Source organism: Ylistrum balloti, unplaced genomic scaffold (genome assembly GCF_031769215.1).
Source record: "Ylistrum balloti isolate Yb309-2 unplaced genomic scaffold, AGI_CSIRO_Ybal_v1 Utg369806, whole genome shotgun sequence".
In the NCBI taxonomy this organism is placed as follows: domain Eukaryota; kingdom Metazoa; phylum Mollusca; class Bivalvia; order Pectinida; family Pectinidae; genus Ylistrum; species Ylistrum balloti.
In genome coordinates, this window is record NW_026781981.1 from 1,139,422 (window position 1) to 1,200,369 (window position 60,948).

Here is a 60,948-nt window from a genome sequence, read left to right on the forward strand (position 1 = left end):
TTTCCAATTGGTTGTACACAAGTTATTCCAAAACGGCATTGAAAACTAAGATATTAAATCTAAAGAGGAGACAGCATGGTCATGAACATGCACAAATGTAACAAAGGACACGAGTTCAAAATTATGAGATTTGTTTGAGTGGATGATAGAGCTAAACTGTTTTTGGTTTTATCAAAAAGTAACACGTGACTAAGTATCCCTTAATAACTTAATAGGTATCTGATCTACATCCTATGATACTTCAATAATTTCAAAATATTCTGATGGAATGTCATTACAATTCCCGAAACAATGTTGACATTTTGAAATTGTAATAATTTTGGGAACGTTGCAATAATCGCTCTTAACTATAAGGATTAAAGAGGTGACGCTACTCGCACCTAGCACTTGAGAGGCATGTGCCTAAGATATGCAACTGGTTTTGGAAATTCTATTGCCATTTTAATGGATACATTTATACATAAATCTTCAACACGTGTCTATAACATTTGTCATTATTTATGAAATTCAAGCATATCGAGTAACTGACCTATACTGATTCTTGATTAATAACATTTTCTTCCGAAGCCTCTCCTTATCGTTTGGAAGGATCTTCTCTTTCTTACTCTTAAACGTCTTCAGTATTGTAGAACGATGGTAATGATTTGTCCTCTTATTTGCTCAGGTTTGATTAATCGACTTGTTATCACAATATCTCATATAAGTTTCATTTTACCATTAAGTGTGCGTAAAACAAAATAATTAATTACTAATTTGACAGTCGTGACATCCTTTATATAATATAGCTTGTCATATCCAGGCGAGCCTATGTAATAAGGAACTTGAGAATCTGTGTTAGTAGACTTAAGTAAATGAAGCTGAAACCTCTCGTACATTCCGAGCGCATCGGGATGTCACTTAAATAGCTCAGCTTTGGCAAATTCTGGTGTTTAGTCAGTAAAATACAATCCTGGAGTTTCAGTCAACTTTCACGATTAATCCTTCATATAATCTCTAATTGGATTAAAATATCACATTCATGATCCGTTTATACATTTTAAATATTTACGATTAACAGTTAAGGCCAATGGCTAAATTTAGACGAATTGTACACGTAGGAAACGAAAAGAGAGGATCCAAATACATCAATGTAGGTGCATTTGCAAAATGAAGTGTGGCGCATTGGATTAGCACGAGGACAAAGGTCAAGCAACTTATGAAAAAATAACTTCATAATATCCCTACTTCTTTCGAAGTTTTTGGGGCTTACATTCTGATACAATGTACTGAGATAAATTATTACGTTGTAAGTATATTAAAGCATAGATAAAATAAAATTTATTAAACTTTCACGTTTGTGTAGTGTGCGAGTGTGTTATAATTTTAAACACGTCTTGGTCATCATAATGATTGTAAATAGTAAAAAAGTGAATGGCTTGTATGCAAGATTAGAGTATGCGTATACATATTGTGTAAATGTAAAATCTTAACTTTAAAGTATGGTCAGTGTGAGTGACGTGTGTAGACAATACAATAGATATAATTGATTTATTAACTTCAGTAATATCCATTTATCAAGAGAAAATATTTTTAAAAAGTTCCTATATCATGTTTGCCTTAAAACATATCGTCTCTTGAAGGAGAAATGATTTACCTTTAAAACTCCAGCCTGTCAAATGGATACTGCATTCCACGATTGTTATGCAGACCGGTATTTTCACTACTATGGTGAAGAAGAAAACCATGGGATTGAAGATTTTTAGTCCTCTGATATTACATGACTGCAGGCAAGATATACACTAGTATTTTTGTGGACTAAATTAATATTATAAACTATGAGCTCATTCTCTCCATATCTTCTTAAAAATGCTGAGGAGTTATTTAGCAAAAGGTCTCAAATTCTCATACCAGTAACATGTAATATTTGTTTGTCATTTTTACTGTAAAATATTTACCTAGTATTTGTTCAATCCCAGTATACATATAAAAGAACCACATTTAAAGCGATTCTATTACAATAAATGTTCTATGTTCATTGATAATGTAATTGGCACAAATGAGATGCACTTTGTAGCCAAAATTGTGGAAATGACCTTGAAATCATTTTGAGATCTTCTGTTGCACTTTGCTGACATGGAAAGCAGAAGTTCATGTTTGTGTTAAAGAAAAATCAAACAGCTACAGGCAAGAAGGGCGTAAAAGTGTCACTGTTTTATCTTTAAATACTGATTAGTTTTTCCTGTTTTCTGTACTTCTTAGTTTTCATCCTGCTTTGCTCAGTAAATGTTTAATGTGGTTAGAATTGACGAGATAAATTAACCCAAGACTTTTATGCCATCAGGTCGATAGGCGCCACCGTATTATTGTCTGAGCTACTTAGTAACAGACATACTACGTGAGTTGTCGTTCTTTATTTGACAGAATTAGATGGAGAGATATTAAGAATAAAGATGTCATACTAACGTTGATATATATACCCAAAGTTTTACCTGGGAATGCCTCACATGCTTCCAGACAGCGTTAGTTCTATGATTGCGAAATGCAAAACAGAGATGAATCCTAATGAATATTAAAACTTCGGCGTAATCTTGTTGGATACTGAATCGGCATGAAACAACAACAACATTAATGAATTACAAATGCATATACAAATATAACACCTGGTCTTACTCACCATGTTCATATTTTGCCCTAGTTTCATCGAAATAGAATATAAGGATTCTGATAACATGTCGGTCTAATGTTTTCTTTATTTTGGGCGGGGTTGTCGTTTTTGTTTTATTTTACATTTTTCAATAAAAATTAGGTGTGTGTATGTGTGTGTGTGTGTGTGTGTGTGTGTGTGTGTGTGTGTGTGTGCGTGTGGAATGGGGGTTGTTGTTGTAGGTAATATTATGAACGTCGGTATACTAATGCTGGTAAAAATAGATATAATTCTAAACATGATTACCTGTGAAAACTAATTAATTTTCACTAAAATTCAAACAACAACCAACAATTTACTGAAACTTTTGGTACATGTACTATACGTTCTCCGATGTTGTCAGATGTATAAAGAAATACGTTAATTGTGCTAATGCACTTCCTCATCAGGATTATTACATTATTTGATCACATTGGATTTCCTTCCGTCATCTGCGAGGCTTCAACATTTAGGCCCTTGACATCACCGACACTCCTAGAAGGACGGAACAGCGGTATGATCCAATTGAAGTCATTATTTGGCTCTGCTTTATCTTAATTCTAAATTTGTATTAAAACGTGTTTTTTTATTCCCTTGTGTGAGTAATCTTAAGGTTTCCATAGACCCACACCTGATGTTGAAACATTGAGATTACGGAAGTTGCCCAACGATTTAAAACTGTCCAAAATGCAACATGGTTTCTACCTCATTCCTTGTGCGAAACAAACTTACTGGATTCTTCATATTTTGATAGCTGAAAACTAATGAATAAGTAAAGAGGTAAATACATTTTTTTTTAAATCGGTTGTTGGCATCCGAAAATACAACAAGAGCGCTATTCTGATCGAAGTGCTGATTAGTAATGTCGTTTTGGAGAAATACTCTGACTGCGACTAATGATACTATGCACTTTAAGACCTTATAGTTATTAGAGGAAAGCGTTTTGCAGGAGAACTAAGATTTTTATGTATAATTCTGTGGTTATAAATTCAATGGTTATGACCGTAGCTGCATGGGCTGGCTCTATATAGGCGTGTTTTTCATGTGACATCGTCTAGCCGGATGGGTCAGATGGCGCAACATAAGATTAAAACTCATTACGAAAACGAATACTGGGAGGTTAAAGCCTGGACTTGGTTCCACCCCACGAGTTACAGATACCATTGGTAGCGTAATAACAGCAGATGGTAGTCATTTTCATGTTTCATCCCTACACAGACATTAAGAATGATGCTAAATTGGTTAATATTTTCGACACACCCCAGCACACGCTAGAATAGTTTAGAACGGGAGACGTATATTACATAGACAAATTAACAGTTCTCTTACATCTTTCTCGAGGACGTTGGAAACCGTAAAACATTAAAAGACATTAGAAACGAAGAAAACACATTGTAATCAGGAGATTAAACGGAAGGCAGATATCATCAGGGCTAGTGTCACGTGATTGATATACGACTGTAAACGTTATTTTGTGGTAAAGGTATTCCGGTACTCATTGTCCCTGCACTGCTGTGAAATAAGTATTGTACCCTTCTACCAGAAGATAGAACTGCACTCAAACCATTTAGATAGGCTTACATACAATTAAGAAACTCATAAACACTGCACGTAGAAAATAAATGTAACTCGAGTTTCGATATGTGCAAGCTAAAGTGAATAGCATTAGATGATATTAATAAGTTAATTCAGTTTTCTTATTAACTATGATATCACTTAAGAGTATTGATGCTCCGTTGAAGTCATAAAAAAAAAAAAAAAAAAAAAAACTCAGTGGACATGATTGCAGTTAAAATTAAGGGAAAATCTAGAAAATGTATTTTCTCTAGAAATAGATATCATCTGAAATTTAAACACAACGCAATTTACAAGAGTCATTAGGATGTCTGTCAGTTAAGGTAGACAAATAATCACCCATCGGGTCGATGCACTTTTATTTATTCAGCTACAGTGTGCTGTAACATCTGCGTATATTGACTTTATTGATTTCTGTATGACTTAGACAATATCAAAACATCCCTCAAGTTTAAGAACAGGGATCAATTGGATGCCAAAAGAAAATATTGAACCGGAAGTAAATATAGATGCAGGCAATTTTTAAGGACTCATAAGTAAAACCCAAGTGTTTATTAACTATTGGACAAAGTCAAATTATTTCCGGTAATACGATTATATTACGTGTCCATCTAAAACCCGGTAAGAACAATACAGCGAATGTTGATGAGCATACTAAAATGTCATTATTCAAATCAAAGAATGATTCTAATTGTTTCTTTTGAAATCATAATGGGAAACATGAAACCATCGTGTCAACGTAATCATAATCAAAGCCAGGGCAACATATGAATAAAAGAAAGGTTTACTGTGTTCCGGAAGAGTAAGCGTCTTCTGCTTCATCGACGTCACCCACCATGTAAAATATGGTTGATCCAAGTAAGTATTATTACGTTCTCAGATTAGAACAAAGTGTACAACAACGGAACCAGCAGGCAAACTATCGATCAAAGAGAGTATTTCTCACTGTGTCACTATGTTGATCGTAAAAAAGCGTTTATCTACCAATATCATTTGAAAACCTGTTACGTCGGATGGCGACTGCTGCCACGAAAATCCAGTAACATGCCCTTGAATATCTTATCAACTATGACATGTAAACACCAAAGGTTGGGGACGTAGAGATGTTGCTGTCGAAAAATTGAAAGTTCAAAATAGGGAAATTGAAATCATCAAGTTTATCACAAAGCTAGGCGGAAAGCTGTCCAAGTTGGTTTCGTTGTCGGAAAAGATCGAGATAAGAGGCTGATGTAGAAGAGTTTGTCGTGTCTTTGATTTCCATTTCTGGTGGGTATATACGATGGACGTGGTCAATAAATCTCTTGTTATTCTAAGATAAGACGTCATCAATATATCTGAATGTAAACTTAAACGACAATGCAAGACCTTGTGACCTATTTTGATAAGCTCTTCGATAAATTCAGCCTGGTATGAAAAAAAGAAAATTCAGTTAACAGAGGAGCATAGTTAGTTCTCAAAGGTATGAAACAAATAGTCTACACAGCTTACACATCTCCAGTCTCAGCGTTTTACATTATATTGATCAGCAATTGTAAAAATGAAAATCGTTATATTGGAAAATTCATTTGAATATGAAATGAACTGCAAAATGTTTGTTGGTATAAAGAAATGGAAACTTAAAGGCTTAGAAATTTATTTATTTGTTCAGATGGGCTAAATATTGTTGTTCTAAGAAAGTTCACGATTGGAAATCGACATCGGAAAGCTAGTGAACTGGATGTTAGTAATCTAAGAAAAATGTAAGTCATATGGAAACGTCGAGAGTGGTTAGGAAAGATTTATTAATCGATTTATCTCATATATATGAACATTATGATTAAATAGTAAACTTACAAGCTTCAAGTGCAGTTCATGAAATAAAAACAATATGAATACAATTTCTTTCCGCAAGAACAGCTTCAGGAATACAATAAAAGCTGTAAAATAATTAAAGAAATTGAAAGTATTAACGAAAGTTTGAAGCAACTTTTGAGAGTTGGGACAATTTGTAGAACAAATACCTCATAGAATAAAGATGTGCTTTATGTAAAAAAGAATAGAAAATAAAGGTCTTATTTAAACTTAATAATGTGGAAGCATGGGATATACTATACCAATTAATTATTCTTTCATCCGAAAAAGGGTATTTTCCCAATACCATTCGGTTTAAATGCGTTATAACAAGAAAATTTGAATATGGTGATAGACGTTTCTATCATCTCGACAGCACAATCTTGTTGTATACTTCTAATAAAAGATGGTAATGAAAATTTCCGAGAGCGAATATATTGAATAAAATAGCTTACAAAATAAAATGTGAAAGTTATTTTAGTTGTGAACATCGTTTTTCGCTGAATTTTACCTCTCCGTGATGCATTTGTAAATACAAATTGAGTATATATTATCTTTTTTACATTTATTTTGTTAAAAGGCTGTACACTATTATATAACATTATTTCCATTTTAGTTAAGAAGTTACAACTTGTTTAAGTTTATGATTTGAAACATCAACAATGATTTCATACTTTCAAAAGAGTAATCATATGTTAGCAATATTACGGTGAACAAAAACATTTTACTATACAGTATTTTATGTTCATAAATGTTCGTCAGCAAAATATTTTCATAATAAAACCAACGATAGGCTTGACATTTATGACAAGTGCTGCTGCAAGTGATTGTTGTCAAATGGTTCCAAATACAAAAACTTATTGGTGCTAATGCATGCATTATCTTGTATAAAAATGCTACGTATTGCTGTATCTTGGATTCACTTCTAGATAAAGTATGCTCAGTGCGTTTCTTATTTCCGATACTTTGATTAAGTATAAAGTTTTAAAAGATTCTGGAAATGGCTTATCAAATTGTATTGTTGTCTCTACTAAAAGATTGTACAAAACACATAGCGAAAAGCACCTGTCAATAATTTCAAAATTAGATTTTAAATTTATTGTATATTAAGTATTCTAATAGAATGTATGTATTACCTGGTCATACTCAAAAAGGCAAAGCTATATAAAAATTCTCAGTGCGGTGATAAAAAACATGACTCACACGTGTTCCTTAAATAGGCTTCAAATTATTTTCAAATTTGTTTTGTTGTTTCCTGAGCTCTTGTTATTATCAATGTCTGAAAAATGTCGACGTGTCCTAGTATATGAAACACAGAACTCAAATGCTCATACATACATCAATTACATCTAAAATATCATTTATGTTAAATTTTCCATCCGGGAAATTGAGTCAATTGGGTATATTACATGTCAAAACCAACTAAGAAGATATATATCCAATATTGTCATTTTATTAAATGACGAATAACAAGGCAGCTATGGCAGCAACAAATGTCAACCATGTTGTACAAGCATATTTATAACATAAACAATATCAATTTTAATATACCCAAAAAGATGCAGCATAAAATACACCACAGGACTACAATGCTGTCAATCATAGCAGTCCAGCACTATCCCAAGTCATTTATATAAAAAATGTGATTTCGTATTTGGTGAAAGACATTAAACATTTTCCCTCAAATTCATTATAATATGTCTTCAATGTAGTTATAGATGCGTTAGGACATAAGAATTTGATATTCCTATTACTGACCACAAAGATCCATATGCAATAACTTTATGCATGAATAACGTCGATATTTTGTTGCAATTTTGCTTTTTTGCACTTCACATAGTAGCATGACACAGTCACCAACATCTATGTAATTGGAAAGGTATGTCATTAGCTCATATAAGCTTATGAACTTGTAATGTATTTACTTTATTTATTTATCCTTTTCAATTTCATTTATGCAAATGAATTCAAACCTAATATTTTTCGAAGATGGAAGTTACATGTAAAGGAAAGTTAAACAACTTTCATGAAAATGTTAATGCATCACTTCAGTGTCGCAATATTCTTTGCACAAACCTGTACATATTGTGCTAATTGTAATACCTGTCATGCTACGAATGATATATCAAATTTCCCCTTAAAGTTGTTATTAAGCCGATGATACTGATATAAAACCATGTTTATCGTTACTTCCGCAACTGTTTTAAATTGATAAGCATTTAGTTATTATTTATTTTTCTACGACGAAACCAACATGGACAGCTTTCCACCAAGCTTAGCGATAAACGCGTTATTTAATTTTTCCTATTGTGAATTATCCATTTCTGGCAAAATCCCTAAATCGCAAACAAATGATGATTACATATGCAGTTGTTCGTGGGTCTGTTTCTGATTTTCGTGCAAAATGTCGGCAACTGACGTCCAGATTGACATTATTGGAACTATTGGGCAATCAAAGATTTTACTGTCGTCATAATGATCTCATTGAGGCTGTAACGGAGACCATAACCTGTATTCCCCAAACACCCCACAGTCTTAATTAATAAGTAATTTACATAGTGTTAGATTAATTTCTGAATAGTTATTTTTGTTTTTTAATCTCGTATATGTCGTCTGTAGTCCCGTCATTTTGTCCAGTAAGAAAGAGGACATCATCTTTGTGCTTGCCGTGTAAGACACCTATATGCCGATTTTCATAAAAACAGGGCAGTATTTAAATTTCAACCAATCAAAAGATCAACTCGTTGTCCATTTTCTTAATTAGGTATAATGTTGTAAGACAATATTAATTTACTTAAAAACAGACATATTAAAATTCAACTGGTACAAAAGCCGTAGTGTGAAGGCCACTTTGTCCAATCAGAAAACGAATTTAACGATTGTGTTTCTGGTTGAAACCACACCTATCTACCAATTGTCATTGAAGTCGGACGATAGATAATGTTTTGCCGATTTCTCCGGTCAAATGAACGATATGGAATGACTTTCGTTGAACAAGACGCTGACCCTTCCGAATCATCTTGTCCTGTTCTCCTTTCTCAGGAGTCTCATTGTACATCTTTTCTGCTTTTATTTTGTATGTTTCTTCGAATTTGTTTTTTAATTTAGATTTTGTTAACATGATGGTATTATCTTTGTGGTGTTAATTTTTGTACCATAATAAATATAACCATAAACCTGAGAGCAGCTTCACACTAATGACCTCTGTATGACAGCTCGAACAGTTCATCCTTGAACATTACCTAAATGAATTAATAATTGAAAAATATACCTGATAAGATATTCCCTCATCTCCATCTCAATATTATTACCGTATATAACAATCAAGCTTTTACACCCATTTCGATATTTCAATGAACCTCTTGTATCCCATATCAATGCATGTTTCTTTAAACCGATCAATTTCTTGATTAATGTTTGAAATACTGTATCTTTCGTTAGCATATTTAAAACATAACATCGTAAAGATGAAATGTCCATGCAATAGTGACAAAGACTATTAGAGATAACCCATTGAGTTCTAATGGTTGTATTCAAAGCATTTTTCTGGTATCCTGACCATTCACAAAATACGTAACAGCTGTTGATGAAAATAGATTTAATATAAATAAAAATGGTTAGGGTCGATATGTAAATGAGAATTAGGATAAATATGTTTGCAATAAGGTCGATCTACAACGGAAACTCGTATTCACAACTGGCAGCACTAAATTGCTTCTGACATTACAAGTCGTCCTTGGTGTCCTGTCAAAGGTGTAGAGTTCATTGTTTCCTACGATCACTGAACCAGGCATCTACAAAGCGTAAGGTGCAATGCCCATTACGTTTGATGTTTATAAGTGCATCGCTGCTTGCACTTTTTTTATTTATCTTATCAAATGAAATTGGTGATGCACTTGATATAACCTAAACAAAAGAGATTTTTCAGTGAAGGTAATAAGTTTTGTTCTTTTTTTCCCTCTGAAAATCTGATTTTTTTTATATCTGGGGTTCACCTTACAATTTTGTTTCACCCATGCCAATACTTCAGTCAGTGCGCCTGTCAAGTATTCCTGAGAAACCAATAACGCATCCTTCCGATAATGCTTTAATTTAATTTATATCATGCTTATACGGGAAATCAACACGATGCTAAAACAATCATCACCACAAGAAAAACAAATAGGATCTATACTAAGGAACAATTGTGATAAGTGGTGTTAATTCATTGTATAATTGTTGCTAATAAGGCGAGGTATATCAGGATTTCAGCTATAAAGTACATAGTGGGTATAAATGAAACTACGTTGGTGAAACCACCGAATGACAAGTCGACCAACGATACTTGAGTGGCAAACAATTACATACATTCATACAAAGATTATAAAGATTGAATTAAGTAATCTGTATGATTTGGTGTGAATGTAATTATCAATCAGTCAATGATTAATTTAATTTCTGACAAATCTTAAATGAATATGGCTAACTTTATTGTTAGAAATATATGTAACTTTAGGGAAAGACATTATACAGGCTTTGCTTGCAGTCCCGTTTCCATTAAATCAAATTTGTCACTGAAAAATATTTGTGCAAATATGAGATTTTATTTCATATCATGAAACATTTTTCATACCATTTGTATTATCTGACGCATGAATGTAACAAACGAACAAAAATAACCTGAACGATATCCGTCTTAAGAACATACATCCACTATCTTCATATAGGAATTACAAAAAAGCAGCCACCATCATGATTAAATTATATATTGTTTATCATAAAGGAAAGATACGCTTAATGTCTACAAGATTTTATTGATATTGCGTATATATTCCAGATAGCAGCAAACTTTCGTCTTAACAATAACATACTATGCAAATGAATGGAACAACGAAAACGTTTCCTTAGAGTACTAGTATCAAATATTAAAAACATATTCATCTTAGTTCTAGTATCAAATATCTGATAAAGACATATTACGAACAGCATTATTAATTTGTTAGTTCTTTTATGACTTCTTTACTGCTAGGGTCGCATGAATATTTTGTGCACGACTGTTTTTGTCACTGATAGACATGCTTACAGTACCATCATACTGAAATATCAAAACCATATCACAATACTAGAATATCCAATCCGGTCGTATAATACTGTGAAAGAGCTAATAAAAACATAACCGTTGAATGTCGAATGAAGAGTACTATTTTTTAATGTTTGTCCCAGTCAGGACAAATAACCTTCGACCCCTCTCGCTTGAGCAGACACATAAGAAATAAAAAAAACAGTGCAGGAGATGAGGAGATACAAATGTCCAATTTAAGATAGAGATCATAATTGATCTATCAAACACGATATCTACATGTCTATACATTCGAAGATCTATTCGAATACCAAAATGTCCTTATAAATTGTCGACCAGTGACTGATGAGTCTACAACGAAATCTTTCCATTTCTTTTGATCGAATGATACAATATACAACTTGTATAAATATCATAGTTGCCTCATATTATGAAACACTAAAATAGTATGTATCTGTTAAAATAGCTGAAAGTAATTTTGATTACATGTATGGGTTATATGTCTGATAGAATGGCTTTAAAGAGTTCATGTTTTTCTTTTTTAATCACTTTTACAACCAGGAAATTCAAATACTATCATAGCAGTAAATCACGATCTGTATTTTGAAGTGTCTGACACCAATAGACTACAGTCAATCTCTTTTTTCAACTTAACGTTACATCTTCATATACATCTATTCATACTCCTTGGACGTGTTAACAATCATTTTAATATCACTTTTAGTGATACGAAAGGATTAAAACAGTTAAATTGAAGTAAAAATGAAAGTTAAACAGTGTCAAAATAACTCATTTTCGTTAACCCAGATTTATTTGCTACATATATTTCGTCAATATACAAGGGATCTACAACATGGTTTTCGGAACAAATGTGATTTGCTTAACAATCAAGCGCCTATAGTACTTTTAATATGATAATAGCCGACAGAAAACACAAATTATTATGGCATATAAAGGCATCTTTGAAAAATCTGTTCTTCAGAAGCAAATTTTACATACTAGCTGAAGATTATACATGGTTCCAAGATATGCTCTATTTATTGTATTTTTCAATGTAAACGTATATGTATCCTGTATTAACTGAAATATTTATTGGGATAGCATATTGTTATACTTTGTGTGTGTGTGTGTGTGTGTGTGTGTGTTTTTTTTTTTTTTTTTAATACTGTCTTGAACGTGATAAAGAATAGAGAACAATTCAAATGTCATAAAGGGAATACCTAAAATCGAGAAAATACAGATGTGAATTTATAAACATGTGACTAAAGATGACATATAGTTCCTCAGCTGTATCACAAACCCGCATCATTGCAACATTGAAAAACAGAGTTGCGCCCCTTTACATAACACGATATTGTTTGGAGTGACTGTTGAAGTAGTTTGAGAATTATCATCATTTAAACCCAAAACCGATGAAAAATGAGCAAAACATGATCAAAAAGAATGACTGACATGAATACCCTTGAAAAGAATACAACTATAATCATTTCTTTTTTTCATTCTTTTTATTGAATCACTCGGTGACTTCTTGTCATCATATGATAATGTTTGTGTAACATCAATTTAATTAAAAACAATGAATAAAAAATGATCTTTAGATATTAAATTTGGATATACAGTAAAAACAGCATTTCCTTTATATTAGTCATATTTCAGCAATTCCTTATACAGAACCATTCAAATCTGTTATCCAATCTCACATTATTTAAAGTGAAATACTGAAATAAGTAACAGCTTTATCATTTTTGACAATAACATATAAGACTTTAAGGTCATGATTTGGTCGTTTTTTATTTCTATACTTCTTCATTAAAACAATTAAGAACTGCCCATTGTTCTTAATGTAATTACCGGCAAAGTAGTGAGTGGGAAGAAAACGAATGTATCTCTAATTAGGTTACTTGTTATTTGCATCTACGATGCATTTTTTGTGAAAAGTTATTACAACAGAAAAGTGTAGTTGTCTTCTCAATATTTTTGTTCAAATCTTTAAATCGATTAAGAGTTATCTCCACCATTATCTGCCATATGTGAGCTGAGTCGTGCGTTCTCGTCACGGTTCGTTTGCGGTTCTAGCACCCACGGTGGGCAAACTGACCCAGTCGTTATATTTAAATACTTTGAAGACAAAGATAACCAAAAGTAAGCTTCATGTCAAACATGAATTGCTCTACCAAGAAACCCATTTACGTATCTTATATATAGTACCGTTTGGTTAATATTTCACGAAATGTAAAGAGATTAAAAGTATTGAATTATTGAACTAACACAACCCCAAGTATTTAGAAATATAGAAATAAGTTTATCAGATTATAATAACATCTTCTGTTTGTGATATTAGATTGGAGTACTGTAACCTTTTTATACCAGGGCAAACTATAATATCCTTATAAGTTAAGTGATTGAAACTTTGTAAACACATGTTATTAAATTATAAGCCGACAAGTCAACAACAATGAAAAAGAGTAGGTCAGAGAATTTAAAAGTTAGCAAAACCTATATCTAAAAGTACACAGAGTTGTTCCGGAAGCGAAAATATTTCCTTAGATATAGTCTTTGTAACCGCAATAATAAAGTGTTCTTAACTTAACACAATGACCGAATTCAATAATGTATTTATAAACATAATTATGCAGTTTAGAGCAATATTTCTACAGTGTAATTTAGCAATACTACTGATGGTGTATAATTGCAAGATTTTTATATGTCTCTTCAGGGTGCATCTACGAAAAATAATCACAATGCCATGTTTTTACTGTTCATTACCGTAATTGTCCATGCTACAAATTTAGGATTGGGATGCAGATATTTTAATATACCAACAGTATTTCCTTATTTCGTATATATATATATATTGTATCTCGTCAAATGTAAATTCGATGACAATATATACATCAAGCATCAGCGGTTTATGAAAGACATATGCGCTTACATTCATAAAATATCCATTTGAAGTGAATTTCCTTATGGCGCTATGCCTTCAACCATTGAACACTTTTTCATGATAGATAACTCAATCAGATTACAGTGAACGACGACATTACAACACTCATTAGTTAACCAGAAGGGACTACTTATGTAGATTTTAGACACTAGAAATACGATATAGTTTTAAAACTTGCACCGTGTGACAAAGATCATAGAAGAAAAACAAGTTCATTAGCTTACAAACCTATTTCGTCGTCCTTTTGATTAAAATCCTGAAAGGCCGGTTGGTCACAATATGTGTGGGGAGCGGCACGCAGTTTGCTACCCTGTATAGGATAATTTGCATTTTTCTTGTGATTAAAAAGTCTTTAATTTAACATAATGTCAATACTTTTACTTTAATGAATGCTATCAAAAGTATATAAGGATAATATACTGCAAGTAATTATCTGCAAAAATGTTCTTGGACAGTTTGATAATACACTAAGTGCTTATTAAACGCTGCTTAGGACCTCACGGTTATCTTTTAACTATTCATTTATTAAGTGTTTTACATTCTATTCAAAAATACATAAGAAAAAATAAGCATCTTGATCTTTCTTTGTATAGGGAGGAGTTAACACTAAAGGCTCCGCCCACAGTTTCTTGGGCTGGCCAGTCTGATGCATCAGGATGCTGACAGCACGTCATGTTTTCCTCGTAGAAGCACATGGTGTAGTGAGAGGGACCTCCTTTCCTATGTTTGTGGTATCAGTTTCCAGAGCATTTTGACTTACCCGCTGTTGTTTACCCTCATACATGCATTATATAGCGTTGAGTCCTGCCTCTGTGTCTCTTGGTTTTATCAAGCTAAGCCAAGCGGTCTCTTAAAGAGCGATAAATCTGGAGATAAGGCCGAAGCACAGGATCATTAGAAAAGGACCTCCGCTTCATTACTACCCACTCTTGAGGAGCCAGCTCATATGTCTACCCAGGAAACTTGTTACACTTAATCCGGGGCTGTAACTCACAATTGATTGTTCGTTAATACCGAGTAGCTGGTTTGATTTTCTCATTTGTGTGAGAAAATGAGTAGTTATACGTTATCAGCGACATCAGCGGAGCATCAATTTGCGAACAATTTTGACAAAGTTGCCGCATATCAGAACGCTCTACAGAATAACAAGGCCAATTTTTCAGTTAGCCACTTATTAGATTTAGAGGAATTACCAAGTGAAAATTGTGCTATGTACGCGAACACAGATCCTCAACCCGGTCTACCCACACAAGCATGTACCCCAAACCTGAATGGCACCCCGAATGGGGGACTGACAGACCTGGGAGAGGACCCTCCCAGCCCACAGGACAGGAATGGACAAAACCAACAGTCTAAGGATTCACCACAGAGTAAGTGTGACCGTCTGTGTCTATTCTGTCTGATATACCCCAACTTACCGATCGTTTGTCAAAAAATAGTGCCATGCGGGTGGCTTCATTCATGTTTTGTTACTTGCGCACAATTGTTTCTGGTCTCTGTTTTGTATTTATGAAATTATCAGAAACCCGTAAAATTATCCCAACCAAATATTTCATAAATGTTTTAATAATTTTGAAATGTTTTTAACATTCATTATTTTGCTCAATTGTTAATGAAACAAATCATAGTTATATATCTTTATTCGTCGTGACAGATTATTATAGCGATTTCATACTTAAACTTTATAACATTTCTCTAGCAAAGGAAGAAACAGGTTATTCTTAAACATGTCACTGTAACATTGTTTTTCAAGGAAAGGAAATAAATTGCTCATTAATATGATAAGAATGATACATATTTTATTACCTGTATACATAGTTTAATAATTAAATCTTTACATGTGCAGGTGTGACGATACTGTATATATAATTAAACCTTTCCAAGAAACTTATAGGCATACAATATTAACCGGAAATAACTTCAATACAAACGTATAGCAGACTAAAACATTTATATCGGTATATTTATTCTTTTTTACGATTTCTACATGTGTTACGTACATGAGAAAATAACACATTTTTGCGTGGTCGTATATTTGTGCTAGAGAAAGTCGCATTTTATAGAATTAAAACGCTACTTTAATTTCCAAGTTTCAACGATGTATTGATATGTATCATTACAGTGAATAATGACAGGACAACACCATGTTTTAATACCAATTTATACCAATATATCATTTTAGGTTTATTTAGTACATTCACAAACTCCCGTTTTGGCATTATAATACTTAATGACATTATTGCTAACTCTTTAAGATAGCGTCAAAACACACTGATGAAACAATTTTCAGTGCCTTTAATATTTAGAATCAACGGCATAGAGTTTCCCATACTTTGGAAATTTAGGTTTCACCACAGGTTCAAGCCAGTGCATTTCATCGTTTTAAAAACTTTGTTTATTCTTTAACAGTAAATATACTGGAACGTCCGAGTATAACTTAATTAAGTTATTAAAGTGGGCATTTAATAGATATTGATTGTCATGGTTTGTATCTGTTGGGCCCCTGACTAACAGATAATAAACTGTTGGTACAACTCTCGACCCTGGATACAGCGTACATTTTGTGTACCTCAGTATAAACGTTACCACCTCCTCCCGTATGGTGTGTGTGCTTCGTGATGAGAGTCGTCATATACACACAAAATTCTGCCCACGGTCTCTAGTTTCACCTCAACACGTGTTCGCCAACAAATACCAACATTGCTACCGAAAGTTCTTTTATATTCATTCCCTTGCCTTTGCTAACTTGAAGTATTCAGGAGGTAAGGCGAGGAAAACATATCTTGATAAAATGCAATTAATTTTAATCTATGTTTTTAAATTTTGCGGCCAGGTTAAGAGGAAACTGGGGATAAGCACTCATGTTTTAAACGAAGCAAATATCAATTACTTGTATTTAGGAGAAATTCTCCAACATGATTGTAATCATTATATAAGAAGCATTTAAAATAAAACATAATAAACGTCTTCAAATCATGTTATATTTAACTATAGCAATGATAGGCAATTTCAACAGAATATATATACTAACAGCTCATACATTAACACTATTTATACCATTACAATGTGTATACAAATTTCATGAATATAATATGAACGATAAAGGGAGGTAATTTTGATAAATTTTGAAAAATCGATCCTCTAACAAGTATTTGATATTATCGTTTAATAAAAGATATTCGGAGGCCAACACCATGCCAACAGAGAATATCGCATCAGAGTAGGGAAGTTTTTATGGATAATAACGTACATGCCTATTTGTCACTAATGTATGTACAATTATATAGAGCAAAAGGGCGAATTTGAATTCTGAAATGTCTGTTTGAAACCGTTTTTCAGCGACTGTACTTCTTTTATAGCAAAACTAAATGTCTGCCTATGAAAAAAACACGATTGTTTGGTACTGAAAATAATGGTCTAGTTTTCCTGTGGGGCGGCACCACCGTAACAACTGAAACAGAGAAAAGCTACCAAATGGCCATATATATCACTATTATTATGATGGATTTTACTCGCATACCATGTTAACACTTTGCAAATACTTGTTATTATCTTATTAATGTTCACATTATTTGAGTAAAGCCAGCCTGCAAATATAGAGCACTGAATATAACAAGAATATAAGTCAATGAAAATTTAGGGTGAAGTGAATATGTCACACTCACACTGTGTACTAATTCAGTAAAACCATAGAGATAAATTAAAGAAATTATACGTATTTAATTAGCAAAAACATATTCTTTACTAAAAGAAGTTTAAAGTAATTAAATCATAAACTAACATCTAATCATTGTTTAATCAGCTACAGAAATAAACGTGTTGTAAGTAATATAATATGGATGAAATATTCAATCCCCGATTAATAAAAATACAACGTTGCTTGATACCGTATTGTAAATCATTAAGTGTCACATTTATAATGTATTTTGGGCATGGAAAAAGAACTCTAACGGGACAATAAAATGGTTATCAATATGGATCCGTTAGTCTCCGTGGGCTAACAGTAAGCTGACAGATAGAAAAGAGATGGTGTGCTCCCCATACTAAGGTTATGGGAAGACAGAGGTAAATTAGGCATAAAGAGATGCATATATCCACCTGTGGTTTCGACTTATCTATCTGTATACCACTCCCCAGGTACCAGCGAGATCGTTTCGTTACTATTCTTGTTAGTTTAACAAGCCCCATAATTAGAATGACATGTTTAACTACAAACACAATCATAGCAGTTCATCCCTATTTATCACTGTAACATTTCAATTATAAACCAGATAATCAAACATAACACAATTGATAGCTTCACTGTAGTAATATCAAAATTCCGATACAAGACTTTCAGTAGTGCACGAGACTATTCTATAGAAGTAGGATCTGGCTAATACATAAATACTTATCACAGAACACACGCTGACAACCTAAAGATACATTATCATATAATTATTAAAAGGCCAACTTAAAAATCAAATAATTTGTTTAAAACAGCAAGAGAACAATTTCTACACTCAGAGGATATATTTATTGGCTGTGTAGCTCGTCGACATATTCTGTTTTGTGTATTTTTATTTGGTGATCGTTGATAGATAGAACGGTTTAGTACACATACAGCATGCTATCAGGTCGTGGCTTACGATCATATCATCTCACCGAGTACACAGTAGCATACCCCTCCCATCCAATCAATGCTCCTGATGACTCCGGGCTTTAACATCAGACATTTTATACCCAAGAAGTGATGACATATCGCGTACAGGAACCATGGTGATGGTAGACATTCTGTGGCCTCCACATGGAAAATGCAATACACTTATAACCATTCTGTAATCCTCAAATCTGATAACAATTTTTTTAATTTTGAATTTCCAAAGATAATACCGTTTCACTAAACCAAAAATTGAATAAGACTTACCTGGAAATAAAACGGACGAAGAAGATTTTTGTTCGATTTGATATATGAAACTAAAAAAGACAGAAAATAAGAATAAAATATTAATACATGTAAAACAATCTTAATAAAAACACAAAAACCTGTCAGCCATGGCAAAATAAATATTTACAAGAGACTATTTCAAAATTACAAGAAAGCAAATAAGGTTGTTCTGGAAGGGGGACCTTTTCTTTTTTTCTTCATTGACGACAAGTGTCGTGCAAATTTAGGTCTATCCAATCAAGAAACGTCACGTTATGAAATGATAAATAAAATAAGCACATGTTATGGGTATTCTTTGATAGAGTTCCTCAATGAGGTATGAAATAACAGTAAACATGTACCTTTATCGTGGTGAGAATGTGTCGACCAAAATATATACAATAATCATGAAAATTGTATTCGTAAGCGTAGCACAACTGAGATTAATCATAACAAAGAGCTACTTAGGCAATGAGAGACATAACTTATCCATAAATACATGATGTCATCAAGTATTCTTTGTTACTGATATTTCTACACGTGTTTCAATCAACAAGGCATTGCAATGCAATGCATCCACAGCTTCATAATAATTAACAGAGAGAAAACATTTATGTCCTCTATTTTAAAATTTTGTTAACTACTTGTGTCAAGAACAACAAAAACAATACTTGTGTTACCTTACCATTAGTGGGAAGGTACAAAAATAATTTTGCAGTAAATAAAACTAAGCAGTGATTGAAATGATTGAAAAGGCTGTCCGAATACGCTCCATTAGATATGTACACGATGTACTCATCGCTATCTATCGGTTGCTCCCACTCAAACACTCACCAATGTACTCATTCTCAAAGGCTCTGTCTATACCTTTTATTCATGAGCAGATAAAGATGAAACTGGGCTAACTATTTGATGTCTCCCCCCGGCTCATGGCTTCTTCGGGGGCTGGCTTTTTCATGGGGGATTCATAGATACGTGTCGATTAGTTCATATGTTGATCTGTGTTGTGATAGTGACAACTGCATAATATATAGTGTTAAAGTAGATCCTCTCTTAAGAAGCCACACAAAACACGTGAAATGACAAGCAATTAATGCCAAGAACAGTTCATGTAAGACACCTGATTAAGTACAAAGAACTATTAAAAGTACACGTGACTTTTCTCATTTACGGGCAATGTCGAATCGGTGTCACATTGTTTGCAATAATTAAATAGATTATCATGTCTAAGTCAAATCAGGCTTATATATAAAAATGTAAATTAAAAAGTGAATTGCATTTTTTGTACAATAGTAAAATATTAAAAATCGTTCTAGGACAGGTGGGTGTAATATATGCGAAAACTCATGAATTGAATATCTGCATAAATATCTTTGACATTTACACACATACTTTAGTAAATTGATTTCATTCACGCATACTTTTACTCAATTAATACCGCGGGAAAATCTGTCACACAAATTAGCACCAGTGAAGGAAATTAGTTTCACGTGGGTTTAGTTACTGTGAGTGCAGCCTAGATGCCGTAGTATATACAAAGCCGATGTGCGAATGCAGATGTTTCAAGGGTAATACATACTCAATAGTAAATATGCCAATTTCTGAAATCTGTTTATTTTGATAATTGATATATCTACCTGTTGGTAATGGTTGAGTTGATTAGTGAGTCAGGGCTAACCTGTTGAGAGCCCTACTTAAATTATTACCCAGCTCTATACACTAACGTTGTGTAGCAGATTTGATAGCAATTATTTTTCCATTAAACATGCAGTTTCCACGAGAATAATCTTGTATCATTTGTGGTAAAACTTATTGATATCAGCGTTTTTCCTGTATAAAGATATATCACCGAATGTGTTGAAACAGATTAAAAAATATTATTTTCCAAAGAATTACTTTAATTATTTTTTAAAAATGTAAAAATATTTTCCCATTTTCAGACATTAACCAACATATCACAGATACATTCCCAAACACTGAGAAGCAAATTAATAGTTTACCCCCAAAACGAACCCGTATAATTGGAGTTATCGTGGAAAACCTCATTTTGACACATTTAATCTTTAGAGTATGTGTAAGTAGAAAATAATAAACAAAACCTTCCTCCGTGCGTGTCGGAACGTAGATCAGAGATCCGGTCATGTAAGGTTATACAAGACAAACACAGTTCTTCGAGTTAATTAGAAATATTAAATATCACGCTCCCTCCTTACACTCGCGCTGTTTGTCATGTCAAGCGGCTAATACTAAAAGGTTAATGCAAAAAAAATATAGACAATAAATATTGAAACACATTGAATAATCCTGTAAACAGTATATACATCCACACATGTGATACCAATAACCTGAGAAAATTATATTGAAATTAATAAAAGAATGTTTTAGAATACCATCACTATGACGATAAAATTATTATCAATTGACACATTATTACTAAGTTTCTATATCATACACGATCAATGAATTTTATATGGGTTGTTTATTCGATAGAAATATCATGTGCAGTTTGTATTGTGATTATAGATACTTTCCGTTGTGGATGAACGTCCGTTCCCGCGTTTGTTTACACTGCGATTTCGCGAGAAATGGTGGCTAGGTCGTAATGCTCTTAACCTTGATTGTGCTTATAAGGAAAAAGGAGTGCTGGTGTCCCGGCATGGTAATAGCTTTAAAAATAACTATCTAGGACTGGTTAAAGTTTAGGAGTTTTTATTTTTATTTTTCATTGTGATTGTATGATATTAATTTGCTTTTCTCACTGTTATCTACGTTGGGGCATTCTTAGTAAACAAACAGTTCAATACATACAGACCTAATAGAATATGTTTGATCGACTGACTTAATTTCTGTATTCCTCTTTCAATTCTTATTCATTCTAAAACATATCTAAGATAAATGTAGACCGATTTACCAATACTTGATAAAAAAAAAAAGAAAAGAAAAAAGAGGTGTGTCTTTATTTCGATATACCGATCATTGGGTCTTAAATTGAACAGTAATCCCGTTTTGAACATAACGTATATTTTTCTTTTGACAACGTTTGTATAATACCGTAAAACCCAAGCCAACATACAAAAATATTATGTAATGTAATGTAATTAATCATACGTGTTCAAAGCAGGAAAAAAGTACATGGTTATTATTTCCTAGTTTGTATATGATTAACTCTGTTCCGTCATTGAGATCATCCTAACGTTTGATATCAATTCAAGTACATTTTATCATCTGGCTGTACTGGGTCTGGAAAACCATAGTTTTGAGGGTTATTTATTTCTTTTGACCTTAATTTTTCAGACCCGATTTGAAAATTGAATAATGATGAAATTGTGCTATATGAGATAAAACATTAATAAAGAATAGTGAATACATTCCTTTCTAGTCTCTATTGATAAGAGTTTGATATGAAGTTATAATCAGCAATGTCGAAGATTTTGCTGCCTCTGTATCTTAACAAAGCCGGGATTCTGATACATTTCGTGGAAATTCAAAATTTCAAAGATCATAATTAAAGAATATTAAATATAAAATACTTTGGATATTCCTCACGAAAGCAGATAATATTTTTTGACATCTTGACACTTTCAAGACCGAAGCTCGTTGAATAAACCACTTACTGTCCATGTGAAAATGTCTGAGAAGAGACTTGAGCTCGACGTTGGTATATACCGATAGATGGTATATTTGCACTTCTGTTTTCTCCATTACCCTTCTCGCCTTTCAGTCAGTGTGTGTAAGACATATAACCGTGAGTGTTGTAGACCAATGTTTGGCCCCACAGTAAAGCCGTGATGACTTTTTCATGGGTTTATTTACTTAGACAAGCGTGTAGGAACCGTGAAAGGCCTCGAGAATGGAACATTAGGTTTACGACCCGTAGTAGCTGTCCCACAGGCTTAGAAACAATACATACTGTAGAAATTATAATGGATAGGTTTACAACCGGGAATAATTTTACGGATAATGAAACAATTGTGTGTATCTCTTTATATCATTTATGAAGTTAGTGTACCTTACATGCTGATTACTTAAGTCATCCTTAACAGGATAAACTTAATAATAATATCTATGAGAGTAAACTGCGTTCGTCGTGTTTTTGTTACAAGCTAAATCCAACACCAATCCTGATGTAATTCGTCGTGTGAACTATTAATAACTTGTTCCTATTTATTTATCTGTGTTTGGGAGAATGTGATGTGAACTCCTTTAAGTAGGTTAATCTATTTCTCACGAAAATAGGACATTTGGAAATTTCTCAAAATAATATGTCATTGGCAAGATAAAACAAAAGGTAATTTGTTAGTGAAATGTTATTAATTCATTTGAAATTACTCAATTCGGGCTGTATCATCAGTAGGTGGCAATGTTTGCTTATTTATTTATTTTTTTTATTATTATTTTTTTTTTTTTTTTCATTTTACTAACTCTACTCAGCGGTTGATCTTGTATGATTTGTTATCCTTACTTTTAAAATGCTGGCTCTTTACCTAACATAATAATTCTTATCCTCTTAAACGTGCTTTTATCGTAAATAACCTTTAATTACCTCTATACACTTTCGCATTTTGTATCTTTTTTTATAGAAGTGTTAAGCCATTTTTTCACCCGAATTTGACACCCGATGTTTGCACTAAGACAACAAATGTGCTTTTTGTTTTATTGGCGGCGGAACACAATACGATAAGTACCCTTAGGCTCGCGTAGTAATCTACAATCATGCGCCATTCTAATCTCTTAGCTGAGTCAGTTCTGATAAACTCCGACATGGTACTAAATTTAAAGGTGATATATGTATATATATATATATATGTGTGTGTGATCTTACGTTCGGCAAGGGTCCATTGTTTATATTTGTGAAAAGAATTGAAAGGGTAATACCTTTGTCTCTTCAAAAGATTAAATCACGCGGTTTAACTACAGAGAATGGGCGATTATGAAACTGTTCCCTTCACTACAAACCAAGAGGGATACAACACGCAATGATGAAAGTGATTGATCGTACGTCAAAGATCAACATTTATATAGAAAGTTTGCAAATTGTGACAGATCTCACCGAGGTCATTTATCATTTGACAAAATAAAACAAGTATTCATTTGTTTGGTTTCAGACATAAATATTTATTATACAAACGAGATTATGTTTTCTAGTAATTGAATGTAAATATACATTATGCAATTTCCAAAAGCACTCAGTATAAACAAATACGTACCAGAACAACCTAAAACCATACGTATCAACGGCACAACGAGGTTGTCAAACCCTTTATAAGTTCATTTTACTGGAATCTAAGCTTCAGCCCTTTCGACAATGAATAACAAAATAACATTTTAGATAAAAATCTGTCAGCGCCTCTAAACATATATAAACACACACGATATGTATGGGACACCTTCTGTTCGGTTGATTCAAAAGATGTACGGAATCGGAAAAAAATCGAGGTTATCTTAAGCATATACCAAACAAAATCATGTTTATTGATAAAAAAAATTGATAGATACTTATCTAAATTTACATGACGTGTTGATACATTTGCCGTCTTATTATCCTGCCATGAGACGTCAAACTGAAAGTTACCAACTCACATTTAAAATTTCTTGTATTAATATACAGCATAATAATTTGAAGAAATCAGTCAATTTTAGTTCGCATCTTAAACGGTAACGCTTAGTAGAGAGATGCTGCTATAATATTTAGCATTATTAATAATTCAACTTTACCACATCCAATTCTAATTTTATTCGATAGACAATTATTTAACGAAATAGATATTTCTTTAAGATATCATAACAAATAAATTCATATATTCGATTTTATTTCGCTTCCTTACTAACATCTTAGTACAGACTGTACAATGATTTTCCAAGCTTTTAGACACCAGCATCACGGACGGATCCTTAATTAATGTCCAAATGGTATATACTTACAACTTTTACTGAATTCTCGGCATCTGACGGTACTTAATTAATTGGTGCTATTCACTCAGATATCATTCGTGCATATACCATAAAGGAATGTTTGAATTGGCATTCAGATTAACTCCCGAATTTTGGAAACACATTTTTGGCAAAAAGGTCATTTCGGTAAAAAAAATCAAGATAAATCACATACAATAACATCCTACTAATTTCAATCCTTTATTGATTATTTTCGACACAGAAGTTTGTGTATAATTAAATAATAATGTATGGCACTGTTTAACATATATATTTTTGCAGTAACGGTGAGTTTATTTGATAAGTATCTTCGACAATTCACGTATATTTCCTCCCGTCTACTAGGTCTACATTACACCAAAATTTATGGACTTGTGTTTCTTATCGTTAGAATGATACCCGAGTAATGTCGAGAAAATCCATCTATTTTCTAACGAGACCAATAAGTTTAGGACTAAGATACTGATAGGTACATGCTATAGATATAGATCACGTGAACGAACAGTCACGAAACAACCGTGCACAATTTACAATTTTTATTCCTCTCTCTACAGATAAGATAAAAATAATTATTTAACCTTTCCTCTTCGATATCATGACAATTTAGGCTGCCTGACTGGCAGCTTTCAGATATAACCTGAAATTATGTTCCGTTAAAATTCCTCTTTTGTCTTTGTCTATATTACCTGTCAACCCTCCAGGTATGCGTGGCGCCAGTCCATTTGAACTGGCATGAATGAGTTCATCGTATTGCACTCAAATACCCATTTCCAAGATAGAATATGTTTCTTGATCTTGAGAGCAGAGCGCTTTTAAATCCTATCCCGTGTTTCTGGAACCTTTAAATCGTCTTTAGTCATACTTATATATGCAACTACCTTTATGTATTTTTTTCCTTTATCCTAAACTTAATAAAATAGGGGGTCCAAAATGTGGATTTATGGAGTATCCTATGTTTCTTGTATAAACACATATATCAACAGTAAGCAAACTTATCATTACAAAGAAAGCTTTAACGTCACACTTGACAATAACGTATTTTTTTGTTTTCTTTTATATTTTAACATAAAAGGAAATGTCAAAATAAGCACATAAAACGAACATCTTACAGAGTTTGTGAGAGAATTTTCTAACAATAAAAAGACAACCAAATGTACTCTAAAGCTATTTTGATACAGAAAACAGCTTTGTGGTCCCTAATTGTAAGTCGCGTCAGATATCCTCCCAAGCAGGGCCAGTAGACATGTCTGCACGACCCTGTAAAATTAGAGGGGAGGGGGGAGTCGGTCGCCATGAAACCAGACCCATTGCACAATAAATGGTGGCCGTTAGGTCTAATGATACGTGTCTCGGAGACGGATACCTAAGAATATGTTTCATTGTTTGGCTTTACTGTATCTAACTGAATATTTGTTTTAAAAAAGGTGTTATTCACTTGTGTGTCTTTTGTAAAATCTTTTCAAACATTTAATTTATCTGTGAGTTGGTATATGTTTCAGTGTCAAAGATACATGGCACAGTACACATTTTCATTCTTGCTCGGATGCATTTTTGATTGTTCCTAATGATATGTTAATGATACTAATACTGATGTGGGCACTTACAAGAGGATACGGATGAAAAGAGAGGGGTAATATTCTCACAGTCCGTTACTTTCGTTGTACTTTTTCTATTAATATGTCAGATAACCTTTATGCAGAGTTGTAAATAATTTCACTGTCAGTATTTCTTCATTCAATATATGTTCTATGTGTTCTTGTTGATTTTTGTTACAAGTAAATTTGGGCATCAACCAGTTTCATTTACGGTAAATGCTATGCATCATCAGTTTGTTGATATGAACAACGCGTTAACGAGATATTGTTTTGAAAATCGTGACACATACTATCCCAGCAAAAATAGTACATTACTTGTTACAGTTAACATTCAGCGATAAATCCTTTAGGTCTTCGGCTACATTTGTGGTTTTTGTACACTCGTTCACACCGTGATGTGCTGATCTTTGTTCTGACCTCATGTTATACTTCCGGTTCTTTCATGACAAGAGAGTTACATCCGTCAGTATAATTTGAAAGTATGAAGGTTTCGTTAAATATACCATCAGAACGAAAGCCCATCATCTCTTATATATATGTAAATGTTATTTATTATAGCTTCCAACCACTTTTCTTTATTATCACTAACGGTGGTAGCTAAATATGTCTATAGAATAAGAAAATATATGTTTCTTTTTATCTGTGTGGAAGTAGAAACTTAATGTTCTCAAAAACCAACTTTAACATGTGTGTAGGGTCAACTGCTTAGGTACTTGAAGGAAATTTAAGCGCAAACGGTGACATGTGGGAGTCTTAGCGGCACCAGCCAGACCGGCCTCCGGTGGAATTTTAGTCTCTCCTTCCTGGTTCACATGGCGACGCAGGTCTTTACGTTCTTCAAAACCTAGAGAGTTCCGCTCGTTGTTGGTTGAGTGAAAACTATGTACTGGTTTTTCGGTGGTGGGGTTTATCAGAAATCGATGTACTCAGACAGGAAATATTAGCCGTCAGGGTACACTAGTTCCATGCTGGTTTGCGGAGGGCATTTGTATCCCATATTGTTTGAAAGAGGGGTTCTTACTACGATCTCATGAGAACATTGTGCTCCCATGGTCAGTGGGCGGTCGCTGTAGAATTCATTATTGAATGGTTCAATGGTAATACGTCTAAAGCCATGTCATACTGACCAAGTCATGGTATCCTCCATATATGTATCTTAAATTCAAATTTGTAAAATATAACAGAACCTGCTCTCTTTCATGGCCAGAGATGGGCGACATATGAACCATTTAAACTTTGTATTTACACATGTATGAATACAAATTGGATCGAAAACAGATTTCGTAAGACATTTTTGTGATTGTAGTTATCGTTTAATAATAAGCCGAGGGGCTGAGAATAACAGATAGCCTGTGTATTATGAACGTTTCGTTTACATTTTGTACTCAAATGGTGTTGGTAACATATTTTGAAATGCGTGAAAGACACTGTTCTTTCTTAATCGAGTAATTATCATTCTTTCCACAAGAATCCCGAAATAAGAGTTTGGGTTCAAGTCGTATATTAGAGCATTTTACAATCTTCAAGAAATTGACGTTCAAGACAAAATTTGCCTCAGAGTATAATGTAGTCTAGGACTTGTAAATATCGCTCGCAATTACAATTGTGAGATAATAACTTGCATTGATATATTTGAATCTGAGAGCAATACTGAATGGTACATGTATATACTACCCAAGTACAAATTACTCAACTTCCGAAAAAACTTCGATTTAATTCATTTCAGAGAAGAACCTTACAAGCATAACATTTATTTTCATCTCGTTATTTTTTTTATTTTTTTTCTTTAAATACCATTTTTTTCAACCTTGACTGCGAAATATAAACTATACATAAGGACTAGTGTGACGTCAGACCGTGACATTGTACATCGCCGTCTTGCACAGTGAACTGTTCCCCGAACAGAGGCAAACAGACAGAGACCTAAGTAGTAAACCTCACAAAAATGTCTGTACGGCGATTTACGATAGTAAATGCCCCTCTTCTTCATACTACTCCCACTAATGTCAGAGCGCGTTTAGATCCCCGCTGTTTAAACATTATCACTGGTGGATCAGAACTTCTGATACACCGTCCCGTTTCTTCCTACCTTCTCCATAAGTTACCCCCCTCCTCTACAAACGCCTCCGATACCTTGAATAACTCTTGATATTGGTACCACAGAGGACAGACGTGAGTCTCAGACTTACTTCATCCACCGTCTCTCTTATCTTAATTACTAATACCAATTAAGGTTTACCGTTACAATAGAAAATTATTTGTGTGAATATATAATATCAGAAATATGTCTTTAACTCCGGCAAATAAATTGCGTCTGTGTTCTTATGCCAAGTTAATGTCAGGTTTGTTAGCATCTAATTACATACTTATATATCTTATATATCTTCAACAGTTGATTATGATTATAATGTGGTTTTTTTCTAACAAGATTGGATCGATTTTAAAATTACACACTACATCAAAGAGGGAGAGGGGGCGTGGGGTGTTTACTATTAAATTAAAGTGAATTTCTGCCACAAGTTTTTGCCCCCGATTCCGAAAAAAAAAAAAAGAAATTCCAGTACACATATTGTCTAAATGCTATGTAATAACAGTGTAACGTGATGGGTCTCTAGGCATTGTGACATGCATTTTTTCAACCAATGAAAACGCGTTGAGACTGTATGTTAGAGTGGTACACATTCACTGTAGAAACACGGTGACGCAAACACATCTAGCCCTACAATAGAAAAAAAACACTGTTTACTTTAATCACATACAACACTACAAACAACCTACTTCTATACAGCACAATAAACATTTGACAACAAATACACGTACCCGTGTTGCCGTCAGTCGGTATTTGACCTTCACCTTAATCTGTATTCAGAAGTTACATCACAAGTAATACGAACTGAAAATAAGTCAGTTCTCGTGTGTTGTGTGGGTGTTACACCGTTAATGCGTGTGTTATACACAGTAATAAGGCAATGACCTCATATTCTAACCCGTGTCCTCAGTAATGATTTGATGGTTGATCATCGATGTCGACGTTACATATTCCTGTATGTCGATTATGTACAGATCATAGCAATGAAATCAAACTATTTCTTGTCGTCGATAGCAATAAATACTATATATCAACTTATATATCACTGTGTTACTTACAATAACAATGTGTTATATACCAATATCGTGTTATATCACAATATCATCACTGTGTTACAATATCAACTTCACTGTGTTATATATCAATATCCCTCAATGTGTTATATACTACAATATCACCTTCACTGTGTTACATAATACAATATCAACTTCACTGTGTTATATACTACAATATCACCTTCAATGTGTTATATACTACAATATCAACCTCACTGTGTTATATACTACAATATCAACTTGACTGTGTTATATACTGCACATATGATCACCATCACTGTGTTATATACTACAATATCACCTTCACTGTGTTATATACTACAATATCACCTTCACTGTGTTATATACTACAATATCACCTTCACTGTGTTATATACTTCAATATCACCTTCACTGTGTTATACACTACAATATCACCTTCACTGTGTTATATACTAAAATATCAACCTCACTGTGTTATATACTACAATATCACCTTCACTGTGTTATATACTGCACATATGATCACCATCACTGTGTTATATACTACAATATTATCTTCACTGTGTTATATACTACAATATCACCTTCACTGTGTTATATACTACAATATCACCCTCACTGTGTTATATACTACAATATCACCTTCACTGTGTTATATACTACAATATCACTTTCACTGTGTTATATACTAAAATATCAACCTCACTGTGTTATATACTACAATATCACCCTCACTGTGTTATATACTACAATATCACCTTCACTGTGTTATATACTACAATATCACCTTCACTGTGTTATATACTGCACATATGATCACCATCACTGTGTTATATACGACAATATCAACCTCACTGTGTTATATACTACAATATCACCCTCACTGTGTTATATACTACAATATCACCCTCACTGTGTTATATACTACAATATCACCTTCACTGTGTTATATACTACAATATCACCTTCACTGTGTTATATACTGCACATATGATCACCTTCACTGTGTTATATACTGCACATATGATCACCATCACTGTGCTATATATAAGTATAGTACCAAAGTCGTTCAATAAACAAACCAGAACATGCACTGGAAAACTAATAACAATGCATCTGAATGCATCTTTAAAACAATAGTGTTCCTCTGTATCAGTAGTGACGTTCAACCTTATATCAAGCGGTTTATGGTAACGTTTGGGGATATTCAGTGCGGTAGAAAAGCTACATAATGTGATCAGTCTTTAACAGCTAGCTCAATGGAACATTCTGCGGAACGAACCGTGGTGAACTTCCGATCTATCGATGATTTACAATAAGTATTCTCAACTATTCATGTGGATATCGTTCTATAATCTTCAAATAATTCAACCCACTTGAACAAATGTTTACACTGGAAATAAATGCTAACTACTTGTTCGAGGAAGCAGATTTTAGCGTATCTGGGTGAAAGCATTAATTAAGTCGTATTCCACTGCGCGAACTATAATGAAACATCGAACGATATAAACTGTATGACAGGGGACAAAATCTAAAATACTACAAAAGAGAGTACATTTGTACTTCGTCAGGTAATCCAGTCCATTATGTGTATATAACTTTCCTCATATAGCCCTTTTGAGCATTATACAGTGTGTTACATTCAATGTGATGGACAAACATTGACAAATCGACGGATGTCTCTTCGTTGAGAAATCGGAAAAATATCATTTTGCACCTTGTCATCCAATAGTACTAGTCACATTGCGCTCCCTCTTAGACAGTTCCTATTTAATAGCATTTAAGAGTATTCTGCCTGTCAATATCTACTTTGTACCAGTGTACCTACCAGCAGTTACGTGTACCCAAAGCAACATATCTCCAGATAGCTATATGTGTCTCCTAATAACAAAATATCTTTGCTACTACCACCAGCTACGTATTATCTTCTAATAATTACGAAAATACACAGAGTTTTCGGAACATGGAAACAGTGCCAAATTATCTCTGTTAGTTGCATATTCTATAAGATTTTTGTACGTTTATGAATCGTGCGATGATCGACGATTTGCCAAATGTTGTTTTTCTGTAGGTATTTGTCATTTTCATTTTGGTCATCCTCTATCATTATAAATCATTGACGACCGCCGTGATGACGATAGCTTTCACGGCGACACATATTTATATAAACAAAGAAATTGAGAGTGAAGGCAGCATTAACGTTAACAACATACGACTATTGGAAATAATTAGTCGATATGTGTATAGAAATGCCAGAAACTCTTACATACATTCCATTTAATTTAAATAATAACCCCTCCCTATGTTTGGAGACGCAATCCAATTAACAGCCCTGTTAGTTTCGTATCTTTCGGTTTTCTTCGCTAAAAGTCTGCTTCTAGTATAGTCTTTAACGCAACACCTTTTTGTAGACCGATGTTTTTTTAGGCAACCGACGTATCATGTAGTGACAGTGAACATGGGAACAGTTCTGTTTTACTCCCTCGGGGCACAGCGGTGTGGGATGTTCGCCATTCCGCATCATAGCACCATTATTAGCAATCATTACGTGAGCAACGCAGTCGTTCATTTCCGTCACAGCGGGAGCGCTCCTTGGCACTCTCGCGGCTTGGAGGATCCATATTGCTCCCTCTGGCGCTACAACAACAAAGACTCAGTCAGGAAGACAGGAACAAGGTCCCTCCAACAGAGGAAGCAAGCCTTCTGACAGGCGCATTATTAATATTTTGCTGAAATAAAACAGTGAGAGATGACCCATTGAAATGTTCTGTGTAGAGTAGCACTCCAGCGTCGCTATAATGTGATATACCTGCAGTTCGTAGCTTTTCTAAATCTCGCTTTTATGTACCGTACCTGCAGTGGAGGTTTACGAGTTTTTATGTAGAACATTTGTTTGTTTTCTCTGCACATGTTGGTAACAGTTTCTCCCCCGCCATACGATCATCAGTCATTAGAGCCGGCTAGCCCGTTAGAGCGACTCTGCTTTTGTGTGAAATTTTCCGCCACTACATATGTGAAATTTTATTTCTGTGAAAAAGGCACGCGATCTATCTGCGGTTTTTATAATATAGTCGCTTAACGAAGAGTTATATGGGTCATAAATAAGACAGTTATAAGTTAGTGACGTCACGCTGATATTAAACAGATAGCCCTCCATTCTTTATAAACCATTAATAAAGCAATGAAATTTCTCTGAAATATAGTTAGATACCAATCATTTTCAAAATTTAAACCCTGTACCAAAATTAAATTTAAACGAAACGCTATGGAATGTTAGAAACAACTTTATCTGTATCAAGACTCAAGCTCGGGGTATACAACAAAACTAAACTGAAAGCAATCTTAATGTGTATCTTAATGCTTTCTTTCATATATTGATAATATAGTTATAATAGTATAATTAATACGCCAAAAAGGCCGAAGAATAAATTCCGAAGGGAGCTAACTTTCGGGACTTGCTTTGTCTTCTCCGCCGTCGATCAAGCATGATTTAAAACACAAAACTAATGTTTGATATTGTAAGGATCAATAGCTGTAAATTGACTCAAAATAAACTTGTGGTCAAGGATATACTTATGTATCTACTATACAACGTATCAATGTTAGTTTCCAGATACTGGTGAAAGCACAAAAATACTTTGTCCATCAGTATTCGGCCCTTTTCTCATTCACACATGTAAATATCAAAGCTATTAGAAAAACAAAAGTTGATTTCATTATGTTAAATCAAAGGTGAAACTAAAATAATGAGGGATAATTGACACGAATAAAAGGGTTACCTTATCACTAATGCCTGGATTTGACTCGCTACAATAACGATAGCTATGATTGATTCATTCGTGTTCGGATTATGTTCCACGTGTTATGGCGAAAAAAAAGATTGCTTTTTTAATTACATACAAAGTTTTTTTTCAACGTGATTTATACAGTTTCTTCGAGAGTTCCATATTCTCCATAACGTTTGATGATCCCAGTATTTATTAGTGCCAGACTCCGTATACAGATTTCGAAGGAGTGTAGTATTTATTATGATACGAAAAAACAGACCAGAATGAACAATCCTGCTGGTCGCAGATGGAAGTATAGAATGTGTTATCATATACTCGTCAGCTGGGATGACCAAACCCCTCATGCTTAACATCACCCCCATCATCCTAATTACAGTTAGACAGGGTCACGGCTGGGTAGGCGTATATTTGCAGACATTGTCTAATTACTGTTCTCTTGCGAGGTGAACATGAAAAATGATTAACCCGTGAGGTATAATTACCGGGGAGTGTTAATTGCCAGCAAATTGTTTGTCAATGGATAACAATCTGTTCATCTCAAGGGGTAACAATATACAATAGGTATGGTTTTTAGAAACATGGTTCTGATGGCAAATGATACAAGGTATCATACAGAATTAACTAGGTGTAATAATAATTGCATTTGCTCAATACGTGCTCCTTTGGTTTTTGTTATATTGTAAAGCACGTGTATTCCCATGGCTTCGACTACTGCGTTTCATGCTCATCAATTCCCACCAGTGGGTCGAATCAGGGAAGGTGTTGGCACAATGGCGGATATCCCTGGCCGTCTCTATGTCAATATTTACGATATGCAAGATGTTGGTATTGTACTACCTCGTTCCTACTGGTCAACACTCACTACTGTACTTCTCTGGGATAAAGCATGGTCAGTTTTTCATAATTCTAAATCATATTCGTTGAATGACTTACAAATGTACGTAAATATCTTTGTATCATATTTGTCCATTTAAATACAAATTTTAGTTACTATAGACTTTTTGATTCGATATCTAGTTTCATCGAAAAAGTGAAACGTAATTCACTAAGATTCTAAAAAAGCTGATAACGGTTTAATGACTCAACATCTTGACCAGTATGTCTGGTCAGTGATGAACCGCTGAGTTGGCTGGAATGTCCAGATAAGTCACTCCGAGGGAGGCAGCTCCTAAACAAAGGGGTAAAGTTACCATTGGATTGTACCCCCCGGGTTTAGCAGACTCCCTTGAGGCACGCTATCATCATACCGCATATTCTTATGTCAGTATAATGAATAACTGTTTTCCTTGGATGTTTGTCCGTGAATTCCCGAGAAGAGGATTCCCATTCATCAACCCAGGGTACCATATGTTCGTGGTAGTGATGAATACATACATACGATGTACAGAAGAACGATGATAGAATGAATAACATATATTATTCAATTAAAACATTCCTCATTCAAAACACTTTTGAAACTGTAATGTATTTGAAGTCAAATTACTTTTGCCTGTATGATAATTCATTTGAAATTTAATTCGTAGAAGATTAAAAAACATGCTCACATTTCAGTATTTTTACGTAAGTTATCAGTCAAGGCAATGAGGGTTGTCTTTAATCTTATCTATTGATTTTCTTGATGTTTAATTCAGGGCCATTTCGCTGTCATGAGTTTTAAAAGCAACCTACCGCTATGTATTTGTATGTACGATAAGACAAATTTTAGATTTTTTTATTTAGAAAGTATAGACATTTCAAAATGATATAATCTGGACATTGTTTTATAAATTCTTTAACAAATGACAGAAAAAAACCATAACGAGATCGAAAGCATTTTCGTCTTCTTCGAATTACCGTTAACTACCGATTGTATAGTTAAATTGCAATTTTATGGATAATTATGATAAAGTGTGCGTATCGGCCATTCCTGGAGGGACCTATCTTGGACCACCTTCAACCCAGATCTCCCGGCCCCCTCCCAGGACACTTGAGAAGCAAGGAATCGCGGGATTTTACATGGTATCTTCTAGTCGGAGACAGTCTGTCTGCACCAAGCATCCATGTCGTTTTTAGAAGTGGCGAGTCTGAGAACTCTCGATATAAGGCTGTACGTTTATGTTCTAGTGAGGACAACATTTTGGATACTATTAAATTCGTGATTTTGATATGAGTAAAGGGGAAAAAATGGATATCGGAAGCATAAAGGCAGTTTGTGGTTAATTTAAAACGTTGTAAATACATGGCGGGGCGCCAAGGAAATCTTTTTCTGCGCATGAGCAATACGGGAAATTAATGCGAGGAAATTACTCACCGTGACCATCTGGAGATGAACCCGCGCGGACCTATATCACTCCCTTACAGTTTTGATACGAAAAATGAAAACTTATACACTTTTAATATGCTTATAAATAAAATTGAAAATAAAGCAATGTTACTTCGATACGTAACCTACAAGAAAATGTCTGTTGAATTCTAAGCGATAGGAAAGATAGCGTTTCACTTTATTGGTTTATGAACATGTTACTCCGTATCCAATGTCACAGATTGTCATTTACGTCTATGATTTATTACAACGTATCAGACAACACTGTGTTACTATCTTACCATAACCAGATTGAACGCCGTTTAAATATACCTTATTTCTATACGGAACAATTTAAATCAAAGCATCAATTACATTTAATGGATTCGTGAACATGTTACGTAATTTTTCACGTCAGAGTTCGGCGTTAATGTTCGGAATTTACGATTGTATAAAACGTGGTGGAAAAACGCTATCGATTTAGCCCGTGGTTTTCCACATTCTGATTCCTTTGAAAGAGACGATACCCCGTTGTCCGACTCGACATTTTTTTCTGTAACATTTGTTTTAAATGAAGCAGTAACTTATACGACCTACATATTAGTTGCAGGAATGGGTCGCTGTACTTTTACTATTTAGCAGTAGTATTTCTATTCGTCTGTGAACCTTGAATCGAAAATTAATTAAAGTAAGAATATCCTTAGATAGGCAGATTTTGAATCGAAAACAAAACTTGGAATGTCACTTCTTCTGTGGACTTCTTATCACAGATAAAACTTATAATTCAGATAAATATGATTCGCATAAAGAATATATGACGACAAATATTGAGGGGTTTTTTAACAACAAAAGAGGTTTTCGTAATAAAGACTACATACACTGTATTAGATGCATTAGAGACACCTGCAAAATATATGGTGTATTCATTTTGTTTGTAATAAGAACTTATGTTAATATCTATATTCGGGTTGATAAGGGAAAATCTATGAGTTTTTGCCATCATCGGCGGAATAGTAGTTTCACCAATGAAATATAGCATTTTTCTTCACGGACATCTGCCAGTTTTTTCAGTGGTAAATGAAGCGAAGGTGGATTAAAATGCAGTTTTGCAATGTTTTATTACAATCACAACAGTTTTTTCCCAAAGGTTTTTTTATCGAAGCCTGATTTAAGCCTGGTAGACTCATCCTACAGAATTCATTAAAAGTGACAGGGTTATCGTCGCTGTCTTTTGTTCAGTATATACATCAGCATGATATAACGTCAGATATATCTCTACAGATAATTACTTTTTTTCAATACAGGTATTGTATTGAAAATGTGATACATATAGAACGAATGGTTTCTATTGAACGGTATAGATATTTCACTTTAATAACAAAATATACTGATATTCTTCGATCCTGCTTTGTGCTCGTGAAGAATATTAAAATTCTGTCATGCCCATAAACACATGTATAAATGATACTGATGGGAACCAAGGAAAAATATATTTTATATCATATATAACAACAGTCTTAACAGGAAAAAAGAATGTTTAATGCTTTCACATATCACACATATCATCATTCAAACGTTATACCTAAAAGAATTAGCAAATTTTAAATATTGACCAAACAATAACAGATAAAAAGTTAACATCCAACTGTCACTTCAGTAATGTCAGTCTAACTTCTATTGATTATGAAGTATATTCAGTTCATTAATTAAGTTCTTTATCATCTTTACAGGCGAGTACAGAATTCTTTGGGATAATCCCAGAACTATACATGTAGGCACACTGGGCAACATAACTAGATTGAGATATCTTTTTTATAGTGTTTTACAAATGTATTTTAGGGATATTTGATGTTTTATACCCGAGACAAGTGCAACTCGTAATTCACCTAACGATCACGTGCTATTATTTAATTACATTCGAGCAATAAATGTCTTGTATAAGCGCCGATGTGATACTGATGCAATTGAATATTACGAATCTCAGCTTTCAGTCGAGTCTGTTAGCGTTTATATGAGGTCGATTAATAATCACGTGATGCTTTTTCCTCACTTATAGTCGGATATCTGTAAACAAGACAACTTTATAGTTGATACATAAAGACATAGTATTTATGTTACGCGAATGTAAACAAAAAATATAACACGTTTATAAAAGTTGCTTTAAATTTGGTGTAATCGTATCAAGCGTCTAAAGCCACTGTCAGTGAATTGCCGCACTAGAGGGGCTAAACGATTTTATTATCATTTGGTCCAAGATAAGAGAATTACTTAACACATAAACTTGTTACTGGAGTCCCCGGATGTTAGTGCAGAAATATATATCGATGTCAATTTAGAAAACCGAGAATTATACTGGCCTGATTGATGTTGGCCCCAGAACTGTGAATTGAGCCTTGGTAACACATGTTCCTTTCTCTAACGACGGTATACATAGAGAGAGAAATGGTGGGGCCGCTTGTGTACCTATCAAAGCGGATTTTCACGTGCCTCAATGGCATGAGGATAAATCTTAGATCCTCCGCTGTGTCTTGTGTTTGACAGCACAGTCTATCTTAGGCTATTGGTGAATGCTTTATACGTCCATAAGACTTCTAGGCCAGAAGGCAGCATCTTATGTAGACCGGGGTCTCTCCTCCGTGCCATACAAATACTTTAGTGTTATGTTTGTTTGATTTGTGGTTATTGCTTGCCTTTATTTTTGTAAAAGAAAGTTTATTTGACGACTAAAAATGCGTATACTGTACGCCGACCACCCTCCAGTATCAGCCGATTCCAAAATGTAGACGCTCGTAGTTATTTGAAAGCCAGGAGCGTTGAAGGCCAGTGCAGTACCACAAATGATTAAATAACTGATATATGGTGATTTATTGATAATTAAACTTTGATATCAACCAGCCTATCCGAGATAATTTCTCAATTATCAGAAACATTGCCTGAAAGATTATAAATAAACATGCATTTTTATATGTAGTTCACCCACATCTCTGTTGACACAGTAACGAAGGAGACATTTTGGAGACGAATACGGGTTCATCGACTAGGTCTTTTCCTCATAGCCTAATAATACTTTAATCAAAGGGATAAACAAGCATCAACCCTTGTTCTCATATAGCAGATGGCACACTTGTGTTGTGTGATCATCATATAACCGTATTGTCAGAACTAGTCATATAACGTATTGTCAGAACTTGAGCATCTTGGTAATGTCTTCGGGATTAAATCCCTAGTATTGTCATCTTGAAAATGACAAATATACATTCATCTAACATATTACGATAGACCGAAGTAGTCTTTTCACCTAGTTGTCGGTTCTAAATTGATTTTAAATCGTTTCAAGGAAAAACTGATTTTATCCTTTTACATAACTTTGTCATTAAGGATAAAACAGAAAATATGAAAATAAAATAATTACGTGACATTCATGAAGTTAACAATGCTATTATGAATATTCGTCCACATATATATATAATACATAAGGAATTCCGCCCTGGTTTCATACATCATACATGTGCCAGTTTTATATGTCTCTGAAGATTCAACGATGTATCAAGCATACATGCACGTGTATTTCGTGCACCGTTGCTGCAATTCACGTGGTGTCTTTGAAGTTGTATCTCATAGTCACCGTTATAGAAACCCTGTCAAAATATTTAAGTGCATGTTCATATCATATATTGACGTTATGTGTGTGCATATGATATATTTTAGTGTGTAAAATATATGAGGTATGTCTCTACGCTAAATATTTTGGAGTTCATACTTGAATATCTTGCTTTCAACGTGGAAAAAAAACTTTTTAACTTTAATCATTTTGGAGTGCACTTTATAAAAGTGTTCTCGGATTCAAATGCTTAACATTTCCATGTAAATTATTCTAGTATTTATGCTGTAGACTAGATTTCAATCAAGTGGGCATCCCGTACAACATCAGGTCGGCATCAGCTGGTTTGAAATTTCAAGTGCCTGTTCTCAATGTTCTCTTTTAATCAAATAGTTAGAATATCTTAATGATTTGTTAAAAACACATATATATGAAGATAATTTATGATACAAAATACAATGAATGGTAACATGTTGCTAGAAAATGAATTATGTGGTGTTAAATTTAGTATAACGAGGTATTCACTATGGGAGATATTGAACAATGTTTTCAAAATACCTCCGACTTTTTCAAGAGCTTTGCTTTGATGTTAACAGTGAACGGACCACGTTCGTATAGAATGATTCTAGCCTGATGGGATATTTACAGTGAACATTGCTATTTAGCCACAGAAACCTTGACATTAAGTGTTTAAGGTCCACTAAATCACCCTTTCCACTTGTAAAGGAACTGTCATTTGATTTTTCCTCTCCGCAACGATAAGTCAAGTTGAGAGGTTACGGAAACAGGGAAGCCCTCTCTCCTCTCCATTGCTCATTGCCGTAAGATGGCGCCATTCTCTATCATTCTCATGTCATTTTTACGTTTTAATTTGCTCAACAAGATGGACCAGTAGGTCCCGAGCGTCACGGATGAAAGGGAAGCGTATGGCGAGGTTAAGTAGATAAGTTATGATATGCACATGTGTTCGGTGTATGTAAGGTAGCACATACTATCAAAAATGACTTGTGTATGCCATCATAACACTTTAGTATTTTACCCTTCCATCCTCGGGACGATTTGAGATTGTGTACAAGGATTTTTGGGGTAGCGAAGGGCATACAACTTGGTACGTTGTTACACATACACACAACTATCATGTAGTGTACCCAAAAAGTGACCTTTATCATAGTTAAGTTCATTCCCGTACCAGGTGCTGCCTTTAGGGTTGGGTCCTCAATTTCTACAAGTATTACTCGTTCCCTCATTTCCTATATTGAAACATTGCCACATCATCCTTAATATGATATTGTCCAATGATTACCAGCATAGTCAACTTAAGACAGAAAACTGAAGACAGTGTTAATTATTAAGCTTCGTAATGGTAACGTTTATGTTTTTTTCTCCTATAGAAGACAGAACGATTTTTTTTCTGTCGTGTACCGAATCATAACTCACATTATATAAACAAAACTAGATAACACATTAAACACATACAAATAAACATTTTAGTAACGTCACATATGTTTTTAAAAAAACCTGGCAGAACAGTTTCAGAAGAGAAGATATTAACACGTGCAGTTTGTGTATATGTTACATCAACAATAAATCTCCGCATAACAGTTGTAGTCTTCACATAGAAATAACTGTCACATGGCCATCTAATGTAACAATGGTGAGGTTAGATCTAATGAGCATAATACGCATGGAATTATGAGAAGGAGAAGAAGAGTGAAGGATGGAGGGAGATATATACTTCTGTTTCACTATAACTATCAACATTTGCTTTAGTCTAATGGGTTGTGTACAAAATGTCGTAGCCGGCATCGTAAACAGTCTTCCTGTGTAGCATTGCTTGTCAGGGCTCCAACAGATTTGGCACAATAAGGGTATTGGTGTTCGTTAAATATAGGGCAAGCATTGCTCATTTCAGATCTGCAATGTATAAACAATGGAGGCGAGTACAACAGATACAGTAAATACTCAAAAGATTTTTCCCGTATTTTTAATAACAGAAAAAAAATAAATAAATCTGATTGTGCACATGTGTTCACAGATACATTACGTGTATTACCACATTTTAGAAAAGTTATTGGCCTGAGATGTTTGAGGTTACTTTATCACTTATACACAGCCAATGAACATAGGAATCTGGCATCAAATTCAAGGTTTGTCTTATTGCAGCGTTTATTGCACCCTGATTGATTCTCTTGTTATCTTTGTAGGCAATGACGAGGACAAAGATGATAAAGATGGCAAACGACGACGAAAGCAACGACGGAACAGGACGACGTTCAACAGTACACAGCTGGCAGCCTTAGAACGAGTGTTTGAGAGAACACACTACCCCGATGCCTTCGTTAGGGAGGAATTGGCGAGAAGAGTTAATCTCAGTGAAGCGCGAGTACAGGTAAGTCATTAGTATTAGGTAAATTTGACATATAAGTTACAGTCACACCCATACCATCGTATCTGTAGGCTCACACATCACACTGTAACACATATTTGTCTCATCTGTAACAGTAGGTACCCTTAACTTTCATACCGTATTGTTTTATATTGTCTTTGAACTATACAAGACAGTATCACAATAAGATATACACACATTACCACTAGATTTATAGATGTAATTGCCCGATGGTATATTATGTACATGCAGGACAATACAATATCGCCTACTTACAAATGATACTAATACATGCCTACACCTGTTAAAGCTACAATGTTCGCCTGACTCTTTTATATTATATTTAAAAAAATCATGTTTCTGGTTCTTATATGTAGCAAATATACCTTTAGTCTAATCTTAAATAAAAGATTTTACTGCGAGGATCATTAATCAAATCATATAAACTCACAACTTACCCAGCAGGTCCATACAAACAAAACCAATCACTATGTGACCATACCACTAACAAGATGGAAAGTAATATAAAACACTGAAATAGCTTGAATGTTTTTTCATAATATAATCTCAGTTTTAGGTAAACATGATATTGCAAGGTATGCCCTTACATGCATAAATTAGAACATGAACGAATAGTTTAATGTATTGTCACTTTCAGGCAAAACGTGTAATATTCTATAAGAGAGTTTCGTATAGCAATAATTCAAAAGTGTAATAATGTTGGGAGATACATGTTATGTTTATAATGTTAACAAAATGATTTATATAGATGAAAATCATTTAAAATTGCATTAACAATAAAAAAATGTCCAAGTGCGATATTCTTGTTTTATAACAAATTGGAAAACAGGGATACTAAAAGTTTTGTATATTCATTTTCAGGTATGGTTCCAAAACAGAAGAGCAAAATTTCGTCGAAACGAACGGAATATGATGGCTCAAAGGGGGAACCTTTACGGCCGGCCGGAAAACACGCCAATTGAGCAACCCATTACGCCCCGCCCATCATCAATGAACACTGACAACCTGTCATGGTATGCCCCACCCGCGTACAGTCCCTCCACATCATCAAACAGTTGTGCTCTGGCGAACCACTCCTACACCCCTCCTCCACCAAACATCGGCTCCAGCATTGCATGTCTTCGGCTCAAGGCCCAAGAATACAATAACGTTATGCAACATAATCCTTACGGACATCAAATGCAGCAATGACTAGGCGGAGGGGGTGTTGGAGTGGGTGGGACTAACCTTGCGGGAGGGGCACTGGGAGGGGAAAAACAGACTTATGGTAGCCCTTACGGGCAGTTTGGCCAAGAAATTAATCATGGACTTCAAACGCAAGACAATGATAACTACACAATTGCTCAGATATAACTGATCAAGCAAAGTTACATAATAAGCTTCTAAAACCATGTTGCAACGTGTTGGTGTTACCATAATCGTTGTCAAAATATTTGGAAGTCATGATGTTTGCTGCAAAAACAGCTTGGATCTCAATCTGACAATTTCATTAAATACGACAAAGGAAGCTACTGGAATTGTTGTAAATTCCATGGACTTCTACATCGATGCGTCATTGATATTCCGGAAGTTTATGAAATAATTTTGATGAAAACTTCCGGTTGTGATATGCCAAGAAATATGAAAGGAAAGAGCTGATCTGTTGACGTTTTGAAGTGGAACTTTTTACAATTAGGCAATAAATGAAAAGTATTGACAACCAATAAGCCAAGTTATGGAAATTAAATACGGGTGTTACTTTTACAATGCATAATGTCACCCCATTCAAGTGAAAGGATTTAAGTTCTCATTTAAAATTCCATCCAAATTCCAGTATCTTGGCAATTTCATATGATTAAAACTTTCTGATATTGTACTGAAAGGTTTGACAAAGCTAAAGATGATTATCATCAACCATAAAAAACATCACTGTCATATTAAACGACTTCATCATTTGTTTCTTGTACAGCACAGCCAACTAAAAGTTAAATCAACGAACAAAAACGAAAATACCGAAACCCTCAGCAACATTCAAAAACCCTTGCATCGCCAAAAATATCTGGCGGCGCATGATTCAGAACGATTTTTGTGTCTATACGCCGTCTTCCTAGAGTGTTAAAGACATACTTGCCCAGAGATTCTTGTGCTGATAATGTCACGTGATGTAGATCTGCAAGTGAAAGGTATTCTTAGCAACACAGTAATCATCCCAGCTGATTCCGTCTCATTGACATTATCATCGAAAATATCATGCGCGATAAAGAGGAGAAACTCCACGTTGACAGTATCGAGATCATCTGTAGAGGTCAAATGGATCAAGTGTAAATCACAGCATATAGTCAAGGATATTTATCTTGATAAAAACACAATTTTAGCCTAAATAAGCAGTTTGTATATAACTTATTCAAATAAGTTGTGCAATATTGATACTACATGTCTATCTGTTTCAAATTTGGTTAATTCATATGGTATTTATGCCTGTGTAATTTCACTAAAATTATTCTTACATGAGCTGCTGTAAAATATATGGAAAATGGCACAGATTTTGAATTCATAAGTTTGTCATATCTTCAGTGTGGTGTACACAGTTTTAAATAGTATCAGGGATATGACCATAAGCAGATTTAGAACATGAAGCTTGTCGAAAAAAAACCACCGCACGTTTATTGTTTTTCTCTGATTTTGAAGACATGTTATTTAGACCGTTTATTTATTGATATTATTTTCATTTTTAATCGCTGAAAGTGCTAAATCTCTTCGATACACTGTTTGGTGTTGTATTCATAAGTAAAATGTGAATATGAGAGAAAGCATGGAGAGCAAATAAAAACTGAAATCCTTGCTAAGTGCTATTGGTGAAATGGGGTACACGTATCATTACGTACGAGGAGGTAACATTATTGTAAATAACATTGAATGGAAGTGATTTGTGTCACCGCAATAATACTTGTTATACTTTGATTGTTGGGTATTTCGGTCACCATGTGTATGTATGAGGATGAGTGTGTTACAAATGTTTCTAAAGTGAAAATGGACATATGAATGTGTATGTTTTTTAAATGGTGCACAAGAATATTGTGTGAAAGCTGACGGATAAAGTGTGGTCCCTAAAGGACAGTATTATCACTGTTGTATACATCTCCTTACTGTTGTAAATGACTGTAAACTATTTTCATACGTTTAATATCGTTTAATATCTTTATTGATATGCATAATTATAAAAATAAATCTTTTTGATATAAATTGTCTTTTGTTTTAAAAAGAAATCCTGGTCGGTGCTTACACTTTTCGCCCTTCCCACAGAGAGCAACACCGTTGAATATGATAGAAACAAATGTGTAAATTCTTACCCCCAAAGATCAGTTTTGATTATAATTTTCTGGTTACGATTCTAAATATTACTATTGCATCGATTTATAATAATTTGTACAGGGACACAATTTTAGCATAGAATGTTTCATGTGAATTCTTTATGAATATCATTAAAAATACAACGAAACCAATTGATACGAAAAACAAAACTCAATTTATTTCTCCAGGAAGTTTCAAAATTCGCTTTCACATAAATCTGTACAAATAATAGATTGTTTCTTTGAAGAAAGATACAGAAATCTTGCACGTTCCTTTGAAGGTGAATAAGTCTGATAATACCACTGCTCCACATCAGATTAATGTTTCAGAAATATATCGAAGATATCAGCTTACTCGTCCGGAACCCTGATATCATGGCCGATTGTATTTTCTCACGGGCGATTGGAAAAATAGTCACATGCTTCCGGCGTTGTAAATATTTCAACAAATGAAAGGTTTACAGCAGAAAAGTACTCTAAGGGAAGTTGTGAAGGAATTGTGCATATATTCAGGTTAGATTAAGGAAAATCATGAAATTCAAAACACCGATAAAAAAAGTTACTTGCGCAGAAAGAGAGAGTTTTTGATTGCGAAGATAAGCTTTTTAATACTTCCTGTAGTATTTTCGAAGATTGTATATACAGATGAACCCGATGGCTTGTCTCGTAAATAACCTTTTTAATAGGCATGTCCTCAAACTATTTTTTGTTAACATTCTGAGATGAATAACGGCAACACAGCGTCACTGCTCCTCTCTTGTATGGACAATGCATATGTCTCCACAAAGAATGAATCTTTAGATATGGGAGTAGAGTAGTATTTATAAACTCCATCGACCAATATAGGAAATAGGACGTATCTTCATAATTGTTATGGTATCTTTATAGAATTTCGGAATTCGATTCTCCAAACAAACGTGACAAAGTTACGAGGTCCTCTTCCCTAGAAAGTGGGAATTTCCCGGATACTAGAGTTACCTTTCACATTTACATCCATCCGCAACAAGAGCAGTATATAAGTAAGATGTTTAATAATTGTTGTAAAATAAAGTTGAATTTTCCTCACAGTTGAAATGACTTGATATCTCGCTTCTTTTGTGTTACCTTGATTATGAATTATATTAACTGTGTTTTTACTTATCTAAGTATTTCTCTTCTCAGCTATATCACTCGCCGCCTATGTGTACTGCCAACTAACCTAGGTTATTATCAACAATCACTTTTCTTTCTTCATGTTCAGCGTAAACATTCAATTCATACATGCTCTATCAGAAATTGGGTTTTAAGCATACCGGTCAATAATGTGTTAAAATCATTATTGAAAATTCATTTGAAATACATAGGTACATACAACCTGTGGAAGCCAGTGACGTTATAACACCATAGTGATATTTAAACACACTACGAAAAAATTTGACCTATAGATAGACATTTTCTTTGTGACTTAAAAATCCGTCAACACTCTGTGCAACAGAATACAAAAAGGTGTAGTCTTTGATCATTGCACAACATGACATCAACATTATTGTTTTTAGACTATCAACTAACCACTGAAGTATCCCTTGCGGAAATGTTTGTCGATCTATTATGACGTATATATTAACTCTCGCTAATCACATATGACAGATGTTCTTGAAACATCATGAAAATAATATTACATAATGGTATTACTACAGCATTCGAGATATTACAATGCATTTGGGAAATACGATTTCTTTAGAGTAGCTTTAACAAGTTAGACAAGCCGATTCGAATTTGTTTCTTTGCTAATTTAATAAAAAGAAACATGTAAGTTATACTTCATAAGCTAGTAGTGAACATAAGTTCTGACATGTTATAGAAACCCTCTATTGCGTGGCATCACCTACCATTAAAATAAACATTGAGTAGATAAAAACGCGCCCGATAATTCCCATATATTCTTACTAATGAGAGTGGATAAGATCCCTATACGCTTGCTTTCTTTGATTCCTAGGACTAAAGTTTTATCTACAGGACGGTGTTCGTTTCATATTCTCTGATAACACTGCCAATTAAAGAGGTGATCTGTGAGGGCCCGGTCTTCAGCGCGCGAGCACGAGACTGGCATTCCCGAACAACTGATCTGGACTTATTTTCAAAAAAACCTTTGTGGATGGTAGTAATTTTGGAAGAACCACTTGAAATTTTGAATCTGATACAATATAGACAAATATTGAATTAAAATGTATCAAAATGATGTGCCTACCTTTTAGAACTCGTCTGTGATTTAAGGACCTACAATGTAAATTGCTGAAACCCAGGATGAGAAAGGTAAAAAAAAATATCGAAATTAGTCGAAAGAATGTCACAATATAGACAGGAGAAGCGCTAACCGTATGATTGATTATGAATGACAATAGCAATTTTCGACATTTTTTCATTATTTGGTATACAGTTATAAATTGGTATTATACTTGATGATAAACAATGGCTTACTATTTTACAAGGCTTTGTTCTCACAACTTTGTTAAGTCTACGCAGCTTTCACTTTTGTTTTCATATGACCTTGTTTCCATGGATTTCTCTTTATGTCAACGTTGGTCTATATTTTTCCTTGTTAGATGTTATCAAATTTCAGATGAATTAAAGGATATATTCACAAAATGAAATGATCATTTTCATCATCATTTGATTATGATGAAAAAAGATATTTCGAGTTGATTTCTAAGAATTGTGTATAACAAAAAATATTTCATTTAGACACAATGCTATTAATATAACGATATATCTTTATTTCATTTTTCATTACAAGATATTATTTTTCAAATGTGAATCAATTTGGTCGTGTGACATTGAAACAACACTTACCAGCAACGTTTTTCCAATGTCATGGCATGTATTTTTTTCTGATGGATCATGACATTTTACTCTCCGTTTAGCTAGATCATCCATTTATGATATTGTTCCTTTTAATATCTTTTCGGTTCGGTCGTTTATTTGAAGGACGAATCATTACGATAATGTCATACCTGAAGTTACCTCATGCCACTTCGAGAAATCATAAAATACCACACTGTGAGGGATTCTTTTGTCTCAATATTCAGCCCGTGGCGCTAGAATACATTAAAGATGCCGGTACGGGTTTGAGCAATAGAGCACTATTTGTAGATGTCATCACCTTTATTCTGTGTTTTGTCAAATTGTTTGTTGTAGTCTACACTATGTTTGAGTATTATCTAACCGTCTACCAACATATATCAGTGTTTTTGAGAGGAAGACAATAAGTCTGAACATCCTCTGTTAATGTGGCTAAATATTGTCTAAAAGATGACCTTTTTACTGTCACCCAGCTTTGTGGTTACCTGGGGAGATAACTGGGGACAGCCCTGTTTGGGAACACCCAAATACCTTCGATAAACATGTGTAGATGTACGTTTTCTTTATATTTTAGAAAACCTGAGAACGACTAATGTTACAAACGACTAGACGTATGACAATAAATCTGTATTAAACATTTAATGACACACATTATCAAGTATATATATCCATAGGTATAGGTACCCTTTGTTAATGCTGTCCTTTTCCCCGGCCGTATCCACAGTGTATAAAATAAAGCGTATTTTGAATGAAATTTGCAGACTTAAGTGTGTTAGTTATATTCTATTATATTACCTTACATAATGAATTGTAAGCATCCTTTTAAATGCACGTCCCGCTGACCTCGATAATTACGTACCGTCTACCAAGTGAAATTTGTGACCGCAACCTCATTTTTGTCACTGTGCTATTCATTTTGATATGAACCAATGTGGCCTCAATGGTTGGCCCGACATATCAGTACAATCGAAACTGATCACCAATGGTGAAACATGGATTTGCCAAACGATAAGAACAGCACGAACCAATTGTGACCTTTTTCGACCTATCTTGACCCTTGACCCAACCGCCATGTTGTATATGTTGCCGTCCGTCAAAGCCTGTCGAAAATGACACGTTATGCAATCGATGCATGTCATGTGCATGCTGGAGATGTCGTAAACATGTGCCCGGTATCTGGTATCGAGCCAAAGTGCCTCCTATCAATGATATCGTGGTTCTAAAGACGTCATCTTCCACCGTCAGAAGTCTTCCTGATTTATCGAACTGTCTAATTAATGAATGAAAATATGAGGCCACACACGGGTTTGTTTAGATCTACTATCTTAATGAACCATAGCTTAAGAGTTATCGTTGGTTGATGACCAGAAAGATTCCCTTAAGAGCCTCTCTAATCTAAATGATAACAAAATGTAATTGAGTTCCAGCCCAGTGTTTCTCGATTATGACGATTTTCGGCCTTGCCCCTTCCTCGTTCACAAAGCATTAACATCAGTTTTACATAGAATGATGGCTTTTACACTACCAAATTAATATTAAGATTTAATTAAAATGAAAATATCATTTTTTTTTAAAATTTGTACATGTATTTGTAAATAATTTTATATGAAATATGACAAAATTAGATAATTCTAAAGAATGGAGACGTCAGTTAAATTATAATCGAATAAAAGATGCTATTTCAATCAATAAAATCTCAGTACAGCTTTTTGTTTCTTTTTCGGATGTTTCAGTATAGTGGTCTTACGGATAATACAGCTTTATTAAATCATATCCTTATTACGGTAACTTTTTTCATGTTTAACCATTAAAATAATTTTTATTTAAACGAAGGGAGGTAACTCTTGCTAAGAGAGACAGTGATCTAGTCATGGAAATTGTACTGACCATACTTAAATACAACCAACATATGACAATTGATTAACATCAAAAACCATCTGAAAAACGTATGGATAAAAGTAAGTTTTCACTGAAAAGAATTTTTTTAATTGACATAGTCATTGTACTATATGCTAATTTTTGGATATGTCCTATCGATGCAGGCCGAAATAGACCTGACTTTTATCTCCAGTTTCGGTATGTAATGTCCAGTATATAATTGGAAATGCTAGGTATCGTTAAATCTATATACATTCGAAATCCCTTCACTCTCGAATCTGGTTTTGTTTTCATGAGCTAACTTTTCCCTTGACGTTATTTAACGTGCGTGGTTTGTATTTTCACAATTAGTTTAAATTTCGGTTCTAGTTATATTTTTGGCATTGAATCGGTATATATAACATGTATGAATATACAGGAAAACAAACAATGATATCTTTATTATGTACTTGTGGCCATTGACATTCAATGTACAAATACCAAACAAGCTTCAATACTGAATATAACTAAAGGTGTATCTATATATATCTTCAATTAAACAAGAAATAGATATGTAAGTTAAAGCACATCTTTACGTTTCATATGAGGTGCATCTCAAAAGTTAAAAGCACGCTATCATACATCACATACTGTTCGTCAGACACAGGCATTCAAACAAAGTTCTAAGCTCATATATAAAATACTAAGATTTCAGATCTGTCATATATCTTAACGAGTATGCTATCAAAATTTCACAATTGTATCGTATATTTATTTTACGTTCATTTTAACATACATGAACATATTCATTATACTTCATTTGACAATATAAAATTCAGAGCATTTTATTCTGTAAAAAAGGATAGTTTTTATCGTGACATGTCATGTTCACTTTTCATTTTGTGTAATACAATTCATGTAACCAATATCATCGCAGGTATTAATATAGTACGCTGTAGTACAGACAGTCACATGCTAGGTTGTGTTATTATATTGCAAATGGGAACATGCTGGTACAAGCTATTACATACACTGTTATATTATAGTACAATATGCAAATTCAATGCGAAATGAAGACAAAACGCATGAAGTTATCGTATCACAACAGCACTGGAATATTCCGCTTTTGAAAATGGTTCCAAGAAATAAAGTTCGTTTGCAATTTCATTTTTGAGAAAATATTGATTTTTAAGAAAATTTCAATACAAAAATTTTAATTAGATTTTAAGCAAGTGATAAATAGATGAAATTGCTTGTTAAGTATCAAAAATGTATTGTTAGTTTTGATGTAATTTTAGACAGGTTTAGCAGCAAGTTGAATGGGTGAAAACGAAGAACTGTAAGTATAAGAATTAATAATCTACTTTATTTAAGTTATGGGGAGATAACTACAATTAACATTTTGTGAATCACGCATTACATGTTTAGTCAGTTAATAAGTTAATCCAGTCTTTGATTGAAGTTATCCCCGATAACCTAAACAAAAATGAAAATTAATCCTTTAATTACTACACAGCAAAATAAAAAAAAAATCCGTATAAATGAAATATAAACATCTCATTACCGTGTTTTATAAAATACTTTCTTTCCATTCTCTCTCCGAAAATATCAATGATTTTCGAGTTTATGGATTTCGGTGTTCAGTGCACCTTCAAATTCATATCGTAAAATTTGTGCTTTTAGATTCAGTATTTAATGTATCTATCACATAATCGTCCTGTTATTCGATGAATTCACCCGTGATATATGTTTGCATATGTCACTAGTGTAATAAGGTACGTAGGAACGTACGTTTAGTTGGTTGCACTAATCAGAAATGAATAGAATTGTCATAACATGGAAAACCAGGTGACGTCATGGAATGAAAACGACGTAACAAAATGTCTACCTCTGTTTGGTTTTGCTCCTCAATAGATTTTTATATACCTATGTTTCTTTTCTTTACTCCGAAAATGTGGGATTACTTTTGTGGTAAAAACATGATAAAATTGATATACAATATGTCATAGGTACAGGTTGATATATATAGGTAGGCAAGCTATATATACATCAGTTAGTTTCGATCACTTTAGATTTATCTCAATCGCGTTTGTGTCTATAAAAATATAAGCATCACTGACAGGTACTAGAAGGACGGAAACGTTGTATGATGCAGTTTAATTCAATATTTGGCACTACATTATCTAATTGTGAAATATATTAAAATGTGCTATTCATTTGTGTGTCTGTTGTACGATCCTATTTTAGTCAACAAAAGCATAATCTTTATGAAAATAGTCAATTGCCTATGTTTACTACCTAATCGTCATTTTGAGTCCCAATGAAACAGTTTTTTTCTTTGGGTAAGTCACGACCTTCACCATGGATGTCGTTTATTCCAACATAACTCTGTCTCACGAAAACACATCGACATATAAATTACAGTGGGATTTTTTGAAGATAAGATTCCAAAACGTCATTCTCTAAGCTGTTTATGACAAAAATGAGATTTATTTTACCCGATCCCTATAGTCATGGAATTCTATCCTCGTCGTTTCCAAGGGGACATAAAAAGTAAATAGCTGTATGTATACATGAGTGTATCTAGGGATTGTGAAATATGGTGTGTATAGATGGCTCATATGCCAGGGGTATGAATGGAGAATGCCGAAACTGATACAAGGTAAATGTGGAAGAGGAATAGATTTATCGTGGACTGGAGCAGTAGAAACATTTATATGTTTGTGGGAGGGGTTAAGGCTCATGTAACTATTTCATCGGAAAATACAATATGGTGGAAAGATGGATGGCCAATATGATTAAGAAGCGATAAGTTCTTTCCAGACGTCTTCATGGAAATAGTTACATATGGTGGTCAGAGAACATTTATTGGTTTTCCTATAGCGAAGGGGGATCCCCGCAGACATCTCTCTAGAAATAGATGTATGTGGAACAGGGGGATAGGTAACATTTATACATTTTGGGAAGGAGTGGCAGAATCCAAACAGCCTTTCTCCTACCGTGAACACACACATATTGCAAATGGGCCATTGTTGAAAGTATGCTGTAAGTACAGGATCCCGTAAACCATCTCCTCCATCACTGGGCAGTGACGTCAGAAGTATTGTCAGCTTGTCTGTGTAGATACAGTACAGCACAACGTTGACCAAACCTGGGTGTTTTTGGAGTCTTGGCTAAGAACAGATGCAAGGCATGCCTCTAGGGACCCGAGTCAGATGTCAAAGGGGAAAACGGCCATAAATATTGGTAAACATTACATATGTATCTCCCGCAATGTTATGAAGGCAGAACAATCCTGATGGCCCACTTCGTTCATTCTCTTCAGCTTTAAAGGCCTGGATCGCTACTGGAAATCATTTTTGATTTAGTTAAAGCAAGTGATTCATTTTTTCACATCACAATTAAAATGGTATCATGAGCTACATATGACATATTTACAGTGTATATTTTAATGCTTGAGCGCAAACAAGACGAGCTTGTTGTCGTGGCAGATGCTTGTCTTGTTTCTTTGATAGACTACTTATGGAATTAGGAACCATCACTTTAAATGGGAATACCAGACTGAACATTTTACTAAACTCGATATATTAATCTCCGTATCTACCGACATATGAAAAACCGTTGGCGTTCATAACAAACACTTGACTGACACTTAAATTGTACAAAAATAGCTATGTAATGAATCAAGCTGCACCATTTTGCTGTTTTTACTTCAAGGACACGTCAGTGATAATAAGGACCTAAATTTTCAAACCTATGATGCGACTGAGGAAAATCCAAAGAAATCGAAATAAATGTCTAACTCTAATGGGGCAGTGCATAATTTTCTTATTAACGCAGAATACGAAAAATAAATAAATAAATAAAATAACAAACAAAAAATACCAAAACGTCAACATAATCATAAATCAATCAAACGAAGGCAAATATGAACCAAAACAAAGACGTTAGGTCAGGTGTTCCGGAAGAATATGCTTCATCGCTGAAACCCGCAATGGCCAAGTCATGTAAGTAATGTTACGTTCTCAAATGAGAACAAGGTATACAACAACGAAACCAACAGAGAAACTAACGAGCATCAAAAACGTTCAAATCGCACAGAGAAAATGAATATTTCTGAATGATGTCACTATGACGAACTTTTAAAAATTCTTTCAATTTTCATCTACCTGCATCTTTAAAACTCCGTGTTTCGAGTTTGTATATCAGTTGATGACGTCTTGTACGAAAATCGTGATAATGTTATCGTGCTCTTGAATATCGACTCAACATGTAAACATCAGAGGTTGGGAATGCAATGGAGTTGTTATCTAGAAATGGAAAATTCATAATAGGTAAATTTAAATCATCACGCTTATCATGTAGCTTGGTGATAAGCTGTCCAAGTTGGTTTCGTTTTAGGAAAAGATCAAAATAAACGACTGATGTTTACAAAGACCGATATGTGTATCGGTATAGTATCATTACTACACACACTCCTTGTTCTTTTTCAGATGCTTCCGTGGAAATCGTTCCTTTGTTAATGTTATATGTTTTGCCCTAGTTGTATTTAATTTGATTTGGATTGTGATTTTGATGGCATGTTGTTATTTTCTTCTTTGTATATTTATGCTGATATCAGCTATTTTTGGAATTATTCTGTAATGACCTGACCTATTTCAGAATACATATTAAGTGACATTAGCTCATGCAGTACTGATTCTCTTAGTTGTGATTACTTAAGTATAATCAGGCGTCATATAAAGTCATAATCCAATGTAGATATCAAGACACATTAAAGTTGAGTTAAAAGCACACCAATTTTTTTTATCTAAATGCGAATTTTAAAATAAAGCTCAATTAAGTATACAAATTTAACAGTGGTTAGATTTTAAAAGTTAGTATTTAGTACTTTGAGTGAATTACTTTTGTCTAATATTTATTCTATTACCCTATCTTGTTACAAGGGTATGCATAATATTATATATTCTTTTACAATACCATAACCTAGACTTATTTTGTCTATTGTACCTATAGTGTAATTGGTGTGCTGTTATTTATGTTGTAAAATATGTTCTTTTCCATTTGTTTCATGTCTTATGCAAATGTGTTTTGTTTGAAAATGTGAAAATAATATATATATATATATATATATATATCAAAATGCTATACAGTTTTTAGTGTTGATTTTGCATTGAAGTTCGGACGACATAAATAATGCAATTTAATAGCCTTTTCCCTTTATTAGCACTACCGTTACATTCTCCTGATAGTGTGTCTACAGCCGACGGTCTCAGAAATGAACTCATATCTTGCTTTAACCTTTTTGTGATATACCCTGGAGCATTTTTACTAAGTCAGAAATATCATAATATCATAATATGGACAATGATGTGAGTGTTGCGTCATGAACTGAAAATGTCACAACAAAATGGTTTCTGTATTCGATATTGAACTCTAAAATTTATGAAAGTGTAACTTTTCTGAGTAATGTGGTAAAACTATTTTAAATCTGTTTTCATTTTGTATGAAATTTTAATCTTTGCCCGCAGTTTTTATTTCTTATGGTATATTCTGAAACGAGTCATGGAAGTTGTCATTTTCGCGAAAGTTGGTTAAGATTTTTGCAAGATATAAATGCCATATATAGCTGTGAGCTATGTTGGCAGTATCATAAAAATATGACATTTAGCTGTATTTCTATTACTGACTAATAATGATGTCGTTTGTAAAATATAAACAAACATCATATAATTGAAAACTCATGTAAGATAAAAAATATCATATCTATTTGTAAGATTTAAAGTTTGTAAAATTACTTTTAACCAGTCGCGTCTTCAAGAAAACATGAAAATACCAATATCTTAACAGAATTGTAATCAAAATTCACATTTAAAAAACTAGGGCAAAATATATCATACAACTTGGTGGAAAGTTTTCCAGGTTGGTTTCTTTGAATGAAAAATTCGAGATAAATGGCTAATGAATACAAATGTGTCTTGTCTTTGATTTTCCAATTCTGTTTGGTATATACGATGGACGTGGACAATAGATTTACTGTTATTTAAAGACAAGACGTCATTAATATATCTGAAAGTGAAATTAAACGACTTTGCAAGGTCTTTGTAACCTGTTTTGGTAAGTTCTTTAATACATTCAGCCTTAGTGTGAAATAAAAAAACAAGTTAGTCAAGAGAAGGGCACAATTAGTTAACATGCATATGCCAATATTCTGTTGGAAGACGCTTTCGTATAGTTCACAACGATATATTTCTATAGTCGTGCACATTTCCTGGAGAGAAAGTTCCTATCACAAGAGAACGAAGGCGTTCTTTCAGTTTAGTTTCAGTTTTTAAAATATGTACTGATATAAAAATGCAATTTTCATACTGTTGTGTTATAATAATCGACTAAATTAATTCATGGAACCCGTCTACACGTCACATTAGAGTGCGATGTTTTCGACCTCCCAATGGAAGTGGTTCGAAGATGCATTGTAATCATGCCATATTAAAGGGTAAATGGCAAATAAATGTGGCTCGTCTCAGTGTTACACCGTTATTCACCATACACTATTGTGTGTTATATGTGCACATTTTCTATTTCTTCGTTCCTCCTCAGTTTCCTTGTCATGCGAAATCCCATTCATGTAATGTCGTCTATTTTTGCAAACTGTTTTTCATGGGTAACCCTTCGTCTTTCTGAAAAAAATGACATTAATTACAATTGGCTAAAGTACGTTTAAACCAATCCCCGTAACTTGAAACTGCAAGACACGAGCAATATGTATACAATGCAGGCATTATTTTCTCTCGTTTGTGCTTGCGCTTGGCTTGGTTATTGTTTACTTGACATTGTCATCGAATATGAACATCTGAAGGTGATGTAAGAACGTTCCGGAGTATACGTAAGCAATTATATTCTTGTAAAAAATAAGCTCAACATTTCTCCTTACTAATGCAGTTCAAATGGAAATTAACAATGCAAGTAACAACTCACTCATGAACATCAGTAAACAGCAAAAATAAGGAAAGGAGTTGTTGGTAAAGTTGCTCCTTGTAGTGGCGTTTATACATCTAAATATCGCAAGCTCATTATCGTTTCAATTATCAACAGTGATAACCACATCCTTTGTAATCTGCATGAATCTTTAGATGTGATGAAGCAAAAATGATTGATTAATAATCTCAAAATTTATATAGCATTGTTTTCGTTTTCATTTTATATTTCTAATTTAAGTAAATCATTTTCCCTGTCCGTCCAACAGCCAATTCGGATACCTTAGAGATCAAAACTTCAATAGAAACTTCTTCGATAAATAGTATTGAAATAAAATAGCAGGCATTTATTTCTTTGACTGACGAAAACTCTTTATTTCAAGTTACAATGTCCCTAAATACTTACGCTGATAAGATATTAATCACATTGAAGAAATTGTTATGTACTCGTATAAATAGAGTTGTTTATGTGGCAACAAGCATTCCTTTGACAATCACCACAGGAATGGAACTAATTATCGTATTGGGTAAAAACAAGGTTTGAAAAAGTCTACATTTAGTTCCCGAGATTAAGATACTTACATGGTACTGAATGGGACTGACGGATCATTTACGTTAAGAATGGACCCTGAGAAATTGCTGAATTAAGGTAAACTTTAAAAAGACACAAAACATTCTTTTCACACTTTATCTTTTCTTACTAATTTGCAATTTAAAAGTTGAAGATTTCTTCAAAGAGAAGGAGAAGGTCGCGTCTGTTGACCCTTAGGAAGCAGATCCCTTATAGTCAGACAGTAGTTAGTGTGCCCCTAAAACATACCACATTGGGTTAATTATGATGGCGTCGTTGAAGCAGCTTCCGTCCTCCCGCCTCAGCCCATCCGTGCCAGCCACCGTATCATCCCAAATTATATGCAACAGATAGGAAACGTGGCTACCAGCCATTTACCGGTCAGAAGTCTCCAGTCCTTAAACGCTGAGTATTAATTTATTAGTTATGTTGATTTTATTTTCCCACTTTAAAACGACATCTTAATTTTGTCCTACGTTAATAAAATTACTTCTTTGTCGTGTTTAATCTATGTAGAGAATTATGATATCCTACTTGAAAATGTCACCGCTTCGACATGTCCTTTACCAAAGGTTAGGTTTGTCGGAAGTAGCCATCCAGAATGATGTGATCAATAAAGATTGTACAATAATGTCTTTCACTTGTAACTGTCATCAAAGCATACCAGCGTACCAGAAAAAAGTGTTTGAATTTGTCAAATCTCTAGAGAAGATTATCTGATAACTTATAACATTTACTGGACCTCATTAAATTGGTTCTTTTATTATTATTATCGCACAATAAATCATGAAAATCATTTTGAATCAACAGTTGATATATTCTATTCATTGTCATTTCTTTAATGCATAACAAATTTTGACTCCATTACGTCTGATCATTCTATAAACCGAAATAAATTAATAAATAACAATAAGAAAATGACCATATGTTTACTTTTATTACAAATCAATACAGCTTTTCCAAATCCAAACTCTAAGATATATATACATCAATTTTATTTAGTCGTCAAGAACACAAAGATTTTAACTTAACATACATTCTTGTATGTTGGGCTATTATTATTCACAGTGTAACTGAATCTGAATTGAAATTTGTATAATTGGCCTAATGAATTAGGTCAGGCAGTTTTTACAATGTCGTGAAAAGTAATGAATTTGACAAGTAACTCGCTTTAACACTAAAATCATGTTATACTGACACTCAGTTATTTCACTTTCCTGTTGTTTTCACACTGTTTACGTTACAAAAAACGTTCTTGCTTTGATTTTTAGTAAGACTAATGATGAACATGTTTAAGTCGTTTCAAATAATTGAATATTATCTTACAGCCTTACTTTATGGACGGCCTTAAACGTTTTATCATTAAACAAAATGTGTTGATCTAGTCGAATAAAAACCCAATAAACATCACAGTATTGTTTTTATTGTTTTAATGTTTCAGTTTATCATCGGTTTATCAAGTGTAATACATTGAGGTTGGTTTTTTACTGAAATATATAATCATTAAGATTTATGATTGTCGATGCATGACCTCTTTGTTTTGCCAAATTATGTAATTGTTATTTTGTTTTGTTTTTGTACCCAATCCTGTTGCTTATCACCATGGCAATAAGATACATTTGAATCAAAACGCTTTTAAAATTTATTACAACATATGTCACTACATATGTATATAAGCCTCAACATACAAATAGCTTCTCGGATTATCTTTATTGGTTGAAAAGCATACTTATTGAATACAAAACAAAGGATCCCAAAAGATTAAATGTTAATCCGACGATTAGGGAAGAGAGTAAATTAAGACGATTGGACTTTTTTATTTATTTAAGCAAAAGCCCATCTTCTCGAATAAAATTCAACTTATCATGTATGAATTCTAATAATATTGTGTAGTAGCAAAACACAGGTTAGATATTGTGATGGTTTAATTGCATTGTTCACTTACATAAACTGAGTAAAGTTGTGAAAAACCGAGTGACACGCATTTTATACATAAAATCTCACAAAACACGTGTTTACCATCATATGTTATTGTCTATGGAAATACACTCTGCAACTAACGATAATGAGTACTGAAATAGCATCTAGGTCTCATTGGTGTTGTTAACAATATGTACACTCGATTCGTAAAACAGTGTTCATCCTGATGTCATCCTAAAAAGCAATGATGAATTCAGAAAGATATAATTGCTACAAAGCATCATACATAACAGCGATTAGCAGTAACTTAAAAACAAATGTAACCATGGTTAAGTGATTATATTTCCACTTTCAAGTGCCAATATCACGAATTTATGGAAAGCGGAAGTAAAATTACCTACAGGAAAACTAGAGACGGTAATCCGGAACTGTATATTCGACTATTTTTCCGGTTCCCCTTCAGCGTCTATACAAATAAATATCAACCCTTTATCATTTCGTAATTTTTTCGAAAGAATAATCCTCAGAACGTAGAGGCTGTCAAGACAAAATGTTAAAGATATCGTGATATAATTAAGCTTATCTGACATTGTTAGGTAAAGTTCTATGACGAAAATAGTACCTTCTGACCTCATCAAAGCTAATCATATGCCTGTCATTGTTCATTACAACAGACGTGATCCTTAGAAAGGATGATCTGCTTTGTATGCTTCGATATCTACTAGCATATGCAAATAGAAAGTCAAAAGCATTACTGAATCAATGAAGTTACTGTTTTTTAATATTTAAACTTTAAAATGATTTAGATGTGTTTTAATGGATTATTGCTTGTCGTTGTGATATTATATCTTATTTATACTTATATAGCAAGAGGATTTCAAGTCAATAACACTTAGGTATCTTACATAGGAATTGCGACAGGAACAAACAAGGATACATTTCTACATTGGAAAGAGTCGAAGAGTTTTCTCTTTACTAAAAAAACACAAATGAATTAATAAAACAACATTACAATATATTGTGAACATTGTTTCTTAATATTGAAGAGAAATGCGTTTTTATTTGTGATTTTTAAGATGCTAGTTTGAATATTTCCCGGAAGCATTCATTGATCAAATATAAAGTTGACTATTTGGAACAGTTTTGTATTAGATAATATTCAGCTGACCAACCCCGTGACCTAGGGGTTATTGGGAGTGTGTTAGAAATAAAGGCTGGTTTTAAATTGCTAAAAGCTTGTCATGGTGGAAGAAGTAAAAGGCCCAATATTGACGATGACGGCTGTCAGAACAATCGCATATTGCATAAGTTTATTTAATAAAACTGTAACATACCGCTGGTTTCCCCTTCTAGAGAATACGCCTCTCTTAACGAAAAGTTCTGTATAGAAATACGAACATACATGTACTAACTTCCACATGCACAATATCAAGAATAATATGCTGTTCATAAAATATGACTTTGAATTTTACGTTTGGTTACCTTCCATATTTTAAAATAATAAAATAGACATTCATTGATTCCATAATTATCAGTAGATGCTACAAATGTGATCATAATAGTGGTAGGTTTTAGGTCTGATTTTACTTTCAGAAAATAAATCACATGTAAAGAATATAACGTTGTTCCTGTCCGTATTAATTAGGCAAAGCAAAACTAAAGTAAGTCTTGTATCGAGACTTTGCTTTTTAATTCTTCTTTACAGAGAAATTCATTTGTTGGAAACTTTATTTGTTTGTATTTATTTTAAG

The 60,948-nt window shown here is 33.7% G+C and overlaps 1 protein-coding gene across 1 annotated transcript; it reads left to right on the forward strand.

The window, feature by feature from the left end:
• Positions 1–14,893: 14,893 nt before the first annotated feature.
• LOC132544643 (paired mesoderm homeobox protein 2-like) lies at positions 14,894–44,927 on the forward strand. The gene is made up of 3 exons (XM_060208266.1): positions 14,894–15,440; positions 41,503–41,687; positions 42,567–44,927. Exons 1-3 carry the CDS (start codon positions 15,122–15,124, stop codon positions 42,894–42,896), a joined length of 834 nt encoding a protein of 277 aa, XP_060064249.1. The 5' UTR covers positions 14,894–15,121; the 3' UTR covers positions 42,897–44,927.
• Positions 44,928–60,948: the final 16,021 nt, after the last annotated feature.

Excerpts from the sequence above, each read along its gene's own strand:
- LOC132544643 (XM_060208266.1), top strand. The coding sequence starts at position 15,122 with ATGAGTAGTTATACGTTATCAGCGACATCAGCGGAGCATCAATTTGCG. Across the intron at positions 15,441-41,502 it reads GTCTAAGGATTCACCACAGA|GCAATGACGAGGACAAAGAT; the intron begins GTAAGTGTGACC and ends TTATCTTTGTAG. Across the intron at positions 41,688-42,566 it reads TCAGTGAAGCGCGAGTACAG|GTATGGTTCCAAAACAGAAG; the intron begins GTAAGTCATTAG and ends ATTCATTTTCAG.